Source organism: Oryx dammah, unplaced genomic scaffold (assembly GCF_014754425.2).
Source record: "Oryx dammah isolate SB20612 unplaced genomic scaffold, SCBI_Odam_1.1 HiC_scaffold_25, whole genome shotgun sequence".
Taxonomy (NCBI): Eukaryota; Metazoa; Chordata; class Mammalia; order Artiodactyla; family Bovidae; genus Oryx; species Oryx dammah.
The window spans coordinates 96,435,258-96,491,100 of NW_024070209.1; the positions used below are offsets into that span (position 1 = coordinate 96,435,258).

The window sequence follows — 55,843 nt, forward strand, 5'->3', positions numbered from 1 at the left end:
AAGGAGACCCAGCATGGAATCTCTTACCATTCTTTGACTTTAAAATTTGTCTTTGTACATAGCTAAATTTTTTCAAAAGTTGGTGTTACCATCTATCTTTTAACTAGATGGTTTAGGTTTTAAAATATATATGCTGTGCTGTGCTTCGTCACTTAGTTACATCCGATTCTTTGGACTGTTGCCTGCTAGATTCCTCTGTCCACGGGATTTTCTAGGCAATACTGGAGTGGGTTGTCTTTCCTCCTCCAGGGGATCTTCCCAGCTCAGGGATCAGACTAGCATCTCCTGTGTCTCCTGCATTACAAGTGGATTCTTTACCCACTAAGCCACCAGTGGAGACTTATTGTGATTACAGAACTATTTAAATTTATTTTTCCACTTTATTTTGTGCTTTGTATTTTTCCACTGTTTATGTTCTTTCATTCCTGCCTTTGTTTCCTTCCTTTCTCCCCCTTTCCTTCTTTTTTTTGTTTTTTCTTTTTTGAACAGAATTTTTTTAAGTATTGTTTATTTGGCTGTGCCAGGTCTCCGTTGAGGCATGCAGGGTCTTCCATTGCAGCACACTGGGCATGTGGGATCTAGTTACCTGCTCAGGGATCAAACCCAGACCCCCTGCATTGAGAGCCACTGGGCCACTAGGGAAGGCCCCGTCTCCTTTTAAACTTTTGTTTATTTACTTTTGGCTGCACTGAGTCTTCATTGCTGTGTGCTGACTTTCTCCAGTTGCGGTGAGCCAGGGCTTCCCATTGCAGTGGCTTCTTTTGTTGCAGAGCACAGGCTCTAGAGCCCACGGGTTTCAGTAGTTGCGGTGCACGGATTTAGTTGCATGTGGAATCTTCCCCATATCAGGGGTTGCACCTGTGTCTCCTGCGTGGGCATGTGGATTCTTAACCACTGGACCACCAGGAAAGTACTTTCCTTATTTTTAAAAATATTCTTCTTCTTCCTCTGGTTTGGTCTTTATCCTTTAAATAGTAAGCCTTGAAATTTTAACATTCGTATTTCATTAGAAGTCTAACGCTAACCAATACTTTTATAGACAGTGGAATCGGTTCACTCTAACTGGCTGATACAACTAACGGCTCCAATTCTTTGCTTTCTTATGCATACTCTTTGCCATAATCCTTTATAGCTCCCTTCTACTATAGCCTTGGGCTTTCCTAATAGCTCAGTATTCAGAAAACTAAGATCATGGCATCCAGTCCCATCATTTCATGGCAAATAGATGGGGAAACAGTGGAAACAGTGGCTGACTTTATTTTGGGGGGCTCCAAAATCACTGCAGATGGTGACTGCAGCCATGAAATTAAAAGATGCTTACTCCTTGGAAGGAAAGTTATGACCAACATAGATAGCATATTAAAAAGCAGAGACATTACTTTGCCAACAAAGGTCGGTCTAGTCAAGGCTATGGTTTTTCCAGTGGTCATGTATGGATGCGAGAGTTGGAGTATAAAGAAAGCTGAGCGCCGAAGAATTGATGCTTTTGAACTGTGGTGTTGGAGAAGACGCTTGAGAGTCCCTTGGACTGCAAGGAGATCCAACCAGTTCATCCTAAAGGAGATCAGTCCTGGATGTTTATTGGAAGGACTGATGTTGAAGCTGAAACTCCAATACTTTGGCCACCTGATGCAAAGAGCTGGCTTATTGGAAAAGACCCTGATGCTGGGAAAGATTGAGGGCAGGAGGAAAAGAGGATGACAGAGGGTGAGATAATTGGATGGCATCCCTGACTCAATGGGAGTGGACTTGGGTAGACTCTGGGAATTGGTGATGGACAGGGAGGCTTGGCGTGCTGCGGTTCATGGGGTCGCAAAGAGTTGGACATGACTGAGCAACTGAACTGAATAGCTCAGTTGGTAAAGAATCCACCTGCAATGCAGAAGACCTCAGTTCTATTCCTGGGTTGGGAAGATGCACTGGAGAAGGGATAGGCTACCCACTCCAGTATTCTTGGGCTTCCCTGGTGGCTCAGCTGGTAAAAAATCTGCCTGCAATGCTGGAGACTTGGGTTCAATCCCTGGGTTGGGAAGATCCCCTGGAGAAGGGAAAAGTTACCCACTCCAGTATTCTGGCCTGGAGAATTCCATGGTCTGTACAGTCCATGGGGTCCCAAAGAGCTGGACATGACTAAGCAACTTTCACTACTACTACTACTATAGCTATAGCCTTGGACTCAGTCATGTGACCTGCTTTAGCCAATAAAATATTTTTTAAAGTCTTGGAAAATGTGCTCATACATTTCCATTGCTCTCTTTTGTGTACCTACCATTGCCATGAGAATTTATCCCCATTGTCTGGCTGGTGAGTAAGAGACATATGGAACAGAGTCAGGGCTCCCAGCCAAAACCACCCGAGATCAGCTGACCCTAGACATGTGGGCAAGCCCAGCCAAGCTGAGCAGAGCTTTCCAACCAACCCCAAGCAGACACTAGACACATGAGCCAGAAACAAACAAAGCTGTATCCCTCTGAGGTTTCGAGGCTCTGTGTTATGCAATAGTTAACTAACAAACAATTTTATAATGCATTCAGTTCAGTAACCCTTTTATACTATCATTCCATTATTTTGGTTTTACATTTTTTGATCCCACAAATTATAAGCTGTTCTTTGTTTGTTTGTCCCTAATGTTTGTTTATATTTACCTATGTTTGCCATTTTATCTGCTCACTAATCCTTACTGTTCCTCAGTTTTTCCTCTTGGGATCATTTTATTTTCTTCCTGAAATAAGAGATTTCTTCTTAGAGATGCTTCTTCTTATTTCTTCTAAGAGATGCTTCAGTTAAGTTCTATTGGTAGTAACTCTTAGTTTTTGTTGATCTGAAGAGTATTATGTTTTCATTTTTTGAAAGATTATTTGCTAAGTATACAATTCTAGGTATAAGATTATTTTCTCTCATCTTGTTAAGGCTATTATTCCATTAATGATATTATTTCATGCTATTATTATTATCATTCCTCCCATTCTTGCTGTTGAGTAGCCAGGAGTTGGTATCACTATCATTCTATGGTAGATAATATGACTTTCTTTATCTGGTTTTAAAATCATCTCATGCTTTGGTGTTCTGCAGTTTAACCAGATCTAGGTTTTCTTTTCCTCAATCCTAGTTGGGATTCCTTGTGTTTCCTGAGGCTGCTTCTCTTTCATCAATTCTGGAAAATTCTCAGCCATCAATATTTGACAACTACTTTGTTCATATTCACTTTATTATCTTCTAACATAAAAGAGAATCAGACACAACTGATGCGACTTAGCAGCACCAGCAGACCTCACTCTTTTTCATTTCCTTATCTCTCTGGGATGGCTTTTGGATTATTTTCTTCAAATCTATTTTTTAGCGCATGAATTTCTCTCCAGCTGTACCTCATTAGTAATTTAACCCTTCCAATGAGCTAGACACTTAAAATGTATCTGACGCTGCTGATTGTCTTCTCTGCCCATGGGTTTTGTTTTTTTGATTGTGAATTCATATTTTTGATATTTCTCCTAGCAATTTAATCTGTTTTGTTGCTGTTATACTTGGAGATATGTAGTCTATTAACAGAGTTCCCAGGTGGCACAGTGGTAAAGAATCTGCCTGCCAATGCAGGAGACGCAAGAGACTTGGGTTTGATCCCTTGGTCAGGAAGATCACCTGGAGTAGGAAATAGCAACCCACTCCAGTATTCTTGCCTGGAAAATTCCATGGGCCCAGGAGCCTGGCAGGCTACAGTCCATGGGGTTGCAGAGTTGGACACGCCTGAGCAACTGAGCAGTCTATAATATCGCCAGAAATAAAGCCCAAGACAAAGCAGTCCTGCAGAGCTGAGAGCTTGGGTCTGGAGCCAGACTGCAGGGCTTAACTGAAGTTGTGCCACTTACTAGTCGTAAAGCTCATACAACAAACAATCAAGGATACACAGTCCAAACCTGAGACTTAGCTTAACCTCATCTGAGAACTAGGCTCTCTCAATCTTTCTGCTCCGTTAGCATTTGTCATATCACAGGCACATGCCAGTAACTGAATTTTCAAACTTAGAGACAGGAAGAAAATAAAACCTGCAAAACACTTGAGCATATTCAAATAGATGTCTTGGTGGACTTTGAAAACAAGGACAGAATAAACAAAAACTTTTTCAGAAGCCCCAATTGATGGCTTCTATAAGTATTATGGGCCAGAAATTGGTCACATGCCTATGCCTAGTCCAACTACTGGCTAATAAGAATGAGTTTATCACAAATAGTCTGGACCAGTTATGAGTCATTCAATTGGGTTGAGGCTTTTCTAGGGGAACCCAGCACAATGCTTGAGAGGGCATTGGCCCCTTCACTGAACTCTTACTGAGCATCCACTACAAGCTAAAGGCCCTGTGTAGCCAGTAAAGGATTTGACATAATCTCTATTAGACAAGCTGAGATAGGTCAAAGTGTTTATTTAGCACTCAGTTCAGTTCAGTTCCCTGGTGGCTTAGACGGTAAAGCATCTGTCTACAATGCGGGAGACCTGGGTTTGATCCCTGGGTCGGGAAGATCCCCTGGAGAAGGAAATGGCAATCCACTCCAGTACTATTGCTTGGAAAATCCCATGGACAGAGGAGTCTGGTAGGCTACAGTCCATGGGGTCGCAGAGAGTCGGACACGACTGAGCGACTTCACTTTCATTTCAGTTCAGTCCCTCAGTCGTGTCTGACTCTTTGCGACCCCATGAATCGCAGCATGCCAGGCCTCCCTGTCCATCACCAACTCCCGGAGTTCACTCAGACTCACATCCATTGAGTCAGTGATGCCATCCAGCCATCTCATCCTCCGTCCTCCCCTTCTCCTCCTGCCCCCAATCCCTCCCAGCATCAGAGTCTTTTCCAATGAGTCAACTCTTCGCATCAGGTGGCCACAGTACTGCAGTTTCAGCTTCAGCATCATTCCCTCCAAAGAAATCCCAGGGCTGATCTTCAGAATGGACTGGTTGGATCTCCTTGCAGTCCAAGGGACTCTCAAGAGTCTTCTCCAACACCACAGTTCAAAAGCATCAATTCTTCGACACTCAGCTTTCTTCACAGTCTAACTCTCACATCCATACATGACAACTGGAAAAACCATAGCCTTGACTAGACCGACCTTTGTTGGCAAACTAATGTCTCTGCTTTTGAATATGCTATCTAGGTTGGTCATAACTTTTCTTCCAAGGAGTAAGCATCTTTTAATTTCATGGCTGCAGTCACCATCTGCAGTGATTTTGGAGACCAAAAAAATAAAGTCTGACACTGTTTCCACTGTTTCCCCATCTATTTCCCATGAAGTGATGGGACCAGATGCCATGATCTTCATTTTCTGAATGTTGAGCTTTAAGCCAGCTTTTTCACTCTCCTCTTTCACTTTCATCAAGAGGCTTTTTAGCTCCTCTTCACTTTCTGCCATAAGGGTGGTGTCATCTGCATATCTGAGGTTATTGATATTTCTCCCGGCAAGCTTAATTCCAGCTTGTGCTTCTTCCAGCCCAGTGTTTCTCATGATGTACTCTGCATAGAAGTTAAATAAGCAGGGTGACAATATACAGCCTTGACGTACTCCTTTTCCTATTTGGAACCAGTGTGTTGTTCCATCTCCAGTTCTAACTGTTGCTTCCTGACCTGTATATAGTTTCTCAAGAGGCAGGTCAGGTGGTCTGGTATTCCCATCTCTTTCAGAATTTTCCACAGTTTATTGTGATCCACACAGTCAAAGGCTTTGGCATAGTCAATAAAGCAGAAATAGATGTTTTTCTGGAACTCGCTTGCTTTCTCCATGATCCAGAGGATGTTGGCAATTTGACCTCTGGTTCCTCTGCCTTTTCTAAAACCAGCTTGAACATCAGGGAGTTCACGGTTCACGTATTGCTGAAGCCTGGCTTGGAGAATTTTGAGCATTACTTTACTAGCATGTGAGATGAGTGCAATTGTGCGGTAGTTTGAGCAGTCTTTGGCATTGCCTTTCTTTGGGATTGGAATGAAAACTGACCTTTTCCAGTCCTGTGGCCACTGCTGAGTTTTCCAAATTTGCTGGCATATTGAGTGCAGCACTTTCACAGCATCATCTTTCAGGATTTGAAACAGCTCAACTGGAATTCCATCACCTCCACTAGCTTTGTTTGTAGCGATGCTTTCTAAGGCCACTTGACTTCACATTCCAGGATGTCTGGCTCTAGGTGAGTGATCACACCATCGTGATTATCTGGGTCTTGAAGATCTTTTTTGTATAGTTCTTCTGTGTACTCTTGCCACCTCTTCTTAATATCTTCTGCTTCTGTTACGTCCATACTATTTTTGCCCTTTATCAAGCCCATCTTTGCGTGAAATGTTCCCTTGGTGTCTCTAATTTTCTTGAAGAGATCTCTAGTCTTTTCCATTCTGTTGTTTTCCTCTATTTCTTTGCATTGATCGCTGAGGAAGGCTTTCCTATCTCTTCTTAATATTCTTTGGAACTCTGCATTCAGATGCTTGTATCTTTCCTTTTCTCCTTTGCTTTTCGCCTCTCTTCTTTTCACAGCTATTTGTAAGGCCTCCCCAGACAACCAATTTGCCTTTTTTGCATTTCTTTTCCATGGGGATGGTCTTGATCCCTGTCTCCTGTACAATGTCACAAACCTCATTCCATAGTTCATCAGGAACTCTGTCTATCAGATCTAGGCCCTTAAATCTATTTCTCACTTCCACTGTATAATCATAAGGGATTTGATTTAGGTCATACCTGAATGGTCTAGCAGTTTTCCCTACTTCCTTCAATTTAAGTCTGAATTTGGCAATAAGGAGTTCATGATCTGAGCCACAGTCAGCTCCTGGTCTTGTTTTTGTTGACTGTATACAGCTTCTCCATCTTTGGCTGCAAAGAATATAATCAATCTGATTTCGGTGTTGACCACCTGGTGATGTCCATGTGTAGAGTCTTGTCTTGTGTTGTTGGAAAACGATGTTTGCTATGGCCAGTGCATTTTCTTGGCAAAACTCTTATTAGTCTTTGCCCTGCTTCATTCCGCATTCCAAGGCCAAATTTGCCTGTTACTCCAGGTGTTTCTTGACTTTCTACTTTTGCATTACAGTCCCTATAATGAAAAGGACATCTTTTTTGGCTGTTAGTTCTAAAAGGTCCTGTAGGTCTTCATAAAACCGTTCAACTTCAGCTTCTTCAGCGTTACTGGTTGGGGCATAGCCTTGGATTATTTAGCACTCCTCTCCGCAAATATCAGCGTCGGCCCTAGAGTACCTACAGGAGACTGACCTTCTCCGGGTTATACTGCGCAGCCGCGGGTTCTCTCGGAGCACGCTCCTGATGCCCCGCCCCGAATGCGAGTCCCGCATGCGCACATCGCTTTATCTCAGACGCACCCCCGGAAGCACTGGCAGTTTTAGGAGGGGGGACCGGTGAGCGTTTCCGGAGGCGGGAGGCGCAGGCTGAGGCGGTCGCGGCAGCTACTGCTTGAGCGGGCCCGGCGCCGGAGGCGGCGGAAAGTATCCCACCGGCGGGCTATGTGAGCGCCGAGCCCTTGGCAGGTATGGCAGAGTCAGGACAACGCGTAGTAAGGGGGCAGGAATGGAAACCGGAGAGGTTTGAGGGGTTCTCTGCAGGTTCCGGCGCGCTCACCGCTGACACCGCCAGGCCCATTACGCCGACCGGGATGCCGAAGCCGCACGCGGGACCGTTGGAGTCCCGGCGCTCCGGGTCCGACTTCTGCGGTCTCTGGCCAGCCCGGAGCTCGTGCAGCGACACCGAGGCCCCGAGACAGAGTCTCGTCCAAGGTCACCCTCCGGTGACGGACCTCGGCGGGCCAGAGCGCTTAGAGATCCCGCCACCCCCTCTTCCCCCGTCAGACCGCCCCTCCGGCCTTTCGGGGGCGCGGAGTGGGCGCGGCTTGGCGACCTCTTGGTTGAGTCAAAGCCAGGAGAAAGACTGCGCTTGGGACTTAGCTGATCCTGGTCTCTTTACCTCTGCGTTTCACCTCTCTTGCTGTCTTGTCACCTGTCGTCGCCTGCCCTTTATGCCTATTAACTCGGCCTCTGTCAGCTTTGTGTTCCTCTCGAACCCGTCTCCGAGTATCTGGGTCCTGTCTTCATTTCTGTTTCCACCTGTGTCCCTTTGACCCTGTGTTTCCCTCTTAGTCTTTACTCTGATTCACAGCCTGCCTGTCGGTCCAGCTCTTTACTCATTCTGTGTTTCTCTGCCAGTCGTGTGTCTTTCTCTCTTGTTTCTGCTTCTCCTCAGAGGTTTCTCTGGGCGGGGCGGCCTGCCCGGACCTCTCAGCCATGGCAGGTGACTCATGACCCTGTGAAGCTTCCTACACTGGTGACATGATCAGCGACTAGACTGCAGTCTGACCTCAGCTCTGACAGGTGTCGCCCAAACGGTCAGGGTGTAGGAGCTTCTGGAAGACAGAGAGGCGGCCATCTGCAGGCCAAAGTAGCTTGATGAATCCTTGCTTTTTCTTACCCATGGTTGTTCAGAACTGCCGACTCTACTTCCCTTTGCTCCATTCACGTGCCTTCCAGGGTTCTAAGGAGCCTGCTCTCTTGATTTACCACTGCTTAACCAAGCCTGTGTACAGGCTGAAAAAGGGTCTGTCAGAGATCCTCTGCCCGTTGGGGCTCGTGGGGCAGTAGCAGGATTTCTGGGACAGCTGTGTGCTTAGTTTGAAGATCGTGTCACTGTATACAGTTAAATTGTGAGAAACCTAGTCGCTTGGGGTTCATTCTTTGCTCTACAAAAGTATTCAGTGGAGAAGTAAGCTGGACCCAAAAGAACAAATATTGAATGAGTCCACTTATATGAGGTATCTAGAATAGGCAAAATCATTGAGACAGAAAGTGGGAGTATAGTTTTGCCAGGGGCTTGAGGGTGTTGGCAAAATCTTGGCTCTCTGTGCACCAGTGCCCAGCAGAAATACAGAGTCATGGAAGAGAAGGAAAGAGTGGCTTTACTGCTTTGCCAGGCAAAAGGGGAACAGAGTAGGCTAGCATCAAGAGCTGTGCCCCACTCCCAGGTGAATAGAGAGAGGTTATACAGTCAGACTGGGATGTGTGATTTTTCCAGTAGTCATGTATGGATGTGAGAGTTGGACTGTGAAGAAGGCTGAGCGCCGAAGAATTGATGCTTTTGAACTGTGGTGTTGGAGAAGACTCTTGAGAGTCCCTTGGACTGCAAGGAGATCCAACCAGTCCATTGTGAAGGAGATCAGCCCTGGGATTTCTTTGGAAGGAATGATGCTAAAGCTGAAACTCCAGTATTTTGGCCACCTTATGCGAAGAGTTGACTCATTGGAAAAGACTTTGATCCTGGGAGGGATTGGGGGCAGGAGGAGAGGGGGACGACCGAGGATGAGATGGCTGGATGGCATCACAGACTCGATGGACGTGAGTCTGAGTGAACTCCGGGAGTTGGTGATGGACAGGGAGGCCTGGCGTGCTGCGGTTCATGGGGTCGCAAAGAGTCTGAACTGAACTGGGATGTGTGATAGGATTAAGACAGTAACAGTCTTGCATTCTTATGCAAAGTTTCAAAAGGGTGGGGTTGCTGACAAGATTAGGGTGTGTGCAGGGTCTTAGGTGGGCTTCCCAGGTGGCACAGTGGTAAGAAATCCACCTGCCAATGCAGGAGACTCAAGAGACTTGGGTTCAGTCCCTGGGTTGGGAAGATTCCCCTGGGGTATAAATAGCAACCCTCTCCAGTATTCTTGCCTGGAAAATCCAATGGACAGAGGAGCCTAGTGGGATCTATTCTGCAGGGTCACTGAGCACGAACACACAAGCAGAGTCTTGGGTTCATTCTCCTAATCTTGATGAGCCTCTCTGGTCCCTTTAATCTTACCTCAGGTGATTTCTTGGCTGCTCCTCCCTTAATTAGCAACTGTTCTGCCCTTTGGAACTAAGAGAAGTTGTGGAGGCTGGAGTTTTGCCTATGAGAAATGGAGGACAAAAAGACCTCAGTGTCCTGGAGCCCCACAGGGCCCTGCTCAACATCGAGGGGGAGGAGAGGATGGAAAATTATTGTTTAATGGATACAGGGTTTTAGTTTGGGATGATGAAAAAAATCTGCAAACAGATAATGGTGAAGGTTGCACAACTGCATAAATGTACTTAATGCCACTACTTGTAAACTTTAAATGGTTACAGTGGTAAGTTTTATGTTAAGTATATTTTACCACAGTACCAAAAAAGTTGTTGAATGCAGATTCCTGAAACTAACAAGCTCTTTGAAAATGTGATTTTTAAAATTCCATTCTGTAGCTTTTAGAAACATTTAGTTGAACTGACGTTTCTTAATGCCTGCTCTCCGCAGCCAAGGTCCTTAGAAAAGGAGTTTGGTTAAAAGAATTTAGTTAAAAATTTCTACTTTTAGCACCCTGACTCTCCCTCTGGATTCATTGGACTCAGTGCAGGAATCTGCTGCATAAGCAGGAAACTAGAGGATGGTTTTACTTTTCACTTGAAGAAAAATAGTCCTTTTATTATGATAATGAGAAATTATGTGTTGTTATGTGTTTCCTGGTGGGAGAGGCCTTTGTTTTATGTTTTCTTATCTAAGTTGTCAGTTTCTAAGCTAGTTTATCAAGTTTTCTTATAAGATGTAGTCGCTGAATTACTGCCATATTGAATCCCTTGATATCATCGGTTATTTTATGTACCCCCAAAGGAAAAGAAAGCTCTGGCAATTAAGCTACTGCTGTGTGCATGCTAAGTCACTTCAGTAGTGTCTCACTGACTCCATGGACTGTAACCTGCCACGCTCCTCAGTCCTTGGGATTTCCCAGGCAAGAATACTGGAGTGGGTAGCCTTTTCCTCCTCCAGGGGATCTTCCTCACCCAGGGATCAAACCTCCGATTCCTGAGTCTCCTGCGTTGGCAGGCAGATTCTTTACCAACTACACCACCTGGGAAGCCCAATTGAGCTATTACATATGCTTTTTTACATGTTTAAACGTATTTAGATATTTTAAAGTTATATTCTAGTACATTTGTAAAAAGAAGAAAAGTGAAACAAACTGATTAAAATGTTCATTAACCTCCTTATATTCCTACTCTTCTGAATATTTTCAGTTCAGAGTTACACCTGTGCTTTTCCACAGTTTGTCCTGTGTGTCATCAGAAACATTGGTGAGGCTCTCAGGAAAGCTCTAGTACTGTTTAAGGCAGAGACAACTGTTAGAACTTCCACCTGGCCATCACATCTTGATTTCAGAAATTTGAAAATGTGCCTCTTATAATCAATTGACTGTAGCTCTATATTATTTTCAGGAACTTTTCCATTTGACCTTATTCATGTTTGCAATTAAAATACAAAGAGATTTTTGTCTCATTTGTAACATATTGAGGGGGAAAAAAAAACTTTTGTTGTGTATGTTGTAGAATATACAAAACAGCAAGTGCTATTTCTTCTGCTTTCTTGGTTCAGCTTCTTATCCTGAATTCTAGTGAATATGAGAGTGCAGTAAAAAACATTTCATTGGCTTTATTGTAATGTTAATGGCAGGGTGAGATGGTGGATGGCATCATCAACTCAATGGACATGAGTTTGAGCAAACTCCAGGAGATGGTGAAGGACCGGGAATCCTGGCGTGCTGCAGTCCAAGGGTTCAAAAAGAGACACAACTGAGCTGAACGACTGAACAACAACAACGATAGCAGGGTGACTGATAAGTGGAGACTTAGTGGTTAGAACAATAACTTCTCTTTTGAATGGCAAAGAATTTTCCACACTGGATCATTTGCTCTGGAGTTTTAAGTAAAACATTCAGCTGTGGCAGGAATCAAACTTCATAAAGCAGGTAGCTTGTTTTTTAAAAATCCTAGAATAGGTTTTACCAAGTGCTCTGGCTGAATGTGCTCAGTCGCTCAGTTGTGTCTGACTCTGTGACCCTTTGGACTGGAGCCTGCCAGGTTCCTCTGTCTGTGGGATTTTTCAGGCAAGAATACTGGAATGGGTTGCCATTTCCTTCTCCGGGGGATCTTCCTGACCAGAGGACTGAACCTGGGTCTCCTGCATTGCAGGCAGATTCTTTACCTACTGAGCCATCAGGTTGCAGAGGGGTGGGGATGGGGGACGGATGAGGAATGTGTTCCAGTTAGAAAATATAGGTACATTTGATTGATAATGGTCTAGAGGCCAAAAAATACTTTTGTACAGGGTAGTTTAATTCTGCAAAATTACATAGGTATTGACTAGTGAGAGTTCCAGAAAACATCTACTTCTGCTTTATTGACAATGCCAAATCCTTTGACTGTGTGGATCACAGCAAACTGGAAAATTCTTCAAGAGATGGGAATACCAAATCACCTGAGCTGCCTCCTGAGAAATCTGTATGCAGGTTAAGAAGCAACAGTTAGAACTGGACGTGGAATAATAGACTGGTTCCAAATTGGGAAAGGAGTATGTCAAGGCTGTATATTTTCACCCTGCTTATTTAACTTATACACAGAGTACATCATACGAAATGCTGGGCTGGAGGAAGCACGAGCTGGAATCAAGATTGCCGGGAGAAATATCAATAACCTCAGATGTATAGATGACACCACTCTTATGGCAGAAAATGAAGAAGAGCTAAAGAGCCTCTTGATGAAAGTAAAAGAGGAGAGTGAAAAAGTTGACTTCAAGCTCGACATTCAGAAAACGAAGATCATGGCATCTGGTCCCATTACTTCATGGGAAATAGATGGGGAAACAGTAGAAACAGTGACAGACTTTATTTTGGGGGGGCTCTAAAATCACTGCAGATGGTGACTGCAGCCATGAAATTAAAAGACACTTGCTCCTTGCTCCATGACCAACCTAGACAGCGTATTAAAAAGTAGAGATATTACTTTGCCAACAAAAGTCTGTCTAGTCAAAGCTGTGGTTTTTCCAGTAGTCATGTATGGATGTGAGATTTGGACTATAAAGCTGAGTGCTGAAAAATTGATGCTTTTGAACTGTGATATTGGAGAAGATTCTTGGGAGTCCATTGGACTGCAAGGAGATCAAACCAGTCTATCCTAAAGGAAATCAGTCCTGAATATTCATCAGATGCTGAAGCTGAAACTCCAGTACTTTGGCCACCTGATGTCCAAAGCTGACTCATTTGAAAAGACCCTGATGCTGGGAAAGGTTGAAGGCGGGAGGAAAAGGAGATGAAAGAGGGTGAGATGGTTGGATGTCATCACCGAGTCAATGGACGTGGGTTTGGATAGACTTCGGGAGTTGGTGATGGAGAGGGAAGCCTGGCGTGCTGCAGTCCATGGGGTTGCAAAGAGTCGGACACGACCGAGTAACTGAACTGAACCATGGTGATAGAAGATGTTAACGTTTAAAGAAAGCCTAGTGACAGTCATGCAGGAACTCAACACTTTTTGTAACTTTTCTATAAATCTAAACTTATTCCAAAATTAAAACTTTATTTAAAAAATACAAAGGTAGTAGCTCAGAAGGTAGAAAAGCTGATATAACAGAAAATATCAGTCATGATTACTTTTCTTTGCCACTCACCCACAGATACAATATTTATTAGCAAGACACTGGTACACAGTGAATGGCACCAGCATCTCTCACATTTTTAATGTGATTTTTCTTTTCAGAAAGCGCTGTGATTTTAGTTTGAAACAAAACTAAGAAATGGGTTCCTCTTTGTCATTTATTCATACTGTCTTTTGATGGTCATGGCATAAAGAACTTTATCCCAGGAATACAACTTTTCTTTAGGTAAGCTGTAAACTTGCTAAAAATACAGTTTTTTAAATTATTTACTAAAATGGTTTCTTTTTCAGTAATTTTTTACTAAAATAATAATGTAATTGTATTTACATTAGACCAGAAGGTTCTTTTACTTCTGAGGAGTAGATATTGCACATTTTAAGGCCAATCATTGTCATTCTTTGTATTGTTGGAGAATTTAACTTCCAAGAAACTTTTCTAAGTGACACTTTTTTTTCACTTAGAAAAATATTAGATTTGGAATTACATTTCTGTTTGAATCGTAACATAGCATTCTGAGATATGTGACCTTGGACAGATCTTTTAACCTTTCTGAGCTTCAGTTTAGCTCATGAGTGTGATGGTATAAAGGCTATTGCCAGACCTGAGTTTATATAGTCTGCTTAGTGAACTGTAAAGCATTTGGCTAAAGTATTTGAGTAGGCATGGAGTGTTGGTATTTTTGTACATTTGTGCCAGACTAGAGATTTACTAAAGTAACATTTACAGTGTCTAAATGTGCTCTCTACAGTAAGCATGCAAATTACCGTGCACTCTGATTAAGAAATCTCTGGAGGGCTTCAAGAAAAGTCCCTGGTGGGTCACCTTTCCTATTACACTGTTGTCATGTGTGTTTTTAGAATATGGAATTGGTGTTTAAACAGTATATAAAGCTTGACATACAATTCCCCAGCTAAATAATAAATGTAGGCTACAATTAAACTCATCAGAGTCGGAAAGGGTCTTGGAGGTCGTCTAGTTCATATTTACCCCTTGTCCTCTGCTCTTAAAAAGCCAGATTAGAACTTCCCTAGTGGTCTAGTGGTTAAGACTCTGAGCCTCCACTGCAGAGCCTCAAGTTTGATCCCTGGTCAAACCTCGCATGCCACGGGGTATGGTCAAAAAAAAAAAAAAAAGCCGGATTATTTTAGGGAATGATGGAGGGAATTAGCTAGGATTGGTATGTTTGTTTTAGAACTGTTGGATTTAAAAAAAAAAAATCTATACAAGGTGACACAAAATTGCTAGTACTTCATTAAGTCTGAAGATGGCGAATAATTTGCTCTGATTGCATTGCACATTGTAGACTGTTTCGGTTATTGGTGAAAATATTCATCTTCACCTTCTGTACTGCCTCATCTCTCAGACTATTGGGTCTGAGCTGGTGTTTTGCATTTAAGTTCCAGCTTCATCACTTACTGGTTATATGACCTTAGGTACATAGTTTAGCCTCTCTTGTCTCTCTTTTATTCTTTACAATAGGAGTAAAAAATATCTTATCAAGTGATTTTTTTTTAGTGAGGATTAATTTATGAGAATACATAAAGTGCTTTACATAGAATCTGTTACAATACATTCATTAAATAAATGGTCCATGGGATTACCTCTCCTACTGCTTATGACATTGTTCTGCTTACCCAGTGGGATTGGTAACTAGTTTACCTTGCATGCATGCTAAGTCACTTCAGTCGCGTCAGACTCTTTTTAACCCTATGAACTGTAGCCCACCAGGCCTCTCTGTCCATGGGATTCTCCAGGCAAGAATACTGGAGTGGGTTGCCATGCCCTCCTCCAGGGGATCTTCCCAACAAAGGGACTGAACCCATATCTCTATGGCTCCTGCATTGGCAGGTGGGTTCTTTACCACTAGCACCACCTGGGAAGCCCAACTAGTTTATCTTGCATTACTCTGTTTTTAAAAACTGCTTTATCGTGACATAATTCATAAGCAGTTAAGAGGTTTTTTAGTATATTCAATGAGTCAAATACCCATCAAAGATTGAGGGCAGTAGGAGAAGAGGGCAACAAAGGATGAGATGGTTGGATGGCGTCATCGACTCAATGGTCATGAGTTTGAGCAAAATCAGGGAGATAGTGAAGGACAGGAAAGCCTGGCTTGCTGTAGTCCATGGGGTCTCAAAGAGTCAGTTACAACTTAGTGACTGAACACCACCACCACAATTTAATTTTAGAATTTTTGTCTTCCCTTTTATACAAACCAATTAGCTGTCATTCCTCATTTCCTTGCCCTGTAGTTTCTTGCAACTGCTGACTTACTTTTTGCCTCTGAAATTTGCTATTCTGGACATTTCATGTCAGTGGGATCATACAAGATTTAGCCTTTTGTGTATGACTTCTTTCACTTGGCATGATGTTTCAAGGTTTGGACTTCTGGTATATATCAATACTTCATTTTTATTGCCAAAAGGATGTTATGATACATGTAGTATGTAATAAAATGGAATAATATTCCATTGTATAGATGTACCATGTTCTATTCAGTCATAAGTTGAGGACATTTGGGTTATTTCCCGTTTTTGGCCATTATGAATAATGCTGTTAGAGATATTCATTATGTTTTCTGTGGGCATCATGTTTTCATTTTGGGTAGATAAAAAGAGTAGAATTGTTGAGTTAAATGATAACCCTGTTGAACTTTTTGAGGAGCTACAAAACTGTTTTCTAAAGTGGATGCGCCATTTTACATTCCCACTAGCAGCGTGTTGCTCAGCCGCCCAGTCGTGTCTGACTCTTGGCGACCCCATAGACTGCAGCACATCAGTCCTCCCTGTCCCTCACCATCTCCCAGAGTTTGCTCAAGTTCGTGTTCATTGCATTGGTAATGCCGTCCAGCCATCTCATCCTCTGACACCCTCTTTTACTTCTGCCCTCAATCTTTTTCCAGCATTAGGGACTTTTCCAATGAGTCATCTGTTTGCATCAGATGACCAAAATACTGGAGCTTCAGCTTCAGCATTAGCATCAGTCCTTCCGGTGAATATTCAGGGTTGATCTCCCTTAAGTTTGACTCGTTTGATCTCCTTGCTTTCCAAGGGACTTTCAGGAGTGTTCTCCAGCACCACAGTTCGAAGGCATCAGTTCTTTGGTGTTCTGCCTTTACGGTCCAGCTCTTACAACCATACGTGACCACTGGGAAGACCGTAGCCTTGACTATACAGACCTTTGTCGACAGAGTAATGTCTCTGCTTTTCAATACACTGTCTGGGTTTGTCATCGCTTTCCTGCCAAGAAGCAATCATCTGATTTCATGGCTGCAGCACTGTCTGCAGTGATCTTGGAGCCCAAGAAGAGGAAATCTGTCACTACTTTCACTTTTTCCCCTTCTGTTTGCCATGCAGTAATGGGGCTCAATGCCATGGCCTTAGTTTTTTTAATATTTAGTCTTAATTCGCCTCTTTCACTCTCCTCCTTCACCCTCATCAAGAGGCTCTTTAGTTCCTCTTTGCTTTCTGCCATTAGAGTGGTGTCATCCACATATCTGAAGTTGTTGATGTTTCTCCTGCCTATCTTGATTCTGGCTTGTAACTCATCCAGCCGGGCATTTCTCATGATGGACTCAGCCTATAGGTTAAACAAACAGGGTGACAGCAGACAGCTGTACCGCAGTGAATAAGGGTCCTGATCCTTCCACATCCTCTCTAGTGTCTGTCTTATCACAGCCACCCAAGTGGGTGAGAAGTGATAGCTCATTATAGTTTCAATTTGCATTTCCCTAATGAATAATGATACTGGACATCTTTTGTGTGTCCTACTTGGAGAAATGTCTGTTCAAATCCTTGACCCATTTTTCAGTGGGTAGTCTTTTTATTATTGAATTTTAAGAGTTCTTTATGTATTCTGGAGTAGGAAGTGGCAACCCACTCCAGTATTCTTGCCTGGAAATTTTTATGGACAGAGAAGCCTGGTGGGCTACAGTCCAGGGGGTTGCGAAGAGTCAGATACCATACCACTACCACCACCATATGTATTCTGTATACAAGTTACTTACAAGTTGCCTGATTTGAGTATATTTTCTCCCGTGTTGTAAGTTATGTTTTCACTTTCTTGATAGTGTTATGTGTACTTTGACCTACTCTTGTTAGCTTCCTGCCTACTGATTCAGTAGGTCCCATTGATTCTGTTTTCCATATTCATTCTTACTTTCATTGCCTCAAACCTAGACCATATTTACTGAAATCTTAGAATTGGCCTTTGCTTTAGGCTTCCCCTGCTTTAAGTCCATCCATAAATTATCCTTTCTAAACATTTTTCACAGCATGTCACACAGAAGTTTTCAGTGCTGCCCCCAGTGCCCCATTTAAAGCTCAGACTCAGCCTTCAGCAGGGTAGTACCAGTCATTCTTTTCAGATTTACCTCTCACTACCCCTGGCACTTGTAGAAGGAGGCACAGGCAGTGATGCCCATGCTGCCAGAGGTGATCTTCTGGTGGTAATTTTACCAGAAAATAAGTTCTTGCCCTCAGTGTGATGGTACCAATAACTCAGTTTCTTCAGTGTGTCACACTCATAATACACTCAGCCTACAAGAAATTAGACTTCCCTGGTGGCTCAGACGGTAAAGCGTCTGTCTACAATGTGGGAGACCTGGGTTCGAGCCCTGGGTTGGGAAGATCCCTGGAGAAGGAAATGGCAGTCCACTCCAGTACTGTTGCCTGGAAAATCCCGTGGACAGAGGAGCCTGGTACGCTACAGTCTATGGGTCGCAAAGAGTTGGACACGACTGAGTGACTTCACTTCACTTCACAAGAAATTAAAGCAAAATGCTGTGTAGTTTATAATTTTTCTTTTCTGTGTTAATAAGTGAGAGAGTTAGGTTTTTTCTTTGTCCATTTTTGATACTGTGGTTTTATAAAAATAGCAAGTTTTCTTATATCTTTGTTCCCTTTCCCCTCTCTTCCTCCTCTGAAACAGTTTATATAACATAGGAATTAGTTTTGAAGAATTTTCCCATAAAATATCCTGGGCCTGGGAGCTTTGGGCAGTCATTTGACTGTGCTTTGTCATTTCTCCACAGTTACTTATCTCTTTAGGTGTGTCTATTCTTCTATGAAGTTGTTTGTTTTTTTTTTAAATCAATGTGACATTGAAATTTATTAGGGGAAAATTGTCTTCTGTTTTAAAAAGTTTCTGTCATGTGACTGCATTTTGTTTCATTTCTTATTCCTAATTTTCTGAATTTGACATTGCTGGTTTTACATTATTTGTTGTTATTGCCCAGTCGCTAAGCTTTTCTTCTGTGTTGTTAATTCTGTTGTTATTCCCAGCCAGTGTTTGTCTGTTTAAATTTATAGTTCAGTTTTGGAGTTCCTATGTGTTTGTTAGTTTTCCTGTGTACCTACCATGCTTAATTTTTGTGGACATATGAAATGTACAATTTTCTACCAGTTGTAGAAGTCTGTCATTTCTGGGTCTGTTTCTGTTGATCAATTTTTTTTCTCTCTCTCCTTATTAAGAATTATATTTTCCTTCTTTGCATGCCAGGTGATTTTTTTTTTAATTGGATGCCATACACAAATTTTACCTTAGTGGGTTCTGGATTTTTTGTGTTGTATAAATATCCTTAAGCTTTGTTCTGGAACACATTTAAGTCACTAGGAAATATTTTGATCCTTTTGAGGCTTGTTTTTAATCTTTATTTAATGGAACCAGAATTGCATTTTGTCTGAAGTTAATTTGTTCCCACTGTTGAGGCAAGATTCTCCTAAATACTCAAGGTTTTACACTTGGAAGTTTTCTTCTATTAGATACTTTGATTATTCCTTCTGCTCCATTCATTTTGTTCTTTCTTTCAAGGACTCTTAACTAGCCATATGTTGGAACTGTATTCTCTGTTCTCCTGTTCTGTTATCTTCTACCTTGCCGTTATCCTGTTTTTATCCTTCTCCTGCATAAACATTGCTCAGAGTGCTTCCACATTATTGATTCCATTTTCTACTCCTTACCGCCTGTTTAAATTTCTGCTCTCTTTTAGTTTCCTTATATCTTGTTCTTTTTGCATCATTCTACTGTTTTATCTTCCTTAAATTTCCATTCACAGAAATCATGTTTTCATGCTTGTGGAAAACATCAGTTTAAAAAGGCTATTTAAACTGTACTCTTTGTTACACTTTACTATTTTCTTCTTTTTGGCTATTGTAGAATCTATTTACAGAATAAAACAGTGTTGGGAAACATTTTGTTCAGGTCTGAAAGTTTCCCCCCTTTTGGATAGATCATTTTGGGGTTCTTTATACCTGAATGCTGTTATAATCAACTGTTAGCTCTTTTGCTGGAGGATGCGCTGATGATATTGACATCAGTGTTATAACTTGAGTAAAAAAAAAAAACTGGAGCTGGAGGCTAGGTTGAGACATTGTTAGGCAAACTTGAGCTCCATGCAATTTGTTCTGTGTTGGTGAAATTGTTTTACCAGGGGCCAACTTGTGTTCCTTTGGTTTAGCTGACAAAGGATGGGCTATGTCTTTGCTTCCTTCCTGGGGCTACTAATGAGCCCCACCTTTTCATATCAAGTCTTTAAAAATTTTCTGCTGAGGCAGTGTGCAACCTTTGGTACCCAGTGCAGCCATCTCTGAATGTTGCCAGAATGCAGGACCTTCCCTGTGGTCTGCCCTCTTTAACTGTGGCCCTTCCTGATGAACAGGCACCTGCTGGTCCTCTGTCAGGATTACTGCTGCCAGAATTGCCTGGTGTAGCAGGAGGAGTTGCCAGGGCAGGGTCTCCTTTTAGCCTGGCCCCATCTCCACTAGATCCTTAATTAAAATTTGTTGCATAAAGACAACTCTGATCCCTGCTTTTCAGGCTAATCTTTTTGTTTCTTATATTTTTTGGTTTGGATGTAGTAGATGGAAAGAATTATATGCTGCTTGCAAGTCTTCCTTTTAGCCTGGTGACCACCAAAATTAATAGTGACAATATATAACTTTAGAATACACCACAGTTCCCTCTGAATTCCTCAAGATTTGTAATCCTCTTATGGTGCTTATATCAGACTTTGCATTGAATAACAGGATTATATGCATGGGGTTTTGTGTGTGCTTTTTTTTAATCCCCCTACCAGATGATAAACTCTGGACAGTGACATTCCTTCATCGTCTTAGAAATCCCCCTAGTACTTTGCACATAGTATTTTATGTTGTGGGGCTTTCTAAAATGTTCTTTTGTGGTGAGTTAATTACTTCTGTGAAACTCTTAACAATTGAAATGGCAACTACTATTATATAGACCTCAGTTGCCTGTGAGTTTGTAAGTATTATTTGCTTCTGTGCTGTCGTGTCCAACTCTTTGTGACCCCATGGACTGTAGCCTTCCAGGCTCCTCTGTCCATGAAATTGTCTAGCAAGAATCCTGGAGCAGGTTGCTGTTTTGTACTCCAAGGGATCTTCCTTACCTGGGGATCAAACCCATGTCTTTGGCGTATCCTTCATTAGTAGGTGGGTTCTTTACCACTGCGTTACCTGGAAAGCCCAATATTGCTTATATAACAGGGAAACCTGTAGGAGAGGTTTAGACTTTGCATGTTACAAGATAAGAGAATATGTAGAAGTGCCAGAATCATTCAAATTTAAGGGTAGAGGTCAAATACTTATTAAATTACAAAGATTATTACCATCTTGACAGAGTTAAAAATAAAGTTACATGACCTTTTTCCAACTGTTTTTTAGTATGTGGTAAAAAATACATGTCATTCAGTTTGCTACTGTAACCATTTTCAGGTTACTTATATTCCAGTATTGTGCATGACATGACTTATATTCCAGTATTGTACAGTCAGCACCACTTTCTAGTTCCGAAATATTTTCATCACCCCAAATAGAAACTCTATCCATTAAGCAAGAACTCCCCATTCCTTATTCACCCAGACCCGTGACACCTCTAATCTGCTTTCTCTGTATTTGTCTCTTCTAGATATTTCACAAAAGTGGAATTATACAACATTTGTACTTGGTTTCTGGCTTACCTTAACATCTAGCATGTTTTAGTGCAGTGGTTTCAGTATTCAGCCATGTTGTAGCGTATATCCACTGCATTCCTTTCTGTTTGTGTTCTCTGTGTGTCTTCCCAGGGTAATTGACTGATAATGTTGTCGAAGTCCTCTCTTTGCTTACAGAGCTTTTGTCCTGTTTTTCTAGATGTGTTGAAGTCTCCACCTGTTAGTGTACATCTGCATGTTTCTCTCTTCAGTTCTGTTCATTTCTGCTTCATATATATTTCTTTTGTTAGGTGCGTATATGTTTTTGTCATACACTCTTGAAAGAGTGAAACTTTTATCAGTGTATAATATCCATCTTTGTTCTTGTAACCTTTTTGACTTAAAATCTATTTTGTCTGATAATAATATAGTCATCCCAGCTCTCTTTTGGTTTCTCTTTGCATGAATCACCTTTTCCATTATTTTACTTTGAACATCCTTGTGCCTTTGTAACTAAAGTGAGTCTCTTATAAACAATGTATAGACCGTGTTTTTTAACCCATTCTCCAAGTCTCTTGCCTTTTAACTGGAGAGCTTAACCTACTTAATTTGAAAAAATCACTAATAAAGAAGGATTTATTTCTACTGTTTATTTCTAGCTATTTTCTCTGTATCTTATGTGTTTTTTGTTCCCCTTATTGCCTTTTAGGTTTTTGGTAAACATTTCTTGCATCTTCTCAACCTTTGCCTCCTTTCTTTTTCCGAGATCCTAAATCATATTCACTGTCATTATTCTGCATTCTTTTTCTGGAAGGTTGCCTATCTCCACTTCTTTTACTTGTTTTTCTGGGATTTTATCTTGTCCCTTCATCTGGGACATAACTTTCTGCTTTTTCATACTGATTAACTTTCTGTAAAGGTTTTGTTCTAGTTGTGGGATTGTGGTTCTTGCTTCTTCTGTCTGCCCTCTGATGGAGCAGGGTAAGAGGTTTGTGTAAGCTTCCTGATTGGAGGGACTGGTGGTGGGAAAAACTGGGTCTCCTCCAGTGGGCAGGGCCTTGCTCAGTAAAGCTTTAATCCAGTTATCTGCTGATGGGTGGGGTTGCGCACCCTCCCTAGTAGTTTTTGGGCCTAAGGCGACCCAGCCCTCTGGGCTCTGGGCTCTATGATCAGGGTAATGGCAACCTCCAAAAGAGTTTACGCCAAAGAAGACCTTCCCAGACAGCTGCTGCCAGTCCCCCCATCCCTGTGGTGAGCCCCTGCTGACCCACACCTCCACTGGAGACCTCCAACACTAGCAGATCGTTTTAGATCAGTTTCCTGTGGAGTCACTGCTCCTTTCCTCTGAGGCTTGGTGTACGCAAGGTTTTGTTTGTGCCCTCAAGACTGGAGTCTCTGTTTCTCCCAGTCCCATGGAAGTCTTGTAATCAAATCCTGCTGGCCTTCAAGGTCAGATTCCCTGGGGATTCCCGGTCCCTTTGTTGAGTCCCCAGGCTAGGAAGCCTGACAGTGGGGTTTAGAACCTTCGTGACAGTGGGAGAACTTCTTTGGTATTATTGTTCTCCAGTTTGTGGATCACCCACCCAGCAGGTATGGAGTTAGATTTTACTGTGATTGTGCCCCTCCTACGGTTTCGCAGCGGCTTCTTCTTTCTCTTTGGATGTGAAGTATATCTTTTTGGTAGGTTCCAGCATCCTCCTGTCAGTGGTTGTTCAACAGCTAGTTGTGATTTTGGTGCTCTCGCAGGAGGAGTTGAGTGCATGTCCTTCTACTCCACCATCTTGAACCCCCTTCAGTTCAGTTCAGTTCAGTCGCTCAGTCATGTCCAACTCTTTGAGACCCCATGAATCACAGCACGCCAGGCCTCCCTGTCCATCACCATCTCCCAGAGTTCACTCAGACTCACGTCCATCGAGTCCGTGATGCCATCCAGACATCTCATCCTCGGTCGTCCCCTTCTCCTCCTGCCCCCCATCCCTCCCAGCATCAGGGTCTTTTCCAGTGAGTCAACTCTTTGCATGAGGTGTCCAAAGTACTGGAGCTTCAGCTTTAGCATCATTCCTTCCAAAGAAATCCGAGGGTCGATCTCCTTCAGAATGGACTGGTTGGATCTCCTTGCAGTCCAAGGGACTCTCAAGAGTCTTCTCCAACACCACACTTCAAACGCATCAATTCTTCGGTGCTCAGCCTTCTTCACAGTCCAACTCTCACATCCATACATGACTACTCTGGAAAAACCATAGCCTTGACTAGACAGACCTTAGTCGGCAAAGTAATGTCTCTGCTTTTGAATATACTATCTAGGTTGGTCATAATTTTTCTTCCAAGGAGTAAGCGTCTTTTAATTTCATGGCTGCAGTCACCATCTGCAGTGATTTTGAAGCCCCAAAAAATAAAGTCTAACACTGTTTCTACTGTTTCCCCATCTATTTCCCATGAAGTGATGGGACCAGATGCCATGATCTTCGTTTTCTGAATGTTGAGCTTTAAGCCAACTTTTTCACTCTCCTCTTTCACTTTCATCAAGAGGCTTTTTAGCTCCTCTTCACTTTCTGCCATAAGGGTGGTGTCATCTGCATATCTGAGGTTATTGATATTTCTCCCGGCAATCTTGATTCCAGCTTGTGCTTCTTCCAGTCCAGCGTTTCTCATGATATACTCTGCATATAAGTGAAATAAGCAGGGTGACAGTATACAGCCTTGACGTACTCCTTTTCCTATTTGGAACCAGTCAGTTGTTCCATGTCCAGTTCTAACTGTTGCTTCCTGACCTGCATACACATTTCTCAAGAGGCAGGTTAGGTGGTCTGGTATTACCATCTCTTTCAGAATTTTCCACAGTTTATTGTGATCCACACAGTCAAAGGCTTTGGCATAGTCAAGAAAGCAGAAATAGATGTTTTTCTGGAACTCTCTTGCTTTTTCGATGATCCAGCGGATGTTGGCAATTTGATCTCTGGTTCCTCTGCCCTTTCTAAAACCAGCTTGAACATCAGGGAGTTCACGGTTCACGTATTGCTGAAGTCCCCATTATTGCTTAGTCCTCATGTTTTAATTGAGATTTTTGTTTTATATATTGTTTTCATTCCCATCTTTTCTTTTTATGTATATTTTTAGTTAGTAGTAGTTATCTTGAGGTTTACAATTAACATCGTAAAACTTACAACAAGCTATTATCAGTAGTATATTAAAAAGCAGAGATAGTACTTTGCCGACAAAGGTCCGTCTAGTTAAAGCTATGGTTTTTCCAGTAGTCATGTATGGATGTGAGAGTTGGACCATAAAGAAAGCTGAGCACCGAAGAATTGATTCTTTTGAACTGTGGTATTGGAGAAGACTCTTGAGAGTCCCTTGGACTGCAAACCAGTCAATCCTGAAGGAAATCTGTCCTGGATATTCATTGGAAGGACTGATGCTGAAGCGCCAGTACTTGGGCCACCTGATGCGAAGAACTGACTCATTGGAAAAGACCTTGATGCTGGAAAAGATTGAAGACAAGAGAAGGGGACGACAGAGAATAAGTTGGTTGGATGGCATCACCAACTCGATGGACACGAGTTTGAGCAAACTCCGGGAGTTGGTGATGGACAGGGAGGCTTGACGTGCTGCAGTCCATGGGTTTGCAAAGGGTTGGACACGACTGAGCAGCTGAACTGACTGACTGATCGGTAATATGAGAAAACTCAACTCCTATACATCTTCATCCCTCCCTCTTCATATTGTAATTGCCACTGATTACATCTTAATACAGCAGTCCCCAACCTTTTTGGCACCAGGGACCTTTTTCATGGAAGATGGTTTTTCCTCAGAGCAGGGCTGGAGGGGATGGTTTCAGGATGATTCAAGTGCATTACATTTATTGTACACTTTATTTCTAATCCAGTGCCACCTCTGATCTGCCTGGAGGTTAGGGACCCCTGTCTTAATACATTGTGTGCCCAATAACGTAGACTTATTGTTTTATTCATTTGCCTTTTAAATCATTCAGGAAAACAGAGAAGTTGTAAACCAAAAATATAATAATATCGGCTCTTATATTTACCTATGCAGCCTATTCGTTCATATGCTTTGAATTACTATCAAGTGTTCTTTTATCTTAGCCTGAAGGACACCTTTATCATTTATAGAAGAAACTTACTAGTAGCAAACACCCTTCGCTTTTGTTTATCTGGGAATGTCTTAATTTCTCTCTTTTTTAAAAAATATTTACTTATTTGGCCGTGTCGGGTCTTAGGTGTGGTGTGCAAACTCTTAGTTGCAGTATGTGAACTCTTAGTTGTAGCCTATAAAATCTAGTTTCCTGACCAAGGATCAAACCCTGTGTTGATCCTGTGTTGAGAGTGCAGTTTTAGCCGTTGGGTTCCTTCATTCTTGAAAGGATAGTTTTGCAGATATCAAATTCCTGGTTGACAGATCTTTCTTATAGCACTTTAAATATGTCATGTGCTGCCTTCTGAACACCATGGTTTTTGATTAGCAGTCAGCCGTTAGTCTTACTGAAAGTGAAAATGTTAGTCACTCAGTTGTGTGTCTGACTCTGTGACCCCATAGGGTGTAGCCTGCCAGGCTCCTCTGCCCATTCAGTTCTCCAAGGCAAGAACACTGGAGTGGGTTGCCATTCCCTTCTCAGGGGATCTTCCTGACCCCGGGGTTGGAACCCAGGTCTCCTGCATTGCAGGCAGACTCTTTACTGTCTGAGCCACCAGGGGAGTCCAGGTCTTCCTGAGGATCCCTTTGAGGTGATGAGTGCCTTCTTTCTTGCTGCTTTCACGATTCTCCATTGTCGCTTACTTTTCACTGAGAAATGAAATATTTCCTGCCATATCAGTAAACAAGGACGTCATAGTCAATAGCAGTTTCAGCCACCAGGATGGTGAACTGGTGAGCAGCGAGGGCACTCAGGATGTGAAAATGCAGGATACCGGCCCCAGATAGATGGCACCGCATATCAGAGGAATGATTTCAGTGAGCCCAGACTCTTTCGTCTTCCCATACATAGAAAAATGCGAAATTCCTTAGCCTGACATATTTGGTTTTCTTTAATTATTAATACACTTTTGACTTTCCCAAATACCTGTCCTTTGTTGGAAACCTCCTGTATATCCTAGCTCCCTCTCTTGCCTCCTCAGAGCAGTTTCTCAGAGCTATCTGAAACACTGTTTCCAGGGCTGCAGTCCTCATTTTGCCCCAAATAAAACTTAACTTGCAGCTCTCACATTGTGCACAAAGTTTTTTTTCCAACACCACTATTTGACTTACAGTGTATCTTATGTGGCTCTCTTTATCTGCTTGGAGTTTGTTAAACTTCTTGGATGTGTACCGTTTATGTCTTATCAAATTCAGGAAAATATATCATTTCTATTTTTTCTGCTTCTGAGACTGATTTGCATGTTGGTATATTTCGTTTTCCATAGTACCGCAGATTGTGTTTCTTTTTCTTTGTTCCTGATACTCCTCAGACTGGATATTACAATTGCTTTACATTTGAGTTTGATGAAGTTTTTTCCTTTTGCCTGCTTAAATCTGCCTTTGAACTCCTCTTATGAATTTTTAACTTGTATCTGTTTCCTTGGTCTGCCATAATAAAATACCGCAGGCCAGGTGGCTTAAGCAATGAGAAGTTATTTTTTTCACAGTGTCAGAGGCTTGAAGTCTAAGAGCAAAATGCTGGCAGATTTGGTTTCTCCTGAGGCCCTTCTCTTTGGCTTGCAAGTGCCCCCTTTTCGTTGTGTGTTCACATTGCACACATGCCTGATGTCTCTGTCCAAATTTCATTTCTTTAAGAACACGAGTCATCTTGGATTAGGTCCCACCCAAACAGCCTCCTTTTAACTTTACCTTTTTAAAGGCCCTAAATCCAAATATAGTCACATTCTGGAGTACTGAGGGCTAGGGCTTTAACATAGGGAAATTGGAAGGATGCAGTTCAGCCCATAATGCAGCTGTTAAAATTTCCCGCTCCAGAATTTCTATTTGATTACTTTTTATAATTTCGATCTCTTTGTTGACATTGTTCTCCTGATTTTCTTGAACTCTTTGCCCATAGTTTTCTTTAACAGTTTGAGCAAGTCCACAGCAGTTGACTTCAACAGATCCAATTAGCACTTAACAATGTCTGGTATTCCTCAAGGATAGTTTCTAATTTTTTTTTCCCCTGTGAATGTACCTTATTTTCCTTTTTCTTTGTGTATTTTGTGTATTTCTGTGTAGTTTTGGTTCAGAACTGGATATTTTTAGTATTCGAATGGGATAGCTCTTAAAATCAGATTCTTCCCTTCCTGGGGGATTTTTTTGTTTGTTTCTTGTTGATGGCTGCTGTTGTCTATATGGCGATTTTTTCCAAACTGTTTTGCAAAGTGTGTATTCCTTGTTGCATGTAGTCCCTGAAGTTTCTGTTGCTTTAGCTCTGTGGTAGGCTGTGTCCCGACAGAGATTTCCTTAAGTGTTTGGGCCCAGGAAATAGCGGGAGAGGTGTGTCTATTTTAAAATCTTATGATGGACGTTACTGGGGAAACCATGCAGCCCAGGACAAAGCTGCATGGATCAACCAGACTGGCCAAGATGCAAAAGCCCCAGTCTTTGGAGAGCACTGTTCCTCCACCCTGGCTTCAGCTAGGTACTCTTGGAAACTGGGCCACTGTTGCAGATTGTGGCAGGAGGAAATGGCAGCTCGCTCCAGTATTCTTGCCTGGAAAATTCCATGGACAGAGGGGCCTGGTGGACTGTATACATGGGACCACAAAGTTGGACACGGCTGAAGCAACGAAGCATGGACGCTCACTCTCTTAACAAGGTTGAACAGCCTTTTCTTTGATCAGGCATTGCTGTGGTTGCTGTTAAGTGTCTGATCGGATTCCAGAGTTCTGAAATGGTTGATTTTGATCATCTTAACAGTTTACTGATTGTTTTGGTAGAGGGACTGACACCTAGAGCTTCCTACTCCATTTTCTCTAACATCACTTACGGCATCTTTTTTGTAGAACTGTTTTTAAGTCTTATCTCAGTCACATAAAATTTCACAGCAAATATTTTAAATCTTGAGGAAAAGATGAGTTATTCAGTAAGTAGTGTGGGAAAAACAGGCTTACCATTTTGGAGGGAAAAGGAAAAACTGGATCCTAACCTTCTTCTTATGCCAAAATAAATTCTTTATGTATTAAAGACTTAAATGCCTTTAAAAGAAAAATGGAGTCAGGGATAAAGTCTAAATAATTCTTTTTACTTTATAACCTTGCAGTCAGGAATGCCTTTGTGTGTCTAACACAAAACTCTGGAGCTATAAAAGCAAAGATTGGATAATTTGCACAAATTTCAAAAGTTAATGTCCTGAATTTACAAAAATTACAAATCAATGAGATGAATTGCTTAATTTATTTGAACACAGAGTATGACTGATAATATATAGGAAAAACAAATGACCAGTAAATGTAAGTAGAATATCGGTCTCGTTCATAATGAATTGAATGTTGATCAGAACAATGAATCATGGATTATTCACTTGAGAAATTTGCAAACTTTTTTTGTGTTGTTTGATCAAGTTGAGGAATAGACACTGTCATTTACAGCTGGTAAGAATGTGACTTGGTGCACCCTTTCTGGAAATTAGTTTTATTGACCCAGGAATTCTACCGGTAGAGATTACCCTATAGATATTTACAAAGATAAACCAAGATAGTCATAATTTCAAAAACCCAAACAATTGAAATTCCATAAGAAGAGAGCTGATTAAATTATCATTAAGTTCATATAGGAGAAAACTATATAGCCATTAAATAGAATGAAAGTGTTAGTCGCTTAGCTATGTCCCACTCTCTGCGACCCCACAGACTGTAGCCAGCCAGGCTCCTCTGTCCATGGAATTCTCCAGGCAAGAATATTGGAGTGGGTAGTCATTCCCTTCTCCAAGGGATCTTCCCAGCTCAGGGATTGAACTGGGTCTCCTGCATTACAGGCAGATTATTTACCGTCTGAGCCATCAGGGAAACCCAGACATAATGAATTCCCTCTTCTTATGCTATTATGGCATCTTAGTCCATTCAGCCTACTATAACAAATATGCCATAGACTGGGTGACTTATAAACAACAGAAATTTGTTTCTCAGAGTTCTGGAGGCTGAAGACCAGGGTCAGGTGCCAGCAGGTTTGGCTTCTGGTGAGGGCCTACTCACTAATTCGTAGAGAGCTGCCTTTTCACTGTCTCTTCATGTAGCTGAAAGGGACAAGGGAATGCTCTGTTGTCTCTTCATAAGGGCACTAATCCCATTCAGGAGGGCTCTGCCCTCGTGGCCTAATCATCCTCCAAAGCAAACAAAATCACACTGGGGGAGGGCTTCAACATGCATTTGGGGGACATAATCAGTTTATAGGATGTCAGATATACTGCCAGATACATTGAGTGACAGAACTAGGACAGAGTAGAATGTAGGTAATGAGCCCATTTGGGTTGGAGTTTTGAAAGAATATAGATCATTTATTCTGATACATGCAGAGAGAAGTTTCTAGAAATATATACAGGAGTTTGTAAATCGTGGTTTCTTTTGTGGGGGAGGAGAACTAGAAATAAATGGTGGAGAGATTTTTTTTTTTTTTAACAGCTTTTTGTGTTTTATGCCCTCCCGGTTTTTTTCCAGATATCTAAAAACAAAATTCTGTGGTGATGAGAGTTTATATACCTGTAGTCTGTATGCATTTATGTAGTTAACTTTTCCTTTTGAAATTATAAATAGCTAAATAGTTTATTTTCTGGTCTTTCTGTTGTTGTTTTTAATCATTATGAAATGTTCTGTGTGTGCTCAGTTGCTCAGTCGTGGCTCTTTATGACCCCACAGACGGTAGCACACCAGGGTCCTCTGTCCGTGGGACTTCCCAGGCAAAAATAGTGGAGTGGATTGCCGTTTCTCTCTCCAGGGGGTCTTCCCGACCCAGGGATCAAACACATGTCTCCTGCATTGGCAGGCGGATTTTTTTTACTGTTGTGCCCCCTGGGAAGCCACTGTGAAATGTTCTGAGAGCTCTAAATAATAAATTAATACTTAATTCTAGAAACACTGCCTTACCTCTTAAAATTAGTAATGACTAATCTGGTATTTTCACATCTCCTTAGAAGATGCAGTGATGTGATAGGAAAAATAGCATAGGCTTTGGAGTCGTAGAAACCTAGATTTCAAATCCCAACATAATAAAAACTAGCTTTAATTTTAGCCTTAGGAAATTTGCTTGAAATAGTGAACTTAAGATAAGAGCCCTCTACATTTGTAAATTAGGTGAGAAGGTGTATAGTTCCTCAGTTCAGTTCAGTCGCTCAGTCGTGTCCAACTCTTTGCAGCCCCATGGACTGCAGGATGCCAGGCTTCCCTGTCCATCACCAACTCCCGGACATGTTCAAACTCATGTCCATCGAGTCGATGATGCCTTCCAACCATCTCATCTTCTGTCGTCCCCTTTTCCTCTCGCCTTCAATCTTTCACAGCATCAGGGTCTTTTCCAATGAGTCAGTTCTTATCAGGTAGCAAAAGTATTGGAGTTGCAGCTGTATAGTCCCTGGTATATAGTAATTACCCAAATGGTAGTTTCTTCTCTTGGTATCTCTCTCTGTCTCTGAAAGGTAACTTTCAACCTTTGTTGGGTTATCTGCTTCTTTTTTCTGGTACTTAGAAAATCTGCTATTTAGCAATGTTTAGGTATGGTATCAGACCCAAGTGACAAATAGCACCAATAAATCTGTTGAGGGACTTCCCTGGTGGTCCAGTGGCTAAGACTCCAGGCTCCCAGTGAGAAGGGCCTGAATTCGATCCCTGGTGAGGAAACTAGATCCCACATGCTGCAGCTGAGAGTGTGCAGCCTGCATCTGGATAGCCTGCCTACTGCAACTGAGACCTGGTGCAGCTAAATAAATACAGATTAAACAGATAAACCTGTTGGGTTTTCTGGTTTGTTCTAATTTTCTCTGGAATTGCAGAGCCTGAGCAGCATCTCTAGCAGAGCTCATCTCATTGATCACTCTTGTGAATTGTCTGTAATGCTTGACTCACCCCACAAAATACATTTACGATAATGTGACAAGCAATCCCTTCTTTGTTATAACTGTTTTCAGAGTGAGTTCACTCAGTGACAGGGACAGTGTTTACTGTACTCTGATTACCAGAGAGAAAGAATACCTTGCCTTGCCATTTGGTTCTGTTTCACGTTATCAGAAGCTCTTAAAGGGCTAGAATTCTGACAGCAGCTAGAGCAACCCTTGTTGTTTGGGACCTCAGTGAGTTAGCCCCTGTGGTGCTAAAGAACCAAAGGCCTGACTGAACTGATCACAGCTCTTCGGCCCCTTGTCTCCTCCCTGGATTCTAGCACAATGGTCTTCTTTCAGTTCCTTGCAGTTACCAAGATCATTTCTGCCTAAGGGACTTTATCTCTGCTTTAAGAATCTGCCTGCACTGTGGGAGACCTGGGTTTGATCCCTGGGTTGGGAAGATCCCCTGGAGAAGGAAATGGCAACCCACTCCAGTATTCTTGCTTGGGAAGTCCCATGGACAGAGGAGCCTGGTGGTCTACAGTCCATGGGATTGCAGAGTTGGAGACGACTAAGCAACTAGCTCCCCTTCTTTCCACAGTTCTTCCTCATGTGGATTGAATTTGAGGCCTCTTAAAAATTCTGTCAGGAAAAGGTATTGTATTTGTTCTGACTAGAAATATTTATTTTGTTTTATTTGGGATTTATATAGTTTACAAATATCCCTGGATTCTGTTTTCTCACAGACACAGGCAGTGTCAAGAGTTAATACCATAAGTAATGGTGGGAGGTTCTTGCTTTTGGCACACTCAACACCTGCAAGCCTTGCTCTGGGGGATGAAGGCCCCCCCGCTGTCCCCACAGGCCAGGTTTTTTTTTGAAACTATGGAACCTTGGTTTTCTTAGTGATCTGTAAATTTCTCTTTGGGCTGGAATTAGTACTAATTTTTCTTTCTCTTTTAGCACCAAACAAGATTTGTGATGAAATGGAGCCTGGAACAAACTCTTTTCGAGTAGAATTTCCTGATTTTTCCAGCACCATTCTGCAGAAACTGAACCAGCAGCGCCAGCAGGGACAGTTATGTGATGTGTCCATTGTTGTCCAAGGCCACATTTTCCGAGCACACAAAGCTGTTCTTGCTGCCAGTTCCCCCTACTTTTGTGACCAGGTACTCCTGAAAAACAGCAGGAGGATTGTTTTGCCTGATGTGATGAATCCCAGAGTGTTTGAGAACATTCTCCTGTCAAGTTATACAGGGCGTCTAGTAATGCCTGCTCCAGAAATTGTCAGTTACTTAACAGCAGCGAGCTTCCTCCAGATGTGGCATGTGGTCGACAAATGCACTGAGGTTTTAGAAGGAAACCCTACAGTCCTTTGTCAGAAGCTAAATCATGGCAGTGACCACCAGTCTCCAAGCAGCAGCAATTACAATGGCCTGGTAGAGAGCTTTGAGCTGGGCTCTGGGGGCCACACGGATTTCCCCAAAGCCCAGGAACTGAGAGATGGAGAGAACGAAGAGGAGAGCACCAAAGACGAGCTGTCATCTCAGCTCACTGAGCACGAATACCTTCCCAGTAACTCGTCCACAGAGCATGACCGGCTGAGCACGGAGATGGCGAGCCAGGACGGGGAGGAGGGGGCCAGCGACAGCGCCGAATTCCACTATACCCGGCCCATGTACAGCAAGCCCAGCATAATGGCTCACAAACGCTGGATCCACGTGAAGCCAGAGCGCTTTGAGCAGGCGTGCGAGGGCATGGATGTGCACGCACCCTATGATGAGCACCAGGTCACAGAGTCCATCAACACGGTGCAGACGGAGTACTCAGTCCAGCCCTCAGGGGTAGAGGAAGACTTTCACATCGGGGAAAAGAAAGTGGAGGCAGAGTTTGACGAACAGGCTGATGAAAGCAATTATGATGAGCAGGTGGATTTCTATGGCTCCTCCATGGAAGAGTTTTCTGGAGAGCGGTCAGATGGGAATCTCATTTGGCACAAACAGGAGGCTGCCCTAGCATCGGGCTACAGTGAGAATATTGAGATGGTAACAGGGATTAAAGAGGAAGCTTCCCACCTAGGATTCTCAGCCACTGACAAGCTGTATCTTTGTCAGTGCGGCAAGAGTTTCACTCACAAGAGTCAGAGAGATCGACACATGAGCATGCACCTCGGGCTCCGGCCTTATGGCTGTGGGGTCTGCGGTAAGAAATTCAAAATGAAGCATCATCTCGTGGGTCACATGAAAATTCACACAGGCATAAAGCCATATGAGTGTAATATCTGTGCAAAGAGATTCATGTGGAGGGACAGTTTCCACAGGCATGTGACTTCTTGTACCAAGTCCTACGAAGCTGCAAAGGCTGAGCAGAATATGACTGAGGCTTGTACCAAGTCCTACGAAGCTGCAAAGGCTGAGCAGAATATGACTGAGGCTTGTACCAAGTCCTACGAAGCTGCAAAAGCTGAGCAGAATATGACTGAGGCTTGTACCAAGTCCTACGAAGCTGCAAAGGCTGAGCAGAATACAACTTGAGTGGCAGGCACAAAAATAAACTGTGGTAATTATGCAAATCTGGGCACAGATGATGCGTGCTACTTGCTATTATGAGAGAAGCTTAAAAAAAAGGAAGATATTTCTGCAAGACCAGTTCTAAGTAGGCCAATTAAAAAATCTAATTCTTCAAATGTGTCTGTTCCCGGCCTGGAGTGGCTAAAGGGGATAAGTGCGCCCACCTCACACCTGGTAAGGTGAACCTTCAGGCCTCTTGTGAATGAAGCTGGTGAACTAGAGGGTAGAGACACCTGCACTTGGAACTGGACTCCAACCCCCCAGTTCTGTTTCAGGTGGCAGTGGTGTTTGATCAGTCATTATTACAAGGTCATACTGGACTTTTATTTTGCTCTTACTATAGATACTTAGGTAATGTGGGCTTGTTTTGGTAGCTGCTTCACTGAATGAAATGCTACTTATGTAATAGCTACAAATAATGTGATTCCTAGGATTCTAAGTTGATTAACAGCTCTCTTATCTGGTTTTGTTCTTTCTAAAGAGTATTCTAACCAAAACTATGGAGATTATTAAAAGGGTGACATTCTAAGTAAGAAAAAAAAGGAACTCATGGTACCAGCTCCAATTTCTGTAAGATGCCACCGTCACAACGTGTTTCAGACTCTTGATAAGTCAGAGTTTTATATTTTAGTACTAACATTTAGTTTGAACAGTTGTTTCTAATTGTAATTCTGTAGGGTGCCAGAGATAGGTATTTCTAACTGGTTTGCTGTCCCAAATCCTGTTTGTTTAATTGTAGCATCCACACGGTGGGATCTGCTCTGGCTAGTAGACTTCTAGCCTGCTTTGACTCTGACCACGGTACCATTGGCTGCTCCAGCCCATTCACTCTGTCTTAGATTATGGTGCTTCCTGAAGTGGTCAGTCAATGACCAGTTACTGGGAAGGAGCTGGAAGCCACGGCTGAGAGTTACCTGTGAACTTCAGGAGCCTATAGAGTGCTACAGCGACACTCCAACTGTCAGAATGAGAGCCGCCAAGTAGCAGAATTTTGAGTGTCAGGTTATACTTAGGGGGACGAGGGGAACCAATTGCTCAAGAAAAGGGGAATTTTGAAAATACACTGGTAGAGATACTCACAGAGGGGTACGTTGAGCTGGTCCTCCCAGCTCTTTAGGAGTGCTGGAATGTGTTTTAAAAGAGGGAAAGAAAGATTCCTAATTTTAAGAAGTTGTCTGCAAATTCCTGCTCTCATTTAATAGATAAAGCTGCATACATTTACAAGTCCATATAGCTATAGTGAAGTATAGTGAAGTCGCTCAGTCGTGTCTGACTCTTTGCAATCCCATGGATTGTAGTCTACCAGGCTTCTCTGTCCATGGGATTTTCCAGGCAAGAGTACTGGAGTGGATTGCCATTTCCTTCTCCAGGAGATCTTCCTGACCCAGGGATCAAACCCAGGTCTCCTGCATTGCAGGCAAACACTTTACCCTCTGAGCCACAAGAAGCTCTCAGAAGCTCCGTATAGCTATACCTACCAAAAAAAAAAAAAAAACAAGAAAAGTAGCTATTCTGAGACCTTTTCTGAGGATCAGTCAGAAGTTTGGGATTAAAAAAGAAGCTTATTCAGGATGTTTTAAACTGTAACATACCTGAAGCTGTCACCAGGGTTGGGTCAGGGTGCTACTGTTACGTCAACTTTTCCGTAAACTTAATGGTTTATTATTTCTTAGTGGAAACTTTTTTTTTTCCTGAAAACAAAAATAACTTTTCTTGGATTTGGAATGAAGTTTTTGTTTTAAAAGTTGGGCTTTGCTCTGAAATGAGCGACTTTGCTGGCAATGGCCTCTGATCCTCAAACTCCTACCATCAAGGCATTTAGTTGTATGGAAAGGGGAAAGATTTACTTACCAGTTAACGCTTGTAATCAAGGTTACAAAACAGGGATCTATTCATTAACACTGTATCATTCTCGATATATAAAAAGCACTTTGTATTTAAAACTTTATTATAAATATATATTGATTTTTTTAACCTAGAAACTAGATATTACCTCTTGGTTGTTTGCCATGTTAATACCCTCTTCTCTTAGTGTTGAAACTTCACCAGTTAACAGTCATTTCTCTGTGTACCTGACGGAGAACGTAGAGGTGACTTATAGCCAAGCTCAGTTGCTGCTTCTCTTTTTCTCATGTTAGAAGCATTGGGTTTTAGGTATGATCCCAGCCATTGTATGTGAGGAAAAATTGTTGTATCACTTCTACTAATTTCAGTACTAAGGCAGTGCAGCCATTGTGTTCGGCCAAAAGCCAGTCACCCTGATAGTATCAGCAGACCATTTCTGCCTGTTTGGAAGGTTTGATGTGCTGGTTTCTATTAAAGATTGTACTCAAATGAATGTTGGAACACTTGGGAAGAAGAGTCTTGAGAGGTAAAATAAAAATATTCTGGAACAATCTCATGGTCCTTCAGTTATGTTGAGATCAGCACGGCAGCCGTCGTGAGTAATGAGGAGGAGGAGGACAGGACTAGGGGGCAGGTCTCTGGTGGTAGTTTTAGAAGCTCTCAGTTGTGCTGGGACTTCACCTGTTATGAAGAGAAGCAGATCTTCTATTGAAATCCTTATGTGTACATCTGCTACTAAATGTAGAATATAAAATGTAAGTTCCTCACACCTGCTGTTTGAAGCTTTTTATGGTAGTGGGGTTTTTATAAAAGTCAGAGTTGCTGATCAGTCAACCAGACCCCGTGAGATGATTGGGCATCTGAAATGCTGGCCATGTCCAGGGGCAAGGGGGTTGCCTTAGTTTGGGGATTGAAAGTGAATCTTTATAAACTGCTTTTAGGCTTAGGAGATCATACTGTGTTACTACTTTTTTTTTTTTTTTTCCCTCCTGCCCACCCTGGGTTGGACAGATAGTCTCTGTCCTTACCCTCAGTACAGCTTTAGAAAATCTTTCTCCTTCCCGTTGACTTTGGAGAGCAGTGGGTAACGTTTCCAAACAGTCTTTCAGGGATCTTGTCAGTGGCCCACAGCCAAGGTGTTTGTCCCTTACTTTGAGTCTTAATTGTGGTTTCTCTCCAGTCCCAGTGGGAAAGGGCTTGAAGGCACCACCAGTGGTGTTTAATATTCGTACTGATGCTATGCCTTTCATTTTAGATCCACACATTACAATAATCCACCTGGTAAAGTAGTTCTGACTGGCTGAGAACAGACTGCCATAACCTTTCCTCAGCTGTTGAAGGTTACCCCCCAGTCCCTTCTTTTGGCTGCTGGTCTCAAAGAGTCTGCCTGAAAGAGTCTCCTCGGCTCGAGTGGGCATTTGCTGAACTGAACTGACCCTGAGCTGACTGACTGGGAAAGCTGCTTAGTCTCAGTGGCATCTTCCTACAGAGGCACACACCTCCTCCTGAGGCTGCTGTGGACATGAAGTTGGGGCTGAGCAGAAGCAGCAACGCTGGCTTTCCCTGGGGAGGGGGGATTTGCTGCGCCCCCCGCCTCAGAGGGGTAGGGGAAGGTGGAGAGGATACCATCACACCAGCTTCAGGGGTTTGCTTTCATAAGGTCTCTGGATAATTTAGGAATGCTGAAAACCAAGCAACATAGACCCCCACCCCTCCAGCCCTTCTGTGCCACACTAATTTTGTGATTTAGGTTGCTTTTCTGTGACTCACTTTGTTCAGTGAAACCAGGGTGTTTGTTTGGATTTTTGTCTTTGCTAACTTATGTGTTCGAAGGTACATGTTTCTTATTTCAAATTTCTACTGATAGTGCCCTATGGGAAGATGCTGGAACACATTTTGCAAATGTGACTTTTTTTTTTTTTTTTTAGTTTTGCTTGAAGCCTGTGTCATAATGTCAATTGCTGCTGCCTTCTTTCCTTTTATGAGGTTCCCAGTGTTTCTTCTAGAAAATTATTTATGCAAGTCAGGTGACTCTTAGACCACAAAACCATTTGACAATAAACAGAGTATCATTAGGTGCATATCTTATTGATATTTTGTGAAATGTTATGCCTGTGTTGCAAAAGTTGAATAGTTTTGTCTTTATATACTGCTGTCTTAAGTGTACAGCATGGTTTTACTTAATTGAATGTTACTGTTTAATATTTTCTTCTTATAGAAGAGACCATGCCCTTTTGTATGACATGTTTTAATAAATGTTATCTGTCAACTTTGTAAAAGTTTTGTTTTTCACTCTGGATATTTGACCACAAGTCTTTGTTTTCATTCTGACCTTTGCCACCTGAGAATAAAAGTTATATTGTGGCCTTTTGATAAGTAAATGCCAGCTAGCCTGCTCAGATGGGTAGTGAGTAGATCATCTGCCGCGTCGGGCGTTTATGGCGACGATCTCGTTTAGCCGCGCGCCCCGCCAGCCCCGTCAGGGGTTTGGGTCTCCTGGTTAGTCTCCCTTGGCTCCTCCAGAGCCCCTCCCCACCCTGGGCTTCGCTTTGGAGGCTCAGCCCTGCGGACCTGTCCCGGCTTCTGGTCAGGGTCCACGGGAGACACGCTGGGAGGAGCGTGGCGGGCGGGAGGAGAGAAGTCCGGGCCTTCGCTGCCGCGGCTCCTTTCCGCCAGGCGTGGCTGGGCAGGCCGGCCCCCTCCGCGCAGCCCCCGGCGGGCAGCTCCAGCGTCTGGGACTGCACCCTCCTCTGGGGCTCTCAAGCCGAGGCTCGGCCCTGACTCCCGGTTTCGCCGGCCCTCAGAGACTGGAGTGTCCCCGAAGGAGTCCCTGGAGCCTGCCCACACCCTTTGTAAACAATCCCTCATGAAACGCCGCTCAGTCTCCCAGCTGGGTTAGGCCTGCGTTCCGTGCCCGCACCCAGGTGATGCCTCGCCTCAACATGTGAGCAGCTGTGAGTCACAGGAGGGGGGTCTGTTACCAGAGGTGGCACCGCAGCTTCCCCGGCGGAGCTGAGATTCAGAAGCGCGGCTTGTGGCTACAGCGCTCGAAAGGTGGTTTTTTCCAGCCTCTGTGATGCCGCCTTGCCCTTCAGTCGGGTCTCGGCTTCACCTCACTTTCCCCTCCGCTGCTCCCCAACCCCCACCCCCAAGAAAACCCGCAAGAAGCAGCAACAGTGCTCTTTAAAAGTGCCGCAGGCACTGAGGGCCACACGTATTTCCTAACAACAGCTCATTACCAGAGACACTGCTTGTTTTAGACCAAACTTAACCATCTTCCCACACAAACCTTCTGTTACCACTGTTTGTTGTGAGGTTTCCCCCGCCCTCCCCACTGCTGATTTTGAAGCCAGCTACAGATTGCCTCAGCTAGCTTAGCCATTCTCTATATGGGAAGAAGTCCAAAAGAACCATTTCTAGCCTTTTTCTTTCTTTTCTTTTCTTTTTTTTTTTTTTGAGGTGAGGCTGTCTATTCTGACCAAGGGCAAACGGTTCAGGCCCTGCAGCATGGTGACCCCGCCGACCCCTACTCTTGCCCTTCCTGGGTACCCTGCCGAGGCCCCTGGTTACCCCTAGCCCAACCCACCCAGAAAGTAGATTTTCCCACACGGCTCCCACTGGGGCAGAGACCTCTGTGGGGTGAAGAGGCAGGCCCCGTTTCTTATCAGGGGAAAAGGATGAAGTGGCTCATTTGTATTTGGGAACAGAAGGGGGGTGGGGTGTGGGGTGTTATCCAGACGGAGGGTGTAACACCTGTGCAGTTTATTTAGATTTCCTCATAGTCAGTTCAGGGACTGCTTCCCACCAAACCACCAGAACACTTCTTGAGAACAGTCTCCACGCCTAGGCGCCCTGGAGGGTGTTCAGCTCTAGAATTTGCCCACAGTCAATGGACCAGTTCGCAGGTCAGCGACAGGAAATGAGGTAAGCTTGTTGAACTCGATTTAACAGTCATTTACTGTTTGGCAAGTAATCTTAAATTTTTCTTTCTCAGCACAGAACATGAAAGATAAGAGCTCTATTCCCTTCCATCTCTCTCTCGTGTTCTCTTTAAGAAAAGAATGAATGAATGGTAAATGAAGATAGGCACAAATGGTATTTTTTTTTTCCCCCACTTAATGAGAAGCCAGAACAGGAGCAGAGGTGGAGAGAAAAGTCTCATGGTCTTTCTGAACTGGTTTGACTAGTTTGAATCAAAACCAAACCATTTGATTTTATAATCTTCTGTCACTTTCTTGTCCCTCTGCAAATAGCTTGATGCCATCACAAGGAGAGGCACAGCTGTCCTTCAAGGGAGTATATGGGCTCTATAAAAATAAGCAATATTGTAGGTAAGGAGATGTTTTAAAAAAAAATAGTAGCTTTTAAAGTCTAGAAATTGTGAGTTCTATTTTTTTTTTCTTCCTCATATTCCAAAATAAGAAAACAGGACTAAAGCCATTAAATGTATTTATAACTTAATAAGATACTTGTTACTCCCCAGAGTATAATGGTCTGTCTAATGTAATAGCTAACTTTTATGGATAGAAGCGAAAGGCTGCCTCTAGAACTGCCCCTGCCTTCTTAACTTGGGGTCAGCCACACTGCGATAAAATCTCACTTGTTAGGGTCCTCGGAAAGCTCCTGAGCTGCACAGTGCTCCCCTCATGGTGGACGGACGCCAAATCTGTACCGGCTGCTGGAATTCCTGCAGGATCTGGCCGAGTAGATTGTAGGCTTTAAAATGACAGCAGTGACTTTGAACCAGACTGCAAAGGATTAATTTTTAACCTCATGTATAGAGTGTGTCATAATCTGTGAGGTATCTTTTGTCTACTCCCAATGTGAAGATACAGAGAATCTTTCTTGGAAAGTTTTTTTTTTTTTTTTTTAAATGCAGTTCTGTATCTTTAGGACTCTGAGCACCAACTCAATCCACTGAACACCATACCTACTTTAATAGGTGTAACAAGAATTGGGATTGCAGACTATAAATAACAGCCCTAGGAGAAGGTTCATCGCTTAACCATGTGCTAAGTGTCTAACTTGCATTAGCTCACTTATTCCTCATAAGAGTCTGGTGAGGCAGAATTTTCTCCCAGGCCACCTTAGGTAGCAAGAAAGGATGACAGCTTCCTAGTCTGCAGGGGAGATTTTTTTTTTTTTCCCTTCCTCAGGGAAACCCCTCTCTGGGCCCTTATTCATGGGCTAGGAACGATGTCTGCTTCTGAGATTTGCACAGTTACCCTCACCACCTGTAGGGCACTGAGCAAGGGTTCTAATGTGGGTTGGCAAGGACCTGGGACAGATTAACCTTCTAGTCCCTTTAGGTGCTGGGTGACTCACTGGGTGTCCCTTGGGTTCACACACTGCTCTCTTTGGAGAAATAGAGACTCCGTCTAGGGACAGTTCCAGGCCTGGCACCAGTAGCTCCCTGCTTGAATGCCTTAGGTTCAGGAAATATATGAAGAAATTAACCCCAGGGGTGGAAAGTCCAATGATTTTCAAACTGGTAGAAAAGGCGCATCAGGGTCTACGCCAAGAAAAGGGCAGGGAAAAGGAGCATGACCCACCCACCACCACCCTCTTGCCATCAGAGCAGCTTTATTTTCACATAGTACAATCAACCAATTGCTTGCTCCTTGATAGAGTTGACATTTACGTGGGCCTACTGTGTTCTGCACCATTCTAAGCACTTTTCTTGGACCGACCCTTCACCTCACACCCACTGTGCAAGGCAGGTGCTCCTGCCGTCACCGTCTAGCAGGAGGACACTGACAACAGAGCCAGCATTCCAGAGCCCGAGTCCTGGGCTCCGCTAAGCTACACGTGTTCTGTCGGGCTCAGGGTGTCCAGAGTAAACCCCGCCCTGCCTGCTGGTGCCCTGGATGTTAAATTTTGAATGTAAATCGTCTAGAGAGGGGTTCCAAAGGCCACGGGCTTATCTCAGCCCCCTGACCATTGCTCTAGTGTCTTATCTCCAGGAGACCGAGTCTTGGCACTAGCAGCACCTGCTTATCTCTGGGTTGGTGGGCCCCAAGCAGGCTCACCCTGTTCCCATCAGCGTCTGGGGCAAGGCACTCCCTCCCAGCATCCCCAGCTCCTCATTTGACTGCTCCAAGCCCTCCCCCCTCCCAAGCAGATCTAGTCCTGTCACCTCTCATGATCCCCCACAGAGGATCTTAACCCCTTAGCTTGCCATCCAGGGTCCTGCTATCACAGTAGCTGGCTGCTGGTCTGGTCTTAACTGCCCATCTCCACTTGGGCCCTGGCTTCTCTCCTCGGACTTTTTTCTGTCCTTCAACGGATGCTTTTCCCTGCCTTGAACACTCTTTTCCCTCCCCACTTCCTAACTTTCCTCCTCCTGGAACACTTTGTATCATTCCAGGCTCTGTGAAAATAACTCCTGTGATACCTTCCCTGAGTGCCCCTGAAAATTATTCGCACCAACTCTTAGTGATTCCATTTTCATTTTAAAAGTAACTCTGCTGTAGCCTTTGTTACTATCTCGGAATTTTACATATACCATCCATTTTTCACATAAACCCATGTCCCCTGCTAGACAGTGAGGTCCTCAGAAACAGAAACTATACCTTAATTTCATTGCTGGCACAGTCCTGATCCACAGTCAGTAAATACTGCTGAATTTTAAAAATTTTATAATAATTGCTGATCTACTGTTGAATCTTTATCCACCAGATACGGCCATGAACTTTTTGCTTTGTCAGACACCTTTTTTAGGAAGTATGCATACCCAACGATCTTACAAAGGCCCTCTTCCCACTGAATGTCATCTAAGTGATGCTGAAATTGCCTGTTAACTAAGAATTTTAAGGTAAGTATAGATCCTCTTTCCTAACCTAAGTGAAAGGTTTTGTATCTGAGCAAGTACTGAGCTGTAATATTTGATGCTGTTTATTTAAGTAAAGTCAGGCAGAAGAGGGCAATGGGATTTATCAAAAAAATGATTTCTGGTAGAGAAAAGTCAGTGTCTGGCTCACACCAGAATGTCAGTAGAGTAACTTAAAACAGTTGACAACTTGCTTTGGAAGCAGAATAAACTGAATTGCCAGACTCCTTATTAAATACACCAGCCCTGTAGTGAAGCAAAGTGATGAATATTTTTTGTTGTTAACTTCTGCTAAGAAGCTTGTTCTAGAAGAGGGCATATTTTCAGTGAATTTTGGCACAGTCTAAAACAGATGGTTACATGTTATTTGGTGCTTCATCTAATACTAAAACTTGTGGCGATTGATTAAGGACCAAAAGTTGTTTTTCTACAACACTCAAAACATGATTGTAGCAATCTGAGCTTTAAGTATTCTTAATAATAGCAGTAGGATGTTGCAGTTGGGAAACACAGGATCTGGACTAGACAACTGGGCAGGTTATAGGCAATAAAGGCAGTTTGTTTTGTGTGAATCGACTCTGAGAGAGCATGGCATGAGGCTCTTCTGACCATCTAAAAGTAGAAAGGGCGGCATTGAGCTTGTGACTCACACAGGAGTTCTGTCTGAAAGGTGCTAAGCAGTTCTGCCAGAAACTGTTTCAGAAGCATCTCAGGGCAAATCTTCTCAATCTTTTCAAATAGAAGGATTTTTTTTTAAACGTTTACTTTATTCTTTTTTTTTGGCTGTGCCATGTGGCATGCTGGATCTTAGTTCCCCAACCAGGGATGGAACCTGTGACCCTTGCAGTAGAAGCGCAGAATCCTAACCACTGGACCACCAGGGAATTCCCAAGGTCATTTTTTTAATATTAGAAAGATTTGCAGAGCCCCCTCATACCATGACAATCATTTATCAAGAAAAATTCAAAATTGCAAAACACTATTATGAATTTTATTGTATGTAAATGTATTTACATTTATTCTTTGAAAAGTGTGTAATTGAAAAGTATTAATGCAAACATGTGGGATATCTCGAAAGTAGCTTTATATCCTTCCAGGGTCTATTCTTTGGTTTATTCATTTGCTCATTTATTTACCAATTATTTATCAACCACCAGCTCTGGCCCTGGACTGAGCCTCCAGATGGTGATTCCCTGCCTTCAGTTCAGTTCAGTTCAGTTCAGTCACTCAGTCATGTCCGACTCTTTGCAAACCCATCGACTGCACCATGCCAGGCCTCCCTATCCATCACCAACTCCCAGAATTTATCCAAACTCATGTCCATTGAGTCGGTGATGCCATCCAACCATCCTATCCTCTGTCGTCCCCTCTCTCACCTTCAATCTTTCCCAGCATCAGGGTCTTTTCAAATGAGTCAGTTCTTTACATCAGGTGGCCAAAGTACTGGAGTTTCAGCTTCAGCATCAGACCTTCCAATGAATGTTCAGGACTGATTTCCCTGTCTTCAGAGGTTGTGAAAAACACTCTGGGAGATGAGGAAATGGACATTTCAGGATAGGTCCTTTGCTGTCGGTGTCACTGGAATTGGTTAAATCTTAATGAATCCAGGCCTGTAAATAAGATTTTACCATCAACTTCAAGAGAATACTTCTCAAACAAACCTAGCTGTGGATGTGGTCAAAGCCACTGACCTTAATTCATCTGTAAGACAAGACCCAAGTTACAGCCATTTCCTGTAATAGCTACGCTCAAAATCAGCTGCTTTTCTGGGTTTTCTGGGTTTTAACTCATCTCTCTCATCCTGAGGGTAAAGAGGGCAAATCTTCCTCATCAGTGATTCCTATTTCTGCCTCCCAGGATTTCCCCATTCCCCACTTTTGAACAGAATCCTTTTCTCCTAGTTTGTCTGCCACCGTTCAGCACACTGAATTCACAAGGATAACACGGACGCTATAGAATAAATCATATCACAGGCTCCCAAAAAGCACACTCTAGTGAGAAGAGTCATGCTTAAAAAAATAAACCAACACTATGTGTTGTCCTGGATGCTGGGGACATAGCAATAAACAAAACAGAAAATTATTGCAGCCCTCCTGGAGTTCACATTCTAGAGGCAGGTAAGACTAGTACCTCTCCAACACTAATGAGAAGTACCACAAACTCCACACAAGAACAGGATACCGAGGGACATGCACGAAGCCTTCCTAGTGCCATCAGCATCTGAGCAGGGCCTGAAAGGATGGGTGGAATTCTGGCATGCAGATCCATGAACACGAGTGAAGAAGAGGCCAACCTACACAAGTGAAAATATAAAGAAAAGCTGAGGGGGGAAATGAGAAGGAGCTGTGGCAATACATTAGGAAAGGTAGGTTTGGGGGGCCAAGTTTTTGCTATGGTGATGGATGTCAACCATCCAGCATTTACTGTATGCCAGGCTCTGCGCTACATTCTTGACGTGCGATATCTCTTTAGATCTTTACTACAACCCAGCTTCAAAGGTAAGGGGAAACCAAGGCTCAGAGAGGTTAAATAAGTGGCAGAGCCAGATCTCTGAACTAGGTCATCTGACTCCGGAACTCAAGCTCGCAGCAGTTACACCATATTGGTACTCAAGGTCATGAAGGATCCTAGGCTGAGGATCTGATTTCATGGGCAATGATCAGAGCTGTTAGGAAAATGAACCCAATGGAATGATATGACCCAGCACGTGGTATTTGTGCTGCATTCCCTATGTGGGTTGAGTGACAAATAATAGGTTTGCCAGTGTGGCCTCCTGGGTGTGGAGCAGGTGTCTGGTGGGAGGAGCCAACATGAGCCCAGGTAGGTCAGGTTCAAAGTCAGTGATAAAATGGGGCAGACTGGACTCCTAGCAGCATACTGGGGGGCTGTTGTTAACCAAGGTAGGGCCATCTGAGAACAAGAATTGCAGAGGCTCCCTCTACACTTGCTTTCCTTCTATGGGATTTTGGCCCCTGGCACTGAGCATGCACCCTCCTGCCTTGCATGCCAGTGAAATTCCAATTAGCAATTCCTTTAATGTAATTCAAGAATTGCTCCACCAACATCCTCAAGAATGGGCAACACCTTCTTCCTTACATGAAGGTCACGAGGGGAAGGATAGTTGGCAGGGAGTCTCAAGAACTCCATCCACACACATACTCAATTAAGTTCAATTCTTTGAAGGGCCTTCTGTGGCAGTCCAGTGGTTGGGACTTGGTGCTTTCATTGCTGTGGCCCTAGGTTCAATGGCTGGTCAGGGAATGAAGATCCTATAAGCTAAGCAGTATAGCAGCAAAAAAAAAAAAAAAGTCCCATTTGTTTAAGGTTTGGAAGGTGACTGTCCCCACCATAATCCTCCTTATCTCTTACCTCGATGACTGCGCCAGCCCGCTGTCCCCACTCCACTCCCTACACACATCTGTCAACCTCACTGTTCCCTCAGGTCACCACACTGCTCTGAAACACCCTGGAGGTCCCCAGTTCCTACCAAAGTTGGTGTATCCTCTCCAGACCATAGGCTTTGTCTCCCTTTCTGGTTTGTTTTCACTGTTTCTCCTACCTATTTTACTCTCAGGCCAAATCTCACATTCCCTTGAAATTGCTCTCAGCTCCCTATGACCATGAGCATTACTGAGATTCCCTCTGCCATCAATGTCCATTATGTCCTCTCCTTTTGACAGAATCCTTGGTGATCCAATGACTAAGACCCTGTGCTCCCAATGCAAGGGGTCTGGGTTAGATCCCTGGTCAGGGAACTAGATCCCACATGACATGACTAAGAGTTTACATGCTGCAGTTAAAGATCCCACAGGCTGCAACTAACTAAGACCAGGCACAAACAAATAAAAAATAAAGTAAATATAAATGTAATGCCATCTCCTCTAAGAAGCTTTCATTTTTCCCATCTCAGTATCTGTTCTTCCTTAGAGCCCCCAAAAAACTTACAAGGTGTCACCCCTGCAGACATCATTTGTATACACATTGCTAAGCTCTGTGAGGCCCAGAAGGTTGTAGAGACCTGCTTGTTCATTACATGTCTGTGTTGACAGCAGAGGGCCTGGCACCCAACCAGTTCGTTCAGTTGAAGTCAGAGCCGCCTCCTACAGTCTTTAGCAAGTCTTGAGTGTCAGTAACAAGATGAGAGACTGGAGACTCCAGAATATTCACTTGAGGTAGATACCAAATACCAAATGAGAATGTATGAAACTGCAAATATTGGTTGAATTTCTGCTTGTAAATTCAGTCATCTTACAAGGCAGATTTTTTATTATACAATCAGCCACCCCAAGCCAGGAACTGCCTCAGAAATCACTGGCAATTGAAGGTTGGCTTGGCCACATTCAAGTTGCTCCCTTCTTGGCGCCTGTGATGTGCCGATTCACTGAGGGGACCCTGCTGACCTCCAGCACCCATGAGCAGCTATCACAGCTTAGTGCCCAGGACAGGAACTGAGCAACCCAGGAACCAGGTCACACCTGCAGCCGAGCTGCTTCTGCTCCTTGGGGGGTCTCTCAACCCTCTTTACAAATGGAGGCTGATGATAATTCAGCTGTATTCTCTTTTTGAATTTAGGTAAATGACTAGCTTATCTGACTTTAAGCACAGTCTCTTCCTTGTTGTATGAGTCACAAACTGCTCCTTTCAAAAGTCCAGACCCCAAAGAATCATCCTGCCTTGGGCAAGATGAAAGTCAGCTTATTGTTCTACAGAATGCCTGGGAGGCAACTTGTCCTGTGATCAGAGTGGCACTTGGGGGAAATTCTTCAAGATGGCAGGGCAGCCTCAGACTCTGTGGTTGGAAGCCCCTCCCCACAAAGGATCCTTATCTGCTCCAGGGGAAAGTGTTACATGTCTTAAAGATCTTTTCCAGACAACAGCTACACTTTCTAGCAGCTGCTGACCCCTGGCCTCCATCAGAACTCATGATGACACAGAACTTAACAGAGAGTGATGGAGGAAGACAGCCTGGGTGAGGGGTTCTCCCCTGTTCACTGGGAAAGGAGAATTTCCTCTTGGTAGAGTTTAATGAGCCTAGTGTTCACAAGAAAGCTGGTCGGGGTGTGCTAGTCTTTTCACCCCTCTGAGTTAGTTTAAACTTGAATTTACCCCAAGGCTTTGCATTATCATTGTGTGGTTCAGTCCTGGACCTCAGGATTTCCTGCTGGCCATGTGCACTTTTTATTTTTTATTGGTAACTAAAGTATGATCAGGGCTTCCCTGGTGGCTCAGAGGGTAAAGCGTCTGCCTACAATGGAGGAGACGCGGGTTCAATCCCTGGGTCGGGAAGATCCTCTGGAGAAGGAAATGGCAACCCACTCCAGTACTCTTGCCTGGAAAATCCATGGACTGAGAAGTCTGGAAGGTAGGCTACAGTCCATGGGGTCGCAAAGAGTCGGACACAACTGAGCAACTTCACTCAAAGTATGATCAAGCATAGAAAAAAGCACAAATCATAAATATACAACTCAGTGAATTTTTACAAAATGAATGTACCCATGTCATCAAAAAACATGAGGCTGAAAACTCCCCTCATTCCCTTCCCTGTGGGTCACTCCGAGCTCCCAATACAGGAGGTCTGGGTTCAATTCCTGGTCAGGAAGCTAGATCCCACATGCTGCAACTAAAGATCACATGTTGCAGTGAAGACCGAGGGTCCCACGTGCCACAGCTGAGACCCGGCACAGCCAAAATAAACACATAGATAAATAAATGTGGTTTAAAGAAACCTCCCTCACTCCTCTTCCCACTTCCTGACTAGTAGCACTGTAGATTAATTTTGCCTGTCTTTGAACTTTATATGAATGGGTCGTATATCGGTCACACTCTTGTGACTAGCTTCTTTGGCTCAATGTTATGTTTCTGAGTTTTATCCGCTTGTGTATGATCGTAGTTCCTCATACTCACTTTCTTATTCATCTGTTCTGTAAATGGGATGGTCTCCAAAACTGCAACTCAAACTCCATCAAAGTACCATACCCTCCAGCATACCATTTCAGCTGTGAGCTAGATTGTCATACAGAATCCTCTCCTTCTAGAAACAAGCAAATGATGGGTATATGGTGGGACTCCTGGGCCAACAGTAGAGCTTGAATTTAACTGAGCAAAGAAAGGGCCATGTTTACATTTTTTCCTCCAGTTCTCAGTCCCTGGGTCTCCTGATAGAGGGCTAAAGTCAGGCTATCTTTGGAATGTGCTTTAGAATTCAAGAGGGCCTTTCTGCTAAGGGCATTTAACTGGGAGAGGGATCTAGAGGCTGAAGTTACCCTTAAAGAAGAAGCACTCTGCACAATTCATTGAAAGGAATGGCTCTCTAATGCGTGGGTTTCTGGAACACATTGTTGGTACAAGATTGTCGATGTATTGAAGGAAAAAGGTTTTACGTGACTATGGATTCTCCACTGGGAGAGGGAACTGCATCAGCTACACACTTCGGTTAGCACTGGAGCTTGCTGTTGCTCACTTCTTAGAGGTAAGCTCTGTCTGTCTCTCAGCTCTGTGGACAGGCAGGGTGAGCAGCACTTTTGAGAGGAGGCTGAAGTGAGGACCAAAGAGGGCTGGCATGGTAGGGGATGATCGCTGGGCGCTGCCAATCTGTATTCCTCATCCTGAACCATCTCATCCGCGTGGGAGTCAGCTAGAGCCTGACCTCTTTTGATCCTTCCTTTGTTCCTGGTTTTAAAACATTTATTGAGCTTGGTGCTAGGCGCAGGGATCACAGTGGGAAGCAAGACAGTGTCCTTGCTCTCAAGTCACAGGAAGTCCCTGACAACAGGAAATGCTGGTAACTTCTAAGAACTGTGTGAGAGCCAGACAAGGTCCTTGTCGTTAAGCTGCTTATGACTGACGGGCGAATCAGCAGATGCCCAGGGTTCAGCGTGTGATAGCGCCCAGGTAACCAGACAGGATAGAGAGGCCTCAGCAGGAAAATAAGACTTTTTCCTTACAGACTTCACCGTGGACATAGGAGCTTCTGCTTCCTACTTTATCACACATGAGGCACTTTGCAAAGTGCATTACAATCTTTATCTCATTGTACTGCTCCCCACCACCCTTTCAGATCAGAACACTTATCTCCATTTCACAGATGGGGAAACAAGTTCAGAGAGGTTAAGCATCTTAACTTTGTTCAGTGAGCCTTTTTTTTTTCTTAATGAGCTACTCATCACCCAATAAATTTATTTTTATTCTTAACTTTCTATGTCCCTGGTTTCTGCAGTGAGCTTTCTTTTTTTTTTTGGCCTTGAGGCATGTGGAATCTTAGTTCCCCAACTAGAAATCAGCTTGAGTCTTAACCACGAGACCACCAGGGAAGTCTTTGTTCAGTGAGTTTTGACCATAGAAACTGTGTTCTTAATTTATCACTTGACCAGAAGTTGAGCCACCCCTAACAAGCCTTCAGGCTCCAAATTTCTGCCAAGGAATCCAAACAGATGAGCATGTCCAATTTGGTCAAACTCAGGGAGCTCAAGGAAAAAGAAATGAGAAGCTTATTAAAGGAAGAGGAGAATGGGTAGAGGTTACTCACTTATCTGAATGTCTCGTGAACATGGGGAGCAGGTTAAAAAATAGGCATTGTTACGATGTAAACTAACTGTCAGCTGGGCCAGGCTTCCATGCTGGGAGATAACAAAGGGGCTTTGATTCTCATCGGGCAGAGATCCTCTCCCCAGAGGAGGACCCAGGACAAACTAACCCACTGACTAGTTTGGCCATGAGTGCATTCAAAATAAAGAAAGGTCTAAGATAAGCCCCATCTTCTTGAGTCTTGACTGACAAGGAAGGCATCATCCCCTTTGAACAGAGACTGTTCTTCAAGCGATGACAGTAGGAGGGAGGGAGCTGATCAGTGGGGAAGTCTTTCTCATTAAATGGCCAGAGGCAAAGATTCCATGGAGCTAAACTCTGTGATGAAAGGGGAGCCGAGAATGACAGAATGTCAGGGGTTGGGGGAGGACAGGGGAGATGCAGAGGAGGCTGGGAAGGGATGCAGAAAACGAAGCCAGGGCATACCCCCACACAGCGCTGCCCCCTGCCTTGCTGCCGTTTGCTCAGTCCCTCCCGCATGAACAACTGCTGATTCGGCACCCACTAAATGCAAGCCTCTGAAAACCACTTTGCATCTACTGTCTCATGGGATTCCCATAACAACCATCTGGGACAGGTACACTATGACCATGCCCATCTCACAGATGAGAAAACTGAGGTTCAGAGAGTGATTACCTGGCCCAGGGTCTCATGGTCTTTACTATGCGACCCACTCTTAGATGGTGAAAAGAGGCAAGTGTCTAGTAACAGTGGATGCTCTGAATCTGAAAGCAAAGCCAGGCCAGGGAAAGTGGGCAGGACTACAGCTGATCTGGCCTGAGTATGGTGAATTCACCTCTTCCTATTAGGGTTCCATCCCAGTCACTGATTTCTGCAGTGTGAACAAGCAGGGTGAGAATGCATGGGGACTCTAGGCGGCAGGATTAACACCCAGATGCTGAGTCCCTTGTTTGTGCCGAGTAAAAGACAAAAAAACAAAAGCTATGGTGGCAGTTAACAGAAGTATTTGTTGTTGTTTAGTTGCTAAGTTATGTCTGATTCTTTGTGACCCCCTGGACTGTAGCCCACCAGGGTCCTCTGTCCATGGGATTTCCCAGGCAAGAATATTGGAGTGGGTTGCCATTTCCTTCACCAGGGGATCTTCCTGACCCAGGGATTGGACCCAGATCTCCTGTATTGGCAGGCAAATTCTTTACCACTGAGCCACCAGGGAAGCCTCTTAGCAGATGTATACATTGACCAAAACTCAATTTATCTCATTAACATTGACTAAAAGAAACATGGACTCTCTCCTTCGCTCTGCAGCGCCTAGAGTCATCCCAGGAGTTGATTCCCAAAGGGCTCCCCTCCATTCTGATTCTGTTGTAAGAAGGGAAAAAGAGAGATTAAAGAGACACCCTGTCTCCAAATCCTCGTATTTGAAATCTTTAGTGAAGCCATCAAACAATCAGATGCCCTGGCTTTTATTTTTAAACAGCTTTCAGCTCTAGAAAGTGCCAAACTCATGTCTAAGGTCAGGGGAACTATTTTTTTTCTGGGGAATTTTACTGAGGGGAAAAGGTTCCATCTCCCCGGGCATCCTTTTTTAAAGAGTCTTGGTCATCAAAGTCATCCTGCAAAGCCCTCTGACTTCTGAGGGAAGGGGAGCAAAGCTTCTGGTCTAGAGTTTGATGGACAGGATGTTGGCTTTACATTAAACACATGTGGCCGCAAGAATGCTCTTCACATGCAGCTTGCTCACTTCATTGAAATCCAAGGCATGCCTGGCGGGTTTGAGCCTGGTTTAGAACACTTAGAGCTCAGTCACCTTTTGAAAACAGCATACATCTTTACAGATGTCTTCATTTTACCAAGTTTAATCAGACATCTGCCTGTGAGAAAATGTGATGTGAGTTGCCTCAGTCGACCTTAAAACATAGCTTTCAAGAAATCCCAATGATTCTGAGATATACTCTGGATCTACTGACTGAGTTTGAGACAAGAAACGCAACCAGATTAAACATACTTGTTGATTGTAAGGTATCTTCCGTTTGATTCCAGGAATGTCTAAATGTGAACAAGAGTGTTTATTAAAAGAGGAAATTCAGGAATGTTAGGCCCCATTGTCCTATGAAAAAGTAAAAAAAAAAAAAAAAAAAAGGTTAAGTAATTCACCCAAAGCAACGTCTTGACTTCTTTCCTGCTCTTGACCAAAGTCTCCATTCTCTTGACCAGAAGTCAACACTGCCCACCAGTTTGCATGAGTGTGAGTGTGCATGAGCCATTAATAGCAAAGTATGAAACTTTGCTATTAATGGCTTTGATGAAAATTGGGAGATAAATGCACTGGGTCAACAAGTGGTGTGGATCTGTGTAACCTCTCCTGGAGGGTAGCCACTCTTTTTGATGAGGTAGATGTGTTCTCTGCAGGAACTGGGGTGGATTTCCTGAAAACCTTATTTTTCAAATGAGAACTCCCTACAAATGTGGAAGAACTTTCTCTTCTCACCTGTTCTCCCTGTGGATCAAGGGATGCTACAAGATGAGCTGTTCAGCACCATTCACACAGACAGGGGTGTTACCGAGTCCAAGCTTGCTCTGCTCACCACATGACAGGTCAATGGATCAGAGGGATCAATGAAGAGGTACTGAAGCAAGGAATTCGACTTTATTCAGCGAGCTGACTGATCAAGATGCCAGACTAATGTCTTAAAATAACCATTGTTGTGGTCTGTGCTTGGGTTGGAAAAGAATTTCCAGACAAGAGGCAGAATGAGAGGAGAATAAAATTTATGAGAGAAGGAGAGGCTATTAGAACAATGGGCCCACTCAAGGGAGAGCTGACCCCTTTAGAGGGCTAACTGCCAATTTTTATAGCCTCAAGATGGAGAAAATTCCTAGTGGAATGGTGGCATTAGGTGATTGGTTAGGATAATACAGGGTGGGTAACAGGGTGGGTATTTTACCTAATATGGATTCAGTGAACACGAGTTTGAGCAAACTCCAGGAGATAGTGAAGGACAGGGAAGCCTGGCAGGTTGCAGTACGTGGGGCCGCAAAGAGTTGGACACAGCTGAGCAACTGAACAACAACATGGCATCAGGGAACTGGCTGGTTTAGATCTGGAGGCTCATGGCAACAGTTGCCGTGGGGCTTGGTCAGCTCCAGAGATCCTTGTTCTGTGGCCTTGGTATAGGGTTCCACTACCATCTAATGGGGGTCTGGCTGCCAGGTTCTTTTATGGGTCAGAGATGGGGTAATGTGAAGAAACAAAGTCAAAAGGATGTTAATCTTGCAAATAGCTCCTAAAATGGCAAGCCTCAGGCAGGGGTTATGTTAATGTCTTCATTCCTGCCACCTACAGATGGACAGGGGTTCTGAACAAAGGTACTTTTCACAGTCAGGTAAAGGAGCAGGATTCTCTGAGGTAGGCCATTATGATTATACTAATAAAACCAATGAAAAGCAAGTCAAAGAAACAATTCCAACAGGGAGTCAGAATTGACTTTTCCCTGCGACAGGGGGACTTGGCCATGATACAGGGAAAAGGGGACGAGAAACGGGTTCATTCTCTCAGTTCATCCACTCTCTCATTCCTGCTTTGTTCCCCTCAGTAAGTCAGCATTGCTGCTCATTTAGTGCCAGGTTCTCTGCAGGGAGCAGAGGAAATGGATCAACTAAAAACAGCCCATACCCTCAAAGAACACGGACGCAAAAACTGGTAACTGCTTGTTATCTATTAATTCAACAAATAATTATTGAGTACCAAGCACTGGGGAAAGAGCAGGAAAGAAGTCAAACACAGTCTCATCCTCATGGAGTTTACAGGCTAGCGGTGAGGGATACAGATATTACTCATCATTGTATACATCATTAATTAATTGTCATCGTGGCTACTACACAGGAGAAGTAGAGAGTGCCAGGGGAGTCCGTTACAAGAGGTGGTGTTGGGAGAGTCAGCAGGAAAAGGAGAGAGCAGATGAGGAAGAAAGAGACAGGAAGGAACGACTCCAGAGGCAGCACCGGGACCCAGTGGGTGTCATGACGCACAGCTCAGGTTGGGCCCACCCAGAGACTGGACAGGGGAGACAGGAGGACAGGAGAGAGCAAGCCCTCTCTCCAGGAAATGAGAAAAGGCTCATGGAAATGGGTGGAGTCTCCAAGTCATCCTTTCTCCCTTGCTTTCTTGCTGACCAAGAATAATAATTGAGGGTGCCATGTTGGAAGCACTCTATGATCATATTTACCACTGAGGTCGCTGTCATCACTCTCTATACAGATGAAGAGGCCAGAGCTCAGCAGGGTGAGTGCCTGGCGCCCCCTCAGATCACGGTGCCCTTTGTGGCTGAGTGAGGACCAGGACCGGATCTGCCTCACTGCTCAGCCACAGCGCTCTGCTGCCTGCTCTTGGCTGTGGGAGGGGAAGAGTACAGCCGAATCGCCATTTAACAGATGAAGGAGAGAGGCTCCTGTTACACAGGCAGTGAGGACCAGAGGAGTCTCCCAGGAGGAGTGGCCTTCCGGAACTGGGTGGAACACCCACTCTACCCTGCAAGGTCCGCTGGGTGCAACCCTGACCCTCCAGAATGCTCTAGAAGTCAGTGGACTCCCTGGGACTGTTTGGAGACGCGGACGCCCCCTGCTGGCCCAGAACGATTCAGGTGGTAAGACAGGTGGAAGGGGCACACCAGTGGGTCCTGGTGAGAAAATTCTAAAGAATTCATCTAATTTTGTTGTTGTTTAAAGGATATTCATGACTTATGTCGGAGAAGGCAATGGCAATCCACTCCAGTACTCTTGCCTGGAAAATCTCATGTGCAGAGGAGCCTGGTAGGTTGTAGTCCATGGGGTCCCGAAGAGTTGGACACGACTGAGTGACTTCACTTTCACTTTTCACATTCATACACTGGAGAAGGCAATGGCAACCCACTACAGTGTTCTTGCCTGGAAAATCCCCTGGACGGGATTGCATGGTGGGCTGCGGTCTATGGGTTTGCACAAAGTCGGACACAACCAAAGCGACCTAGCAGCAGCAGCAGCAGCAGCAGCATGACTTATGTGTATCCTGGAAAGACTCTGACAGGTAAAAACAGACAATAAGCTTTGCCAAACTCTGGAGATTTCAAAGTAGACCTGAGCTTTGGCAGAAAGGGTCCTCTTGTGGAGCCGGAAGGAGGAGAGGCTGGGATCAGAGAACCTGGCTAACTTGTCCAAGTGCTCAGGAACAGCACAGATGAACAGTGGAGATTTGGGGCCTATTTGTCCAAGAAAGGGAAGAAGAGGAAAAAGAAGGGGGAGCAGAATGAACTTTTACAAACATTTTTACCTGATCTCAATTAACACATGATACGAAAGATGTGTCTGAACTCTGTGCCTTGGAAGAAAAGAAGGCAGAACACCAATATTGCCTGATACCAGGTGCCACTGTTGCATACGTTCCTTACGGCAAAACCTTCCTTGACTGGATGAAATGTGAGTTTTATCATTTCATAAATATTGCTAGGGAGCCTGGGCAACTGTGGAAGAAGGCCCATATATCACCCTCTAAGCTCATTTTGGATTTCAAATAGGCAAAGTTAAGTCATTAAAAAATGCCACAAAGATTATAGGAAAACAGAAAACATGTACCCTAATTGTGAAGTGATGATTTTCAAACTAAAATAATAGAGACTATGACACACAGTCAGGCAA

At 43.6% G+C, this 55,843-nt stretch overlaps 1 protein-coding gene across 1 annotated transcript; it reads left to right on the plus strand.

Moving 5' to 3' along the window:
* Positions 1-7,370: 7,370 nt before the first annotated feature.
* On the plus strand, positions 7,371-38,078 carry ZBTB43 (zinc finger and BTB domain containing 43). Its single transcript, XM_040225149.1, has 2 exons — positions 7,371-7,504; positions 32,348-38,078. The coding sequence occupies exon 2, from the start codon at positions 32,371-32,373 to the stop codon at positions 33,916-33,918; it is 1,548 nt and encodes a 515-aa protein (XP_040081083.1). The 5' UTR covers positions 7,371-7,504; positions 32,348-32,370; the 3' UTR covers positions 33,919-38,078.
* The last annotated feature ends 17,765 nt before the right edge of the window (positions 38,079-55,843 follow it).

Excerpts from the sequence above, each read along its gene's own strand:
- ZBTB43 (XM_040225149.1), top strand. The coding sequence starts at position 32,371 with ATGGAGCCTGGAACAAACTCTTTTCGAGTAGAATTTCCTGATTTTTCC.